General features: G+C 43.7%; 1 protein-coding gene and 1 long non-coding RNA gene across 3 annotated transcripts; one reads left to right on the plus strand and one right to left on the minus strand.

Moving 5' to 3' along the window:
- Window positions 1–7,887: 7,887 nt before the first annotated feature.
- Window positions 7,888–24,709, plus strand: LOC307007801 (nuclear factor 7, brain-like). The gene is made up of 6 exons (XM_079630171.1): window positions 7,888–8,536; window positions 17,532–17,627; window positions 17,831–18,061; window positions 18,178–18,200; window positions 18,282–18,400; window positions 22,583–24,709. The coding sequence occupies exons 1-6, from the start codon at window positions 8,141–8,143 to the stop codon at window positions 23,125–23,127; spliced, it is 1,410 nt and encodes a 469-aa protein (XP_079486297.1). The 5' UTR covers window positions 7,888–8,140; the 3' UTR covers window positions 23,128–24,709.
- A 3,167-nt stretch (window positions 24,710–27,876) lies between these two features.
- Window positions 27,877–38,611, minus strand: LOC307007834. 2 transcript variants are annotated; one of them, XR_013799693.1, is made up of 4 exons: window positions 38,490–38,611; window positions 37,691–37,796; window positions 36,955–37,133; window positions 27,877–28,973 (listed from the first exon to the last, which is right to left on the minus strand). It is a non-coding gene; the product is annotated as an uncharacterized lncRNA (long non-coding RNA). The 2 variants fall into 2 exon arrangements; XR_013799694.1 differs by having other exon boundaries at window positions 36,955–37,138.
- Window positions 38,612–72,089: the final 33,478 nt, after the last annotated feature.

A 72,089-nucleotide genomic window follows, 5' to 3' on the forward strand; every position in this document is an offset into this window, starting at 1 on the left:
TTAAGATTTCAAATGCATTTAATTGAAAACTTTTAGTTCATTGAAGTAACAGTTTTTAATGCAGTGCATTTGAAATTTTTGGTATATTAAACTTAAAATGTGCTGTTGTTTCAACAATACAAAATTAACTTTTTTAGGGCAACGAGTTTCAATAAATTTTTTAAGTTCAATCAACCTGTAAGGGCTTATGCACAGAGAACAATCTGGATGAATGTTGTAAGTAGACAAAACCCAAAACTTTAAATATAGCTATTCACTGTATATGATTGAATAAAAACACACCTGCATTACAAATAACAATCATTTATTTGAACTTACAATTTATTTGAATTCAATTAAAATCAATTATCAAAATCAGTTTTCAAAGACTGACAAAAACAATGAAATCTCTTAACCTCACATCATTTCATTCAACATTTATGTAAAATATAACATTGTTTTTGGTGATTTTTTTTATTATTGTTCTTACAAACATAAATGCACAGTAAGGTTTACATATTTCCAGCTGAAAATATTATAATAAACATATGGCAGTAAAAATGCATTATTAATACTTACAAAGCATGCTTTGAAGAACTCGGTTGGGTCATCACCAAGAAGTTATAAATTCGTTATTTTTGTGCACAAAAAGTGTTCTCGTCGCTTCATAATATTAAAAGATTAATTCACTTTCAAATAAAAATGTCCTGATAATTTACTCACCCCCATGTCATCCAAGATGTTCATGTCTCTAATCCTTTAAGGTTGAACTACTATAGTTGACTATTTTAACAATTTCTTTACTATCTTACTGGACCTTGAAAGTGGAGGTTATCTAAACCTCGATATCTAAAAATATCTTAAAGGGGTCATGACATGAGAAACCAAATTTGCCTTGATCTTTTGGTATATAAGAGGTCTTTGTACCATTAAAACGTCCTGCAAGTTTCATAGCTTAAGACTTCCTCCCCATTATAAACAAATCATTTATTTAATCAAGCTCGAAATACAGCTCGTTCTGGATCCATGGTAAGAAGTGATGTCACGGTACGAAGTGACGTACCAGCGTTTGCATATGACCGCCTCCAGCACAAGACAACTACGCTTTAAGCGCAAGACAACTACGCTCATTTCGTATATCATCGTCGCGCCCGCGCGCCGCTCGCCTCACAAGTGTTCAGTCGACGGACAGCGAGTGGGTCTGTGTACAGGGAAAGTACGATGCCGCAGATGTGCTGTTCCTGGCTGTGGACAAACAACATCTTTGAATACGCTGCGAAAGATCCAGTCGTCAGGGAAAAATGGATGCACTTTATTTTTTGCGGACGTCTCAGTCACGGCAGTGTTAGTTTAAGCGTTTGTTCTATACATTTGAAGGATGACTGTTTTGAGCTTTGCCAGAAAACTGTTGCTCAAAGATAAGTCCGTGCCGACTATTCTTGGCTCAACATCGACGACGCAAACTGTAAGTAATGTATTTAAAACTTTAAACTACTTTTTAAATACGCTGAAAGATCCAGTCGTCATGGAAAAATGGATGCACTTTATGTTTTGCGGACGTCCCAGTCACGGCAGTGTTCTATACATTTAAGGATGACTGTTTTGAGGAAAAAATCCCAATATGATGCTTGGCTTTGCCAGAAAACTGTTGCTCAAAGATAAGTCCGTGCCGAATATTCTGGGCTCAACAACGACGACGCAAACTTACTTTTTACCATGGCTAATATAAACACATTTGTATAAGAGAATCTTGCAAATATGTCGCCTTTCTAGTACTTTCTAGGCCTACATGTGATAGAAAATTAAAAATGTTGCCTTTATCAATGCTGCATCTTCAAAGATGGCCTCTGCATGCATTTCTGTCCGTGGTACACCCTATCATTTCATTGGAATTAGTTAAATAATGTTAAACTGTTGGCAAATTAAGCTATAGGAAAATTATGTAACAATAATCCGTTTTCAAGTGTCTCGGGTTAATTTTTTTTTATTAATTCAAAATAGTTTCACTTTCCATGTGGACACGGGCTGATCCAGTCTTCGTTGTTGTGGTGATCGTTCATTTTCCTCTGATTCCGGCTCAAACATATAAAGTTTTATCATTGCAAGAGCCATCGCTTCGCATGCATCACCCGCTATTAAACAGTTGCGCCGAATCCGCACAGGTTCTGGCTGGGGGCGTTAATAATTGATGCATAGGCACTGACGTTAGCCAATCATAACAGTGGGCGTTAACACTGAACACTTAAAGGGGAAACACCCCCAAAACAGACTGATAGGGAATCAGAGGATGAGAAACAGGGTGGGAAAAGGTCATAAATCACTACATTTTAAAAGTTTTTTGTAAAAAAAACTATAGTAATACTATATTTGCACCTAAGGGAACATAATAATAAAATAAAAAAAACCATGTCATGACCCCTTTAATTTGTGATCTGAAGATGAAGGAAGGTCTTACAGGTGTGGAACGGCATATGAGTGAGTAATTAATGACAGAATTTTCATTTTTGGATAAAACTAACCCTTTTAAAAAATAATCATATCAGACTGCATTTTAAAATTAAGTAAACAATGGCCTCAACTTAAATGTACAAACCTTGGCTTGTTGCAGAAGATTGCTCAAAATCTGCCCGGTGAGACCTCTCTTTGACCTGAATCGGTTGAGGACAGTGACGATCAAGAGACCCATGCAATTCTTGCTTTAGGTTCTTCCCAGCCACCCAGTTAAATTCTTGATACACCTGAAATAATAAAGGAAAAAAGCATTTGTTAAGAGAACTGTCAAAAATGAACAAATTTCAAATTAACATCTAACCATTATGTTTATCAATACTCATTTCAGTACAAATGTTGCAAACATAGGCATTTCCCTTTACCTGACTTTATATAAAAAGTGCTGGCCAACCTTGAAGTATTTGGCTTACAGGAGGCTTGTTGATCACAACATCATTTCTCCTCAAGGAGTCATGTCTGATGGGAATAAAGTCATGTCTTCTGATTAATAAAGATGGCATTAGGGTTTTTTTTTTCATCAAGTACCCCCTTTTGTCACAAGCAAATATGCAATACTTACATTTCCAGATCATCTTGATTAGCCTTGCATTGAACTTGAATCTGCAGAGTAACAAAAAAAGATTAGATTGCTTTTTACATGATAACAAGAGAAAATATATATTTTGATCTGTAATCTACTACATTTATATCCAAAATAAAAGTACTATCTAGCTATCCATTTATTTATTTAGCATATCGATACAATAGACTGGCATTAACTGGAATGTATTAGCTAGCTAACATCACGCTGATGAGCACGAGGTTGCATTTTTTTTAAGACAACTTTACATGGGCTAGTATTTCTTGTGGGCAGTCGAATTTTTTAATTTAAGCTATTTTGTTTAATACTTCACTCATAAAGAAATGTAAAAACTTTTAAAATGAATAATTATTTATAAAGATAGTTAGGCCTAATGATTTAAGGATAAAGTTGCGCTGTATTTAAGCCATTTTAAACATTTCTAAAATGGCAATCCGCCAAGATGCAAAAACACCATCGAAAAAGGATATAGTTTTACACAACAGACGACGTTTTCGTTCATTTGTTTAATAAGAATTATTGATCAAACAAGGTTAAGCATTAGATCTTAAATGCGACGATCCCACAGAGCATGTCGTATAGAAAAGTGTCGGTTGCAACACGATGGCGAACGTTAACATGTAAACACAGCCTAAACTTACATTTAGTTTTACTGGCTAAATGTTATACATCGCATTTATCGATGTTTTATAATGTATTCGCTGTTTCAGACCAAAATGTAAAATCCTGCTCACTCACCAGCAAACGTTGATGAAAATGCGAGCTGCAGTGCATCCGTGTCTGACGTCAGTTCAAAGAGCCAATCAACAGCTTCCTTGTATTGCGTTGCATTGACAACAGACTAAAATAAGCTAAGTTAGGTACATTCAATTTAAACAATTCAATAGAATGAAAAGTATCATGCATATTTTTACCGATTTATGCCGTCCTACCGCGACTACTTTTGGCCAGGGACACGACGTTGCCGTCGGACCAATGTTTGCTGGGTAGTATTTCCCCCATGTTGTCCCCAAGTTGACCTGAAGACACAATTCATCATTTGTTTTGGGACTGTGTGTATTTCGGGTTGACTTTTCAAAATGTGTTAAAAGGATCTATCTTCAAAACTCTGTATAAAACAAAAATTGTGTTTAGACCCTTCTCATTTTAAATTTGTAATTAATTTACTACTTCTTGCCAACGTTTATATTCACAAATATAAATTTTCAAAGAAAAATCCTTCTTTTTAATGTTTAAGAAAGAGTTTGATAACATTTAAGCTAATTTAATATTCTTCGTGGTTTTGTCTTGTAACTCTCATTATTGTCAATTATTGTTCATTACTGTTTTGTCTTGTTTTTATATTTGTTATTGTTGCATAATAAAAAATAAATAAACAAAAATAAGTTCTGTCCAATCCAATGCTCTCTAGAATCTGAAGCTCCGCCCCCTACATTATAAACACGCTGAATCTGCAACTGAAATCAGTCACTTGTTCACACATTGACTATTTTCTACAAAGTGACTGGCACACAGTGCACTATATAGGGGATAGGGAACGATTCAGACAGATAAGCTGGGGTGAATGAAGTCTGGTTTCATGTCAGTGTCACGTAAACACGTAAAGGGGGGGGGGGGGGGGTTGGTGACATGTGACATTTAATTTGACAACATTTTAAGGATGTGTAGTGCAAATATCTTTATATTATATAATTATACTTCCATTTTAGTTAACTTTCTTTCCAGTGCAAAACAATAGTACATAAAAAAACAGCTAATAAAGAAAATATTCAATATATATTTTATATATATTACCTGTTTTTTTTATGTATTATTGTTTTGCACTGGAAAGGAAATATTGCACTCAAATAATGCATTCAAGCAATACAACACCTGTATATATGCACAAGGAAAATGGCTAATGTAGAATTCTACAAATCCACAAATTCTGCTGTTAAACACAATTAAGTTGAAATGATGCAGGTTGAAGGGTTCAAGAGAAGCAAATATTATATATATGCACAAGGAAAATCTCACAGAAACAAATAAACCTCCAGACTAAGCACATTGTGCAGCTATTTCCCATTCAATTCTGTATTTTTGTGCTCTTTTTCGCCGGCTGCTTGGAAGTAACGTTAGTCATTTTTACATTTCCCGCTGTTGTCACTTGTCATCATCGTTGCTACGATACATGACTCACAATGACTGAAACGACCAATTAAAAAGGCATTCTCTGATGATGTTCCAAGATGTTAAAAACGCGACGCTGATCATAGACAAACGGGGAGAAATTAGTATCTACCGCACGCACCGTCTGTTTTTTTTCTTATCATAGCCTACAAATGTCTTCGTTCATAGTCTGACATATATTAGAAGCTATGTGTGTGTCTGTCACGGATTTGCACTGAATTGATTCTCAAAAACACGGAACAAAGTGCGTTCCGTATCGGTTCAATACGGAACAAGACTTTTATGTGTCAAATACGGGACGATTCCGTATTATACGGAACGGTTGGCAACCCTAGTTATGGGGCATATTCATAAAGAGTGTTTTTGTGCCTCTTAACAGACACATAATTAAAATGTCAGTCCAACATGAACAGGGTCCTTACATGACAACAAGATGCGTTTAGCAACTTAGCCATTGTTTAAATTCAGCTAAATAGTGTTTTAGAGACGGCTAGCTGTAGTCTCGCGCTGAAGTCCCGTGGGAACTCCCGGTGTAGCCGGAAAAGGTAAATAGAAGTGTGTGTAGGCGGAGGAGCGTCGTGTGTGTGTGTGAAGAGTGGTGATCGGAGTTGCTCACAAATGAAGAAGAAATGGTTCGTAACGTAACTATGGAGAATATAGAAGATTTTAAACACATGGAAGAGGCTTTTGAGTTTGATGGTCGTCCTTATTTATTCGAACCCGAGTATACAGACGAAGAACTAGCCTCACACTCTTCAGTCAACAATACCTTTCCGGCTACAACCGAGTTCCCACGGGACTTCAGCGCGAGACTACAGCTAGCCGTCTAAAACACTCTTTAGGTGAATTTAAACAATGGCTAAGTTGCTAAACGCATCTTGTTGTCATGTAAGGACCCTGTTCATGTTGGACTGACATTTTAATTGCATGTTGTGTCTGTTAAGAGGCACAAAAACACTCTTTATGAATATGCCCCCGTAACTGCCGTTAGCTGAGTGAGCTCTGGGCATTAGCGGTAGCAGCTCCGTGTTGCAAGCACCAATCCGGCTCGGGTTTTTTTCTATAGACAGAACTCACAAAGGTATAACGATCAAGATTAACTTAAAAATTGCCCGGAGTTCTCCTTTAAGTTCACTGATTTGCTTAGTAACATGTTCATATATTAAATCTGAGAGTGGAATCGATTAGACTGTGGCTGTCATAAGCTGTCGACTGCGGCTTTACTGAGCTCAACAGCTCCGGCCGAGTTGATATAAACTAAACGCTTTTTTTAAAGGGGAGGAGCTTCTGGATATGTGTCCCGCCCTGTCTTTCAGTGCAAATTATGACAACACTGAATAATGCTGTGCGTTTCATGGCACTTCAGTGGGGCTTTAAGGACTCTGGATCACTTCACATTCTGATGATAACTCTGTTTCCGGCGACATGACAACGTCCTCATTGCACAACATCACTAAATGAACAACAGCAGAACTAGTAGTGGGTCTGTCCTGCAGAGACCTATACTGGTGAAGCCATCATAAGTGTTGATGATTTGATGCTCAAGAAACATTTCTGATTATTATCAGTGTTGAAAACAGTTATTTACATCTTTATTTCATGAGTCTTAGAAAGTTCAAAAGAACAGCATTTATCTGAAATATAAAGCTTTTGTTACTACTACGTTCAAAAGTTTGGGGTCAGTAAGAGTTTTTTATTTATTTAAATTTTTGGGGAAATAAATAAAAGAAATCAACACCTTTATTCATCGAGGATTAATTCAATTTAATCAACAGTTACAGTAAAGACATGTATAATGTTACAAAAGATTCTATTTCAAATAAATGCTGTTTCTACTCAACTTTCTATTCATCAAAGAATCCTGATTTTTTTTTTTTTTTTTTTTTTACACAACTGTTTTCAACATTGATAATTCATCTTTGGCTAAGCCCCGCCCCCCTTAAAGTTGTACCTGAATTTTGAGCATTTTTAGGTTCTTCTATGTGTACTGAAGCATTTACTCGCATAACATTCATTCCTAAGTCAAATTGACCCGCGAGGGAAGAATTTGTTACTTTCTAAAATTTCAACCACAAAACTGTATTCGTGGTTCAAGTGCGAAAAAAGTCCTGGGGTCTTTGAAAATATTTTCACAATGACTGATATCAGTGATCAGTGTTCCCATTAGCTGGGTTAGGGTAGACCTTCTGTTGGCTCGGACCAGACCGGATAGCCTTCATTGCCCTCGTCAATCCTCACCACTGCTTTATTCCTGTCCATTACACTGACAAAGATTTGAGCATGACAGAAAATTATTGTTGCATTTTCTGATGTAAACTCCATTTATCATTGCTCTGCGCTCTTATTTGTTTTTGTTGTGCTACATAAATAAAAAAATTTTTTATTTGATCTTGACAGACCCTGGAGAAACTCAAATAAATAAAGTGACAAATAAAGAGCAATAAATGAAACATGTATAAGCATTTTGAGGTATTTTATAATGAATAGTTAATAGTTTTGTATTTTAATTGTTCTTTTGTGTTTTATTCAAGGTTTTACAGCATTATATTTTAACATTTCAAAGCAGGTCCATTTTGAATACATTTTACCAAGAAATCCTGACGTTCCTGTTTGACCTGTTTGTACACACCCAAAGCTGATCATAAACTGCTCTTTCTTACAACACTAACCAGGAAGAGACTGACTTGTTATTTCTCCTTTCTGTCACACCGACTTTGTCTCAACAAAAGCAATAAAGAATAAGCAATCGATGGAAAACAAAAAGAAAAACTTTACAGAAGGATTTTTGTGAAGTTCATTTCTGGACAGATAGCAGATCTTTGATTCTCATTGTGATTCATTTTTGAAAACCGTCGTTCAGAAAGTGAGTAAAGTTTAGTTTGCGAGACTCAAGCGGTGAAAATGGCTTCAGCAGCTGAAGATGATTATATCTGTCCTGTTTGCTGTGACATCTTCAAGGTTCCTGTTCTTCTGTCCTGTAGTCACAGTTTCTGTAAAGAGTGTCTACAACAGTTCTGGAAAACTAAGGAAACTCAGGAGTGTCCTGTCTGCAGGAGAAGATCCTCAAGAGAAGATCCTCCAGTTAATCTCACGTTAAAAAACTTGTGTGAGTCGTTCCTGAAGGAGAGAAATGAGAAACGTTCATCAGGATCTGAGGAGATCTGCAGTTTACACAGTGAGAAACTCAAACTCTTCTGTCTGGAGGACAAACAGCCTGTGTGTCTAGAGTGTATTAATTCACAAAAACATGACAATCATAAATTCAGACCCATCAGTAAAGTGGTATTATTATATAAGGTAAGACAAATGTTTATTGTTTCACATGTAAAGAACAATAATTAGTCATAAACATAGATATCATAACATTCAATGCAATTTTACTTAACATTATGACATTTACTGTGTTGTAAAAGTATTTGCCCATCCTGATTTCTAATGTTTTTGAGTCTCATACTAAATAATGGGGCCTTTTTCATATATCATTATTTTGCAAAAAAGAGCACAATTGAGAGGATAACTTTAGTTCAGCCTCATTGGAGGGTTTTCAAGTATGAACTACCGGTTTAAGGTCCAATCTTCTCAATCGATTTCAAGTCAATTGAATTTACTTACTATTCTTTGAATCATTGTCTTGTTGCTTGAGCTTCATGTAACCCGTGTCGTGGAAAGTGTGTTACCCTCACCCTCCTCAGTAAAAGACACAGAGGGGCGTGAAAGAAGCCTGGGTCGGTACTGCTACGGCGTATTTCGTGAAATGATCCGTAATAACCAATATGTTACTGGTATTACTGCGGTCTGGCTCTAATGACAAGAAGTCCATACAGACCAACTCCAAGGGTCTACTGGTTTAAATGTTAACCAGGGGAGCGGCTCTGTCTGGAGGTCTTTTTCTACGCACGCAACGTTCACAAGTCTTGATCTTCTTCTCCACGGCTTGGGACATTCTTGGCCAAAAGAATCTGGACCTCACCAAGTCTAAAGTCCTCTCAATACCTAAGTGCCCCATATCATCATGAAGACTACGCAACACCATGTCTCTTAGTCCAACTGGCAACACTAACTGATAGTGAGATACTCCATTCTCTTGCTTCTTCCTATACAACACTCCGTTCTTCAACTCAAATCGACTCCATTCTCTCAACCACAATGCTAAATCAGATGGCTGACCCCTCAGGGTACCTGGCTTAGTTCCATTTCTCATCCACTCAACTATCACCTTGAGCTCTGGATCTTTCTCTTGCCATTCTGCCAATGCTGCCTCAGAGAGATTGGGAAGAGCAGGCAACCCATGCTCAGTCTCATGTTGCAACTCCTTCGGCAAAGCATTAACACAATGAGCGAGAGACTCAACTAATGTAATAGAAGGGTGTGTAAAACTGAGACTTTCAGGTAAACTAATCACCTGATGCCTTTCACATATGGCTTTCACTACATCTGCCATGAGAACATCAGACTTGTTTTCAGGATCTGCAAGGTGATGAAGTGTAAACTTCTCAATTCGTGCCTGCTCCTGGTACAATGCCGTACCCAGCCCCGTAGTACTAGCATCAGTGTGGAGTGTATACGGAAGTCTGGGGTCAGCAAAGCCCAGGACAGGAGCAGAGGTCAACTTTGAAATAACATCATCAAACGCATTCTGACATGCATCAGTCCATCGATCACCAAACTGCTCTTTCGTGTTAAAATACTTGCTCTCCTCTCATTTCCCACTGCGGCCCCTATGCAGTGGAGGGTACCCTTCAGTGAGTCCCGTGAGAGGCTTGACCATTTTCGAGTAGTCACGCACGAACCTTCTATAGTACCCCGCAAAGCCTAAGAAAGCTCTCAACTCTTTTAAATTTGTGGGTCTCGGCCAAGTTTTTAGAGCTTCAATCTTAGCCGGGTCAGTCTTTCCTCCGTCCTTTGAAACAACATGCCCCAAATACTTGACTGATGTCTGAAAGAAACGGCATTTTTCAGGCGCTAGCTTCACCCCGTACTCCTTAAGCCGGTTTAGGACCTGGACTAACCGCGACTTATGTTCTTCTAAAGTCTTTGAAAAGACAATCAAGTCATCAATGAAAACTAAGACCTGCTTCCTGTGAAGATCACCCATACACCGCTCCATTAACCTCTGGAATGTACTTGGCGCATTTGTGATTCCCTTAGGCATCCTATTGAATTCCCAGAAGCCTAGGGGACATACGAAAGCAGTCTTGCACTTATCAGCTTCATCCATTTCGATCTGGTAGAATCTAGACTTCAGATCAAGTACCGAGAACCATTTGGAACCAGTAAGCACAGAAAAGACCTCCTCTAGATTTGGTAGCGCGTAAGCATCCTTAATCGTTTGAGAGTTCAACTTCCGAAAGTCGATGCAGAGCCGAACCGAACCATCTTTCTTCCGGACCACAACTATGGGCGAAGAAAAGGAAGACTCGGACTCGCGAATGACTCCGGCAGAAATCAATTCCTGAAGATGCTTTCAAACGGCATCAATGTCTTGAGGGTGAATTGAAGGCGCCCTATGCTTAAAGGGTGTCTCATCTGCCAATCTAATATGGTGCTTCACTTGAATAGTACAACCAAAGTCAAAATCATGCAAAGAGAAAACTTCAGGCATGGAATTAGCCGGTTCGAAATTCGCTCTTTCCAATGTGAAGGCAAAGAAGAATCTCCAAAGTCAAAGGTAAGGTTGGCAGAGATAGGTGCTGATGACTCTACTCCGCAATAACTCTTGGTGCTCTATATCACTTCCTCTACAGCGTAAATCTCCGCAAGTATAGCTTTAGGAGGAATTTTTATATCAGTCCGAGTGTCATTCTTATGCAGAACTGACAGCTGAGAGGATCATCTGGATGGCAAAGTGTGTACACAACTCGCCACCGAAAGACCGCTGAACGCTGGGGTTGAAGACGGTTCAAGAGCTATCAATTTTTCTAAGCAAGGTTCCCGAAGCTGAACATAGCCATTCAAGACTACTGTGTTCCCGGCAGGCACAACCTCGGGGATACTTCCCATCAATTTCTCATGTCCTAATGGTTCACTGCTAGCTTGCCTCCATCTCGCTTCAAGGACTTTAAGCACTGCCTGATACCCATGAAGATTCTAACAAGGATTATTCTGTTTCTCGTTGATACAGCGACCATAAAGCACATCCAAGGAGTTGGTACCTACTAGAACTTGCGACAGACTATTGAGGTCCGGAACTACCAAAGCTAAGGTAGGGATTTCAACTTCTGCACCCACAAACTCTTTCGGAAACTTCAAGACCAACTCTATGTACCCTAGATATGGAACTGCTTGTCCATTGGCTCCTTCTACCTCTAGTAGGTTTCCCAATGACTTCAAGGGATGATCAGACAGGTGCGACTCGTAAAACGACTGGGGAATGGTAGTAACCTGAGATCCTGTGTCTAGGAGACAACTAATTTCTTTACCCCCAATGACAATATGCGCTGTGCACTTTACTCCTACTAACCCCTCTGGCAGGTTCTTTAAGGGTGATCTATTCTGATTACTCGCGACGGCCGCTTGTCTATAACAATTAGGGCGATTAAAGTTACACCTCGTCTCTGTATGCCCCGCTACAGAGACGTCCCCTAGTTTAAAGACAAGGAAGAATTCCTGTGCAGAGAGTCCCACTGGGCCTGCTGCTCTCTCAGTTTACGACGCTTTTCTTCAACTCTCAAGAGGTTTGCTGGATTATCACAGGCAACAGCCAAATGACCGTTCTCTCCGCATCGGAAACAATATTCGGGACGAGGCCGATTGGCCATTGTTTGGGCCCTTCTAACATCTCGACCAGTATCTGTCTCTATCAAATTCTGAGGCGGAAAAACTTGAGGACCAGCAGTCACACGGGTGTAATCTCTAAAATTTCTCTGAGCAACATTCTGAGCTTGCAGTTCAGCTACCTGTCGTCGTAGGTTAGCGACTTCTAAGCTATCTGAATCTTCACGTTTTGCTTCTTGAGTCATGGAAACTCGCATAGCGGCTATCTGAGCGCGCAACTCTTCCACTACTTTTCTCAAAGCATCACATTCTGTTTTCTCAGAACATCCGTTCTGGCGTTTCTGATCTGAACTTCTACCTAAAGTAGCAAGTTGAGCCTGAGCTTCTGCAAGTTGCTTTCTTAGAGAATCTGTTTCAGAACTACTAGCATTAGGTGTTTCATGAGAATACACTGACACTTGCTGGGTGGCAGCTCTAGGTTTCGGGTAACCAACAGGAGTTTTTGGCAACCCAAGGTGCTTTTTCATTCTCTCTTCTTTGGAAGTACGTTTATTCTCTTCTGTTCGAATTAACACAACCAACTCAGCGAAAGTGAGTGGCTGGGTTCTGCTCTTCCCTAACTGAAGGCTGTCAATGAGACCATTATCCCAACATCCCCTCATAAACTGCTTCAAAAGACAACGATCATGATCTTTCTCCGCGATACCTCCCCTCTTAATCGTTGAACTCAGAAGAACTTGCAACCGGTGCAAGAAATCTGATGACTTTTCACCTTGGTTCTGTAAAGTGCCCATAAACTTGGCCAACAGTTCGTCACCATCCTCTACGGATTCTAGCAACTCAAGGTACACCGCAGGCAAAGCTGGAGGTCGCACGTGCTTCACTACGTCTGCGGCAGGAGACAACAAACTATCTAGGATCCTACGTACTCTTTGCAAATCGGAAATAGCCGGATCACTTAGCAGGAGTTCTACACTTACTCGCCAAGTGTCAAAGTCAGGTTCATTTGGAGGGCGCGGGCACCTCCCTGAGAAATTCCGAAGACGGACTGAAGTTTGCTGTAACATCGCAGCATCCGCTGACTTCACTATGTGCTCTACAACCATTCTCTGACTACCTGGTGGGTCTACAATGTTCATGGGGAAACCAGAACGAGTAGTCACTGTAACACCATCAACGGTGTTTTCTGGAAAGGTCTGTCTCTTGATTGGGTTTTTGAATTCTAAATCTCGCATTCCTACTGTTTCTGCTTTACTGGAATCATCACAGCTCACATTTCGCGCTCTCTCTGGAGTACAGTTGGCAGAGTGAACTTCCTGGAGTTCATTCAACTCCTCCTGAAACACATTTGAAAGAGGTTTCTCACTGGCCGTCTGGTTACAGACGCTAGCCAAAGCTCGTACTTGAAACATGACACTTGGATTCGAAAGACTTCCCAAAGTTATGGGTAACATTGGCGCTAAGTCCAGCATTGCAGAGCTGTAAGCATATTCTACAATGGCATGCTGATGGAACTCAGACGTTTGATCGTCTATTATCAAATTACGTTTAACTGAGCCATACCTTTGCAAGAAAGTACTCAGCTCATCATGTTTCGGTCAACGTGAGACCTTTTACAAGAAGCGCATTTGCTACGTCCACACTCTCTCTCTCAATGATTTCCATTGTCACAACGCAAGATCAACGCTTCTGAGAAAAATTTGGTTACTAATTAGCTTGTTTCCAACTACTATCCTTGTTGCTAAGCAACAGTCTCCTGGCTGGCTCGCCAACTTTCTGTAACCCATGTCGTGGAAAGTTTGTTACCCTCACCCTCCTCAGTAAAAGACACAGAGGGGCGTGAAAGAAGACACTGCTTCAATCTATGGACCAGCGATCAGAAGACCAGAATTCGCTCAAGAGACTGTGTTAGCAGCAAAGAAGCACAGGGACACACTGTTTAAGTTGGAAAAACAGGCAAGTTGTATTTAAAAGGAATAACAAGCAATTAAAACGAAAGAAAATGTTCAAAAAAGACAATAAAATTAAACTCAACACGTCAACAAAAGAAAATATACCCGAAATAAATAAACTCTTATTTATATCCTAATTATAACCCTTATTAGTCTTTCTTTTTATCTGCTATAATTTATAAGGTCTATTTAGTTTTAAATTTATTTTGGTATAATTAAGATATATAGTTTTTTTAGTTATTTGAGTTATTCCTAATTTGGCTTATTTATATTAAGAATACTTTTCTCTTTTGGTCTGATTTAAATGTAACTCTTTTCAAATTCAACCTTTCAAATTACCTTTCAGTTCCCTCTTATTACCCAAAAATAGAAATTATGAACTCTTAATCAATGATTCAAAAGAAATAATCACAATATAAATTGAAACAAAAATAACAACAATAAGGAAAATAAATCACAGTCAAATTATCTCAGTGTTCACAGAAATCTCAATGCGATATGAGATTGTACTAGTTCTTAGCAGTTCAATGTTCCTTCACAAGATCCTTCTTCCGCAAACTCAAATTAACTCACGGTTCAGTAGGATAGGAAGAGAAACAGTGTACTCGACCCTACCACACAGTTCACAGTGCGATCCTCAGTTCGATCCTTATTTGGGCATGGCTCGCCAGTTCCTGCTTGCACCAACTCTTGAACTTTCGCAGTGAAGCAGGGACATCTCACGTGCAGCTTCCCCGATCCTCGTTCCAGAAAGCAGCATCCAAACTCAGCAAATAGAAAATGGCAGACAAAACAAATTCTTTCTCTTCTCAGATCGCGCTCACTGCTTCTTTTTCTGTGCTTCTCTCGGAAAATGATCATTGCATCATCTCTCGACTCAGATGACTCCACCCACTAAGGCGGCCAACTCTGATTCGTTTATTAGGACCAATCATCGTCTCATTAAATCAAATCACTCTTCTCTAATTTATGTATTGTTATTTTCTCTTTTCTTTACAGATATTTAATAAAATAACTGTTCATTCACATAAGTGTCAGTCTCTTTCTTTTCTATTTCAAAAATAAAAACATCTTTTGTAACCTGAGTTACACCCAGTTTGCAGACTAAAGATAGGATATCGTCCTTTAGCATTTTCTGATAGAAAGCAGAAAAAATTCAGTTCCTACGATGTTGTTCTCAGCCCTTTGGTGACTTTGACCCACTTTTGTGAAGGTTTGCTACTGTGCCGAGTTTTTTCCATTTGGATATAATGGCTCTCGCTGTGGTTCTTTGAATCCAAGAGCTTTTGAAATAGCTTTGTAATCCATCACAGACGGATTTACTTCAATCACCGTCTTCATCATTATTCCTGGAGTTTCTTTCACCTTTGTCATAGTGTGTTACTATTTAAGACCTTTAAACCAACTTCATGCTGTTGAAAAAAGTCATATTTAAGTGTTTTTGACTGAACAGCGATGCAGTGATCAGGACTGGTTGTGTTTAGTCCAGCTGAACAATATTATAAATACAGTTTCATAGATTGGAGGAATTAGTAACTATGGGGCTAAATACATTTTAAAGGCACATATGTAGAAATTGTACCTTAATATAACAGCTCCAAAGTCATTTCGGTAGTAAATAAACTCATAGTAGGGCAAATTATCCTGGTAGTAAAGCTTGGGGTGACGCCGCTGGAAAAACCATAGACAGTATATAAGATGGACACAGCGACCCCATAGATTTCAACGGAGAAAAGTAAAGCCCATTTGAAGCACTCACTTCCTGATCGCCAGGCGAACTGCGCAGACTCAAACTGAGCTTGGTGACGTGAACAACGTGTCTGACAGCTGTAGGTCTTCTAGTAGCTGTGCCGAGAGAAATCTGAATCATTCCCTCCCGAATCTCGCAGAGACGGAGAGCGTGAGCATTAGCTGTCCATGAGCTAGCAGCAGGAGCAACTTTATCACTCTCTATGGGCTTCTCCCTTCACTTTATCGGACTTTATGCTCCACATCCCCCCGATTGCTTGCGATCTTCTCCGCCGGTCTATACGGTAATTTCTCTACAGTGCGACAGAGAGTCGCGCGGTTATGACGCAATCGTTAGCCTATTTTTACAAAAACGGCTTCTACAGGGCCATAAAGTAAGATACAAGGTAATGGAGCCTTTTATACATTGTCGTGTTTCTTTAGAAATAAATAATGGACAAATGGAGTCTTTAAACGCCTCAGATGTAAAGTTATTCGTGTCAAAGTGACACCAAAATGAATGGGAGTCAATGGAATGCTAACAGCAGGTGAAGTTCTGCTACAATGGAGGCTCCCGGGGAGGCTTCAGTTTTCCGGCGGATGGATTACCCCCTTGGGAAAAACCAGCAATGCAAGTTTGAGAGGAGCGCCTCTGACAAATCTCGCGAGAATCACGACTTGCTTTACGGCACTGATGTCACACACATCAACAACATATGAAGCACCGGCCGCTCTGTAAGCACGAAGACACTTGCGCGCATTTCAGACGTGATACTCGACGATGGAAAAAGCAAAGAAAACGCGGTCGGAAGAGACTAGGAAAAGGAAAAGAGAATCTGACCGTGTGAGGAACCGGACAAGAGTCACTCGCTCAGGCTTTCACTCGGCGCGAGCTAAAAAGCAGCACTGGATGTGATGCTGACCTGGCGATCTTGTTGATGGACTAGTAAATAAATCTCTTATTTGTAAACTTGTTTGCGTTCTATGTTGTTGCGCTTGCTTGTAGTGTGTCATTTTTTACGATGCTGTTCATTCATCCATTATATCAGACGACGCTGTTGACGTTGATTCCTGCGATTATCATGAGAACAGTTGTCAATATCTCACATAATTATCAAGACATAAATAAGCCTAGAGGTTGTAAATAGTGTAAACGAGCACAATTATTAAACTATTATGATAAATTGCAATAATCATGTCTAATGACATCATAACGGCCAATGTTATGAAATAATGCGATGTACATTTAACTTTATTGATGTCATCTGGCATTTTGTAATGTTCAAAAAACACAAATGAAATTATACAGTAGGCCTAGACTATAGGATTTACTTGTGATTTAGCTGCAATCATGTAAAAACGTCAAATGCAGTTGGCTACTTTATTATTATAAAGTAGTCTAACACTTGACATAAACTTATTATTATCCTATTACCATCATCAGTAGTTCAGTAGACTATGCAGTATGCAGTAGCCTAATATTTGTATGAAATCGTGAAACATTACCTGGTCAATATCTTCGGAGTCTATCTGTGCCTGTTCCATGCCGACGCTTCTTACGACAGTGCAAGTATTCCACAGCGACACTAGGGGTCGCTGTTTGACAAAAACGGAAAGCTGCATAGTATGCCTTTAATGCAGGCCCAGTTAGTATTGGACAACTTTTTTGCTTCAGTAAATAACATTGTCATTTACAAACTGTACTGTGTTCACACTCAGGTTGCCTTTGTTTTATGGTAAGTTTTAATTTCTGAATCAATTTAGTACGAGATTTACACAAAAACAGAAGAAATCAGGGTGGGGGTTAAATACTTTTGCACAGAATTGTATGATCATGTCACTGTATTTTCTTCTCTTCGCTGTAATCTGGTGTTTAATGTATTTTTGTTCAATTCTAGGAGGAGCTCAACACTGCACTGAAGTCCTTACAGCAGAAACTTCAACACAATGAAATAAAGAAAGTAGAGTTTGAGAAAACAGCTCAACACATCAATGTGAGGAAACAGAATCAAGAGTCATTTTCATTACAGCTGAAGGATCACTTTATACAGTTATGAATTTATATATTTAATATAATGAATTCCAGTTGATTATTTCTGTAAACGACAAGCAGAATCTGCTTCTGGATCAGTTATATGTCGGGTATCCGAGATTTGTGTTGATTGAGATGATTAAAGTGAATGTGATGTGATTTCAGTCTCAAGCTGAGCACACAGAGCGTCAGATTAAAGAAGAGTTTGAGAAGCTTCATCAGTTTCTCAGAGACGAAGAAGAAGCTGCAGTCACTGCACTGAGGGAGGAAGAGGAGCAGAAGAAGCAGAGGATGAAGGAGAAGCTGGAGGAGATGAACACACACATCTCAGCTCTTTCACACACACTCAGAGACATGGAGGAGATGATGAAAGACAACGACGTCTCATTTCTAAAGGTGACAAATCAATCTGGCTTCATTCTCTGTGCAGAAAACAACTTGTATAGAGAGACTCATTGACAGTGAGAGTGTTTGATAAGATATTAAAATGTTTTAAACTCTATATTTTCCAGAACTTTAACGCCTCAATGGAAAGGTAAGTGAGCTGCTCGTATCTCTTCTCTCAGTGGATCTGAACTCAAACTCACTGCAGTTCTGACTCCTGAATGTTCCTCAGAGTCCAGATCTCACAGCCGGATCCACGGATGAGTTCTGGAGCTTTGATTCATGTGTCGCGTTATCTGGATAACCTGCCGTTCAGAGTCTGGAAGAAGATGCTGGAAACTGTCCAACACAGTGAGTCTCAGCAGATCTGACACCAGTGCAGAAGATAGTGCAGATAGAAACACACACAACATTAACATTTGATGGAAAAATATTTAATAATCACTTGAATTTCTAAGTGAATCTGAACTGTATTTCAGAAAATTATCAGATCAGCGAACTCATGATGAAGTCTATTCCTCATGAATTATGTTTATTTATTAGGATACAACCGTGTTTATTGAACACTGATATTACAGTAACACTAAAATTCAACTTTCCCCACAATTAGCAAAACCTTACACTCAAGGAGCAAAACACAAGACTAGATTTGCACAACTGTAAGCACGTTGTCAGCTTCACACTATTAGGAAAACATTACACACAGTTATTTGCAAATCACTAAACACACTTGTATACATCAGACACAGAACTATATCATGATGTCACTTCCTTGCAATTCCAAAGCACTGACTGTGAAATGACCTATGAGCCGATCTGTTAAACACAGCCATCAGGTGCACACACACACGATTGCTAAACTGTAGACGCACCAATCAGGTTTAAGCACTATAAAAAAGGCAACAGGTAAGTTCACCTGTTGTCACGAATCCACACACGGGAAACCGGGATAGATCCAAAAGCAGTAATGTTTATTTAGGGTAATCCAAAATCGTAATCATCCAGGCAAGGGTCAAAATCCAAATAGCATTCCAAAAACAAGAACACAAATAGGAACAGGAAACACAGGGAACAGAAGTGGCGTGATAATAGAAAAGGACTCCGTGACAAACATAGAAACAACCAGGGTATATATACACACAGAACTAACGGTGATTAACAGGGAACAGCTGCGTGCAATGATGAGTGATGAGAACAGACAAAGGATCGTGGGAAATGCAGTTCCAGAATAAATGGTGACAGTAAGGGAGAGAGACCTCTAGTGGACACCCGGGGAAAGACAAACCAGACACTGTGACATAACCCCCCCTCTACGGAGCGGCTACCAGACGCTCCACGACAAGAAACAAAACCAACAAAAGTTCAGGAGGGAGGTGGAACGGTGGAGAATCAGGGGGAGGGATGGAGGGCCAGGACCATGGAAGGGAACGGAATCAGGGGGTGGCTGTTTAGCTGGCGGCCAGAGCGAAGCAGATAGTCCGTCGGGTGACCAGGGCGAAACAGTCGACCCATCGGGCGGCCAGGGCGGAGACAGTCCATCGGGCGGCCAGGGCGGAGACGACCCCTCGGGCGGCCAGGGCGGCGGAGACAGTCCTTCGGGCGACCAGGGCGGCTCAGACAGTCCTTCGGGCAGCAGACGCCGGCTCAGGAACAGTCACAGACACAGACGCCGGCTCAGGAACAGTCACAGACACAGACGCCGGCTCAGGAACAGACACAGATGCCGGCTCAGGAACAGTCATAGACACAGACGCCGGCTCAGGAACAGTCACAGACACAGACGCCGGCTAAGGAACAGTCACAGACACAGACGCCGGCTCAGGAACAGTCACAGACACAGACGCCGGCTCAGGAACAGTCACAGACACAGACGCCGGCTCAGGAACAGTCATAGACACAGACGCCGGCTCAGGAACAGTCACAGACACAGACGCCGGCTCAGGAACAGTCAGAGACACAGACGCCGGCTCAGGAACAGTCAGAGACACAGACGCCGGCTCAGGAACAGTCACAGACACAGACGCCGGCTCAGGAACAGTCACAGACACAGACGCCGGCTCAGGAACAGTCACAGACACAGACGCCGGCTCAGGAACAGTCACAGACACAGACGCCGGCTCAGGAACAGACACAGACGCCGGCTCAGGAACAGTCACAGACACAGACGCCGGCTCAGGAACAGTCTCAGACACAGACGCCGGCTCAGGAACAGTCACAGACGCCGGCTCAGGAACAGTCAGAGACACAGACGCCGGCTCAGGAACAGTCACAGACGCCGGCTCAGGAACAGTCACAGACACCGGCTCAGGAACAGTCACAGACACAGACGCCGGCTCAGGAACAGTCACAGACGCCGGCTCAGGAACAGTCAGAGACACAGACGCCGGCTCAGGAACAGTCACAGACGCCGGCTCAGGAACAGTCACAGACACAGACGCCGGCTCAGGAACAGTCACAGACACAGACGCCGGCTCAGGAACAGTCACAGACACAGACGCTGGCTCAGGAACAGTCACAGTCACAGACGCCGGCTCAGGAACAGTCACAGACACAGACGCCGGCTCAGGAACAGTCACAGACACAGACGCTGGCTCAGGAACAGTCACAGTCACAGACGCCGGCTCAGGAACAGACACAGACGCTGGCTCAGGAACAGTCACAGACGCCGGCTCAGGAACAGTCACAGACGCCGGCTCAGGAACAGTCACAGACACAGACGCTGGCTCAGGAACAGTCACAGACACCGACGCTGGCTCAGGAACAGTCACAGTCACAGACGCCGGCTCAGGAACAGTCACAGACGCCGGCTCAGGAACAGTCACAGACGCCGGCTCAGGAACAGTCACAGACGCCGGCTCAGGAACAGTCACAGGCGCCAAGTCAGGAACAGGAACAGACTCTGGCTCAGGAACGGCAGGCGTGACGTGAAGCTCAGACTCTGAAGGCGTGACGTGAAGCTCAGGCTCGGCAGGCGCCGGCAGGGCGAGCAGCTCGGGCGGGGCCGGCAGGGCGAGCAGCTCGGGCACTACCTCCGGGACGACAGCGGGCTGCACGGGGACGACAGCGGGCTGCACGGGGACGACAGCGGGCTGCACGGGGACGACAGCGGGCTGCACGGGGACGACAGCGGGCTGCACGGGGACGACAGCGGGCTGCACGGGGACGACAGCGGTCTGCACGGGGACGACAGCGGGCTGCACGGGGACGACATCGGGCTGCACGGGGACGACAGCGGGTCTTTGGGGAGACTGGAGGTCTTCCTCCTCCTCCTCCGCCGTTTCTGGTGGCGAAGTGCAGGCTCTGGGCTGGATGGAACCCACGGCGAACTGAGCTCTGGGCTGGGCGGAATCAGCGGCGGATGGAGCTCTGGACTGGACATCACCAGCCCAGGGTCGAATAGGGGCCAGGGTGGAGAATGGTGTCGGGACTCCTCTCGACCACCTCCTGTACTGCGGCCTCCAAGGGTCCCGCGAAATCTGACCAACCTGGTCCCCTCAAAAAATTTCCTTCTCTCCCGCTCGGTGGCTGGGGAAGAGACATTGAAAAACATACCGCTGGATCTTGTGATGACGGAGTCCTTCTGTCACGAATCCACACACGGGAAACCGGGATAGATCCAAAAGCAGTAATGTTTATTTAGGGTAATCCAAAATCGTAATCATCCAGGCAAGGGTCAAAATCCAAATAGCAATCCAAAAACAAGAACACAAATAGGAACAGGAAACACAGGGAACAGAAGTAGCGTGATAAAAGACTCCATGACAAACATAGAAACAACCAGGGTATATATACACAGAACTAACAGTGATTAACAGGGAACAGCTGGGAACAATGACAGGGAACAGCTGCGTGCAATGATGAGTGATGAGAACAGACAAAGGATCGTGGGAAATGCAGTTCTAGAATAAATGGTGACAGTAAGGGAGAGAGACCTCTAGTGGACACCCGGGGAAACACAAACCAGACACTGTGACACCTGTCTTCAACAATACTGTAATAATGTATGAAAACAGGAAAATGTTTTTTTATGAATGTTTTGTTGAAATGTTCAGTATTGACTGACTTTACATGAAAATAAATAAATATTTTCATTAGTGTCATGTGCTGTTGGTGAATATATTTTGACACTTTCTCTGTGTAAATGCTAAAAGTGTGTTAGGTTGAGCACAGGAGTGTTTAACTGAATCAGACTCAGACCATATGATGGTTGTGTTTATGTTATGACAACAAAATAAGTTTTTTTTTATGAGACATTGTATGGTTTTGACAAATCTGTTCCATTTTGCAAATGATCTGAGGTGTTGTGTTATTTGGTGTAGTGTGTAAATTGTGTGTTTTGACAAACCGGGCCCTGTTTTCAAAATTGTGCTAAAGCAATTGAAAAAAACGTAAACCTGGAGCCGCAATCCATTCTGACAGACCAATGTTATGATAGTATAATTTATGATATCTTTCAACAAAAGAAAAAAAATAATATTTACATTTCTAATACATCATATCTCATCCTCTAATCTGATGTTATTCTCTCTGCAGCGCCGTTGACTCTGGATCCAAACACAGCAAATCCTCTTCTCACACTCTCTGCTGATCTGACCAGTGTGTCGTTCAGTGATGATGATAAAACACTTCCTGATAATCCAGAGAGGTTTGACTGGTGTGCATGTGTTCTGGGATCTGAGGGCTTTAACTCAGGAACACACTGCTGGGATGTGGAGGTTGGAGACAGTACACACTGGGGTCTTGGAATAACCACAGCATCAAACCAGAGGAAGGGAGAGGTTTTCTTTAAGTCTAATGTCTGGTATGTGTGTTACATAAACAGCAAATACTTCTCACAATCCCCAGAGCAGCGCTTCACTGTATTAACTGTTAAACAGAAGCTCCAGCGTGTGAGAGTTCGGCTGGACTATGACGGAGGAACAGTGTCATTCTCTGATCCTGTAACTAAAGACCGTCTGCGCACATTCAGGACGTCCTTCACAGAAACTGTCTTTCCATTCTTAGATAATCGCTGCACAACTTCCCCTCTGAGGATCTTACCAGTTAAACTGTTTATTACAGCAGAAAATCACAGTTAACCCTTTATATTGGCCATTATATATTTTAAACAGTAATATCCTATACTAAACCTAAACCAATCTTGACAAACTATATGTCATTTGAAAGCTTAAAATCTCTCATTTTTTCATTTGTGGTGACTGATTTTTAAAATACATTACAGAGGAGCCGTAATTTATCAATTTGCAACAAGAATATGTTCACACTCCTAAGGCGTGTTCAGACCTTTATTTTGAAATAGTGATGAACATGAAAAATCATGAAAGAATGGTAGAAACCTCAGTTTGTTTTCATGCCAAGAGTTCAAAAGATAGCATCCATTCAATTGTTTTAGAAAAAAAGGTCTGAAAATGTTTTAAATATAAATAAAAAAATTATAGATTTACCATTTGTGATTCACCATTCGTGGCAGCGAGCTATAATGCACATACGTGATCTTTTTGTGTTTCTTAGAGGTTGAATTCATTTAAAAAATCTGCCAAACTTCCAACACTACTTCTGAATAGGATTTCTACTTCATAAATTGTATGAAAATTGTAAAAATAATGGTTCAGACTCAAACAACATATGGAAATGGAGGCGCCCTTATATGGGCAGTAATGTCAACTAGTGAAAAAGTGTGGTACTGCGCCCAAACAAAATCTCACTGAAAGCTTATTTTTTGAGATATCAACCTAAAATTTTAAACACAACTTGTTCAGATTTTTGCCTTTGATTTTTTTTGCATTTTTAGAGTCCTCCAGGTTTTGAAAATATATATTTTATATAAAATATGAATAATTAAATTTTTTACGTTGTACATTTTCATAAACTCAAACTTCTATAACTTTTTTTCTGTTTAACTTTCTTAATTTATTTCTCTTCTACAAAAATCTGCCAAATGTCTTCTTAAAAACAAGACCAATCTTACATCTATACTCCAAAGCATTCTTGAATTACAACCATTTAAGTTCGGAATGTGCATTTTCATGTATATTCAAAAAAAGGGGGGCGCTTGATAATCTGATTCTGCTTCTAGATTAATACAGTTTAGCAAATTATGCTTCAATAATCTTTTTTTTATTATCCTGTGTTAATGCTTAACTGCATCAATTTTGGCACAAGTGTGTATTTTTATTTTTGATTTTCTTATTTCCTTTCATAAATCACTGGGTACACAACATATTTACACTCAGGACCTTAAGAAGAAAAATAACCGCTTTGAAAACCATTAAAACTGGCAATTTATTTTTATCACAGGGCCATTTAACTATAAAATAATGCAGTCTTTGTTAATAGACTTTTGTTCTGTTGGCAAGGCTTTAAAATAAATTAAAAATCTTTTTATTTACAAGATGGTGCCGTTTTCTCAGGTTTGGCCTATAAAGCAAATACTCACTTTTGTCCTGATTTCTGATTCTACATATTAATGTTAGTCAATTGGATAAATTGTGTAATAATTGTTTTTGTGTTGCTGTGAATTTTGTGTATATGTACTAATTAAATACTTAACCATTAAACAAGTCATACAATAATGAAAGTATGTTTAAATTCAGGTTTACAATATGCAAGACAAGATAAAGTATTGACACATTTTAGTAAATCTTCTTTCCAGTGAAATCCTCATATGTTCAGATGTATATTATTATATAACTTGAGCTCTGTAACACATGAATGTACAAGCAGCTGTTTATATATTCATGCATAATGATTGACAGAATGACACAAATAGAAACTTTTAAACCATTATTTAAATGGTGGTTTACTTGGGGATAAAATGGATGAGACTTCGATGTCAAAGGCCTGAAAATACCATAAATATAAAACTGAATGTTTTTATTCAAATTTGATGATACGCACAAAATGTAATTTAGGCTTAACCCTGGCTTAATCTAAGCCGTCTGTGAAACCAGGCCTTGGGACTTTATTTACAATGGAAGTGAATAATATGAAGTGCTATAAATATATAAAAATGAAAGGCATCTCACCCGTTTATAATCCCAATATATTAGATTATTTTTAGCACTAGTTTATTTATTAATATTTTATGTAACATTTTTACTGAAATGTAAAAAGTGAACTCACCCCCAATTTCCACCAGATGCGTTACGGCTGCGTTACGGCTCGCGCACGGCGGTGGAGTCAATCGGTTTCCATTAAAGTCAATGTGTGTATTTCCACTGAATGCAGAACAGCTGCGTTCCGACTCCGGCGATCCGCAGCCCTCCGGAGCTGATACGCAGAGCTTCTATTTTTGCCGGATGCCGGAGAGCTCCGCAGCACTACAGGGCAGAGTGCGCAGGACAGGAAGTCGAGCAAAAAACAGAACAAACCAAAACAAAATAAAATATCTGTTTAATTTTCAAAATAAAATACACCATGATCATGGCGGATCATATTTGGCGGGAAATATGATGATCATTGCGGAAAACTGTTCCTGGTTTGGTGGTTCTGTTTATTGAAACTACATATCGCGCGATCACACATGAATTAGCGAGATCTCGTTGGTCCTCGGCCGCAGCCGTTCTGCAACAAATCCGGACCTGGTGGGTATTGACGGACGATGGAACACGGAGCTGTCACGCAGCTGAGCCGTTCCGCAGCCGTTACGCATCTGGTGGAAATTGGGGGTCAGTCTAAACTCATCCATTGACATGTAACTATCTTACCAAAGACACTAACAAACTGATTACAAGATAAACACTTACAAAGAGTAACAATCACTTCAGCCTTTATTTCAAATTCATCTCATTTACAAATATCAACAAACATCCGTTCAGTTTTATTTAACATTTCATACACTGAAAACACAAATACAGTGACTATATCTGATGATCTGCAAGTAAACTTGTGTTAACAGCAAGCACTGATCATTTAAATAATCAAAATAGTAAAAAGAAGGACACACACACACACACACAACACTACATTAATAGTAAATTTGTCAGATTTTTGTAGACCATCACAACAAAAATCAGTGCCAACCCTGCAGATGCTCTTCCAAGATTACAGACATCACCACAGAGGAGCGCTTCTGCTATGATGGTGTTGTGGCAAAAATTCATCAAACAAACATCACTGCGTAAGAGACACTCAGAGTCGATTATAAAAGAGAAGTATTTATTCTTGCAAGAATAGGAGCAGTCTAATAAACAGTTGTTACCAGAGATGTATAGTAACGAAGTAGAACTACTTTACTACTGTACTTAAGTACTAAAAGGCTGTATCTGTACTCTACTAGAGTATACTTTTTTTCTCATACTTCCACTTTTACTTCAGTACATATTTTCGATGAGTTTAATACTTTTACTCAGATACATTTTTTATGTGCTGCATCGTTACTCGTTACAATTATAAAAATGTTACGAATCATTTCAAACCCACATTATCACTGACAGAGCGGTAGATGGCTCTGTCACCAGGTTTCACGAAGCTGGCTCATTAGCGCATGCTCCCGTTCTGCCTTTCCTCGGCTGCCTGCCTCCACTGAGAACACTTGAGCTTTGTTATTTTGTTTCGAGATAGAAGAACCAGAACCACCACCTTTTAACTTCGAGTGATCGTGGCGGTGAGGGTGAGGAAGGAGACCACTCCTGGCCCAACTCAGAGTCCACGTTTTAATTTGTCGGAGAGAAAGACAATTCATATAGAATGAAGTGTGTAACTGTTGGCCTTCATGAGGACGCCGACGCACTGAATCGTTATTTGTTTAAATAGTTTAAAGTTACTATTAGATGTAATGTTATTACCTTGACAAACTATAGATCATTAAAAAGATATAAGACTCAAGTTTCAGTATTTGCCCACTATTTTATTCTAGAAACTTAGTGACAGTTATGTCTTAATTTGTGTCAGGAGTTATGTAATAAAAAAAAATGAGTCGATACCTTTAATATGAATTATGAGCGCCAGCTGCTTCCATTCACAAAAAAAAAAAAAAAAACTCCTGTGCTGTCGTCATTTGAACGCTTGACCAAACAACGTCCCTCACGGCTTTTAGCTCAAAAATGTACAGATTTTGACAAATATTAATAGATTTCATAGACATACTTGATCTGTTTTTGTTTACAAAGAGTTAAGCTCAGTGTTTTAAGGTGCTCTTGTACATTCCTGTCCTTGTACTGCTGCTTCAGCCAAATGAATTAAGTGTCCTAAACATTTGAAATCATATAAACAAAATGATGTTCAAACTTTTGACTGCTTTCTTTAATAACTACATAACAAAATACTTGTACTTTTACTTTCAGTACTTGAGTAGTAAATTTAAAAATAAACTACTTGCAATACTTAAGTACAAAAAAGTATGAATACTTTAGTACTTCTACTTATGTGTGGTGCCTAAAGAGCACTTCAACTTCTACTCAAGTCACTTTTTTGATAGAGCACTTGTACTTTTACTCAAGTATGGGTCTCTAGTACTTTATACATCTCTGGTTGTTACCCTGTGCAGAAGAGTGACACTCCCCCGGACAGACTCAACTAGCTTTTTAGCCTAGCTCTTCCAAGGTCTTCTTCCCCCAGAGCCTTCCTCCCAGTAGTTTTCCATCCAGTAGTTTTCCATAGACAAGGAAGCCATAACACTAGTTTAGATTCATCACTAGTTGGCCCATAAGCCCTCCTTCACCAAATGGCCTTCTGACATCTAGGTCAGAGGTCCCTGTTCGTCTGTTCTCTGGAGTGTCTCCCCCTTCTGCCTCCCCAAGTACATACACAGAATCTTCTCTCACTACAAGTGAGAGACACACATATTTTACTCAACATCAATGAATATCATAAAATCGCCACCACAACTCCTCTCTGTTTATCAATCTCTGATAACTGATTAATCAAACATAATAATAATAGTAATAATAATGGTAATAATAAATGCAAGTTCAAGTCATTACATCACATCATAAAAAAATCACTGTCCTTGAACCTGTGAAGAAAATTTTTACAAAAAAAAAAGCATAAGGCTGTTTTTGTGGGGGAAAGCCCCATAATTATTTAGCAAGCAAGTAAACATGTTTACTAGGCCGGGCTAAACTGGGAAACACTGTTCCCGAGCTCCTGCAAAGCAGACCCTCAGTCGCACTAGTAAGGAATAAATAGTTATAACACAGTAGAAAAACAAACAGATAAAATTCAAATCGTAAAATTGTAATATAAAAAAAAACCCCTCAGTTTCAAACCCTGTCCTTGTACGCCATCTCATGACACTGATGACTGCTGCCTTTAACTCTCTTTACATATCAATCGTTCTCAGAAAGAAAAGAAAACATCAACACATTTAACTGTAATCGCTACTTGAATCATCTGCATAATTTTGTTCATCATCATCATCATCATCATCATTCGGATAGACTGTCATTTTCAATTGAACAGACATTCCAGTTTTCTCATATTCACCCATGAATAACAAAATGATCAGAATAACACATACAATCATAAGTCCTACACATTCAACAATTTCCCCATATCCATTTCCCTAACCATATTTTGTTCTTTTACCTTTAACTTTTAATTCAATCAGGCAGTGGTTCTACGTAACAAGCTTCAACAGTAATCCCTATAATTTACATTAATTAATATATCTTCTCTTCCTGAAAACATTTGCCTTAAATATTTTCTAATGAATCAGTAACCAATCAAATCATTTGTCATATACCAATATCAATATGAAGCCCTATTTCAATATAATCTGATAAAATCCTCAAAATCATCACAAAACCACATTCTTAAACCATTAGTTGGTCCACATCCTCCTCCAGGCATGTTGATCATCTCGTTCGCCCCATGGACTATGGGATGGTTGCGGCCTGTTGGTGTAGGTGAGAGGCTTGGACCCAGGTGTCACACTGATCTCCTGAGATCACAACCGCTGAGATCACAACCATCTGTTTACAAACTGAAACATATCATCATTAGACATTTCTTGCTTATTAGAGTCAGATTCCTTTTCCCCTGAAAAACACATATCCACTTTGCTTACGTTAACAAGTCAGTATTCATACATTTGGAAAACAGAATCAGTTCAGCTTGATGCAATCCATCCTGACATTCTGCAAAAGGAAAAAAAATAAGTTATGCTCTGTACAAGGTGTAGCACCTTTCTGCCACAATGATAACCCAGAACAGGACAGTTAGCCCAATCCTGCATGCTCTCTGTAAAGAAAAACAAATTTTGAGGTTATTGTCAGATAGGAAAGTACGTAGTTTCTTTTGTCTACTGTTCTCCCGTGGCCTTCGATGCCCTGGCGTTTCCTGTTGAAACAATCCAGACAGCAATTTTGTTAGGCAGAAGAATGGCTTCTTTCAGGGCTTTTACCCAATTACCCCTAGTGTTCTCCCAACATTTATTCCTAATAAAACTTAAAGCATTTTAGTTGTCAGGTTCTCAATTACAACTTTATCTGACCATATTTTCCAATATTTTCTCTTCTAGGGGTTTACCAATCTGCAATTAGGATCTTCCAAAACCTTTTTTTAAGCTTTCATTAAAAGACAATCATCTTTTTAGTTACCAGTATTTTACAAATATTTTTCTTATCTGTAATTTTACATTTACTTCTTTTCCTTTTAAAAGGATTTCCTTACGACTTAAATCTTTCAACTTTCTTTTCTCTTTCAATCTACTTACGACTTCCATCCATCAACTTACTTTTCTCTTCTCATTTACTTGCACTTTTCACTTTCCTTAGCACCGCAATTAACATTCTTAGTTCTTTCTCAGACGAAAACTTTAATATCGTCATTTAAATACTGTTCTACTTTCAAACCCACATTAATACACGTCACTTTCACATTCCATCAACTTTCTTTTACATCTTTCTGAGTGGGCTTTTACAGTTACTGCTAAATGCAACTGACCACAATTAAAACACTCTCTGCCCCCTTGCCTATAGTCCGATCACTGTGAGCTTTCAAACAGCTCCAACTTACTGCACACCCTTGAAGCAGTGTCCCAATCAGGAATGCAAACAGAGCTCCACAAGCCATCCTGAGTTTCATCTCTACATTCCTCTTCGAGACGAGCTTCCTTCCAGGTGTTGGTGTGACAGCGAGTTCCAGCGAGTGCACATTCCCTGCGATCTGAGCAGTGATCTGCCAGTGTGTGTGTGTTCTCTCCCTGGTCGCTTCAGCATCTGCGGGGATTTTCCTTCTCTCTAAAAGAGCAAGCGCGTGGCTCGTATTTTTAAAGATGCATCGCCCGTGCCCTTCTGGTTGTGGCCACTGGCTATCTGATTTAGATGGGCACAATCGCTGCTTTGCGTGTTTGGGCTTAGAGCACGCTAAAGCAGCGCTTATGGATGACTCATGTTTTCATTGCGGAAACATGACCATCGCGACACTACGGTCGAGACTCAGTGATCTCGAAAGAGTGAGAGTCCCCTCATCCACACCCCGATCTACCCCCTCTAGTGATAGAGCTGGTACTTCGGCTGGTGGCCAGGGTGACCTGAGGGTGACGGTGTGGCAACAACAACCGACGATTTGTCCTCGGGCCACGTCCCCCTCTCAAGTGTCGCAACCCGCGAGCCGACCGGATGATGCGCTTGACCAGTCCCGGCCAACGGTCGCGGGCGGGCCGAGCGCATCATTTGGCGCTCCTGAAGAAGATGCTATGTCAGTCACAGCATCACAAGGTGGGCATGAGTCCTCGGGAGATGAAGGTTCGGCTGTGCTGCCGCCTCAGGGCGCGTCAGCATTGCCCGATCCTGATCCCGAGCTGACGGCCATGCTTTCCCGGGCGGCCGCGAGCATCGGGTTAGAGTGCAATCCGCCACCCTGCCCCGAGCGCTCGCATCTCGATTCGCGAGCCGATTCACGTCGGCGTCCAACCCCAATGCCTTTCTTCCCGGATGTGCATGAGGAGGTCTCAAGGTCCTGGAAGACACCCTCGTCTTCCAGTGATCGCTCGGCGACCTCCTCCGCCTTTCCTCCCCTCGATCAGGCGGCTGTTTATGGGTACACTGGGGTACCTATGGTTGAACGCTCTGTTGCGATACAACTGTGTCCTCAGAGTGCTTCTTCCCGCGGTGATCCTAAGCACCCCTCCAAGGCCTATAGGTTTTTGTCTACTCTGTGAGCCTTCTTGCATTGACTCTGTGCAAGATCAGGGAGGACGAGGAGCAGGTCATATTGGTTGTGCCACACTGGCCCACCCGAACCTGGTTCTCCGAACTTGTACTCCTCGCGACAGCACCTCCCTGGCCAATTCCTCTGAGGAAGGACCCCCTTTCTCAGGGACGGGGCACCCTTTGGCACCCTCGTCCCGATCTCTGGAACCTCCACGTGTGGCTCCTGGACGGGACGAGGCAGGTTTGAGTACCCTACCACCAGCGGTGGTGGCTACCATCACTTCCGCTAGAGTGTCGTCCACTAGACATGCCTACGCGTTGAAGTGGAACCTCTTCGTCTCTTGGTGCTCTTCTCACTCAGAAGACCCCAGATCATGCCCGATCAGTGTCGTGCTTTCCTTCCTGCAGGATGGGTTGGAGCGAAGGCTGTCTCCCTCCACCCTGAAAGTGTATGTTGCCGCTATCGCCGCACATCACGACGCAGTCGAAGGTAAGTCCGTGGGAAAGCACGACCTGGTCATCAGGTTCCTGAGAGGAGCGAGGAGACTACATCCTCCTCGCCCTCCTCTCGTTCCCTCTTGGGACCTCTCAGTGGTTCTAACTGCCCTGCAGAGTGCTCCCTTTGAGCCTCTGCAATCAGTGGAGCTTAAGTTCCTGTCAATCAAGACAGCGCTCCTGGTTGCATTGGCCTCCATCAAGAGGGTAGGGGACCTGCACGCATTTTCTGTAGACGAAGCATGCCTGGAATTCGGGCCGGCTAATTCTCACGTGATCCTGAGACCCCGGCCTGGATATGTGCCCAAGGTTCCCACCACTCCCTTCCGGGACCAGGTGGTGAACCTGCAAGCGCTGCCCCTGGAGGAGGCAGACCCAGCCTTGGCATTGCTCTGTCCAGTACGCGCCCTCCGTGCTTACGTAGACAGAACGCAGTGTTTCAGGACCTCAGACCAGCTCTTTGTCTGTTATGGTGGGAAGCTGAAGGGAAAGGCTCTCTCCAAGCAAAGATTGTCTCACTGGATAGTGGACGCCATTGCTTTGGCTTACCAGCAGCAAGGTCGACCGTGCCCCCTTGGTGTGACGGCCCACTCCACCCGGAGTGTGGCCTCCTCTTGGGCTCTAGCGCATGGCGCCTCGCTAACAGACATCTGCAGAGCTGCAGGCTGGGCGACACCCAACACATTCTCCAGATTCTATAATCTCCGAGTGGAGCCAGTGTCCTCCAGAGTACTCGCTTCAACCAGCCGGTGCTAGGACCCACTCAGGTGTCTTCGCTTGCTCGCCATTCCACTCCACGGACTGGATTTACATTTACATTTATTCATTTAGCAGACGCTTTTATCCAAAGCGACTTACAAATGAGAAACAATAGAAGCAATTAAACTAGCAGTAGACCAACAGTATGTAAGTGCTATGACCCTTCACAGTACAATCCAACGTACAGTTTTTTTTTTTTTTTTTTTTTTGTTAGAATAGAGAAGAGTGTGTTAGTATTACTGGATTAAATGCTGCCGAAAAAGATATGTCTTCAGCAATTTCTTAAAAATGGGTACGGACTCAGCGGCTCTGGCTGAGTTAGGCAGATCATTCCACCAGTAGGGAACAGTCATGGTAAAGGTCCGAGAAAGAGATTTTGTGCCTCTTTGAGATGGCACCACAAGACGGCGCTCGCTTGCAGAGCGCAAGTTTCTGGATGGCACATAAGTCTGAAGTAATGAGTTCAGGTATGAGGGAGCAGTGCCAGTGGTTGTTCTGTAGGCAAACGTCAGTGACTTGAATTTGATGCGAGCGGCAATCGGCAACCAGTGCAATTTTGTTAGGAGAGGAGTGACGTGTGCTCTCTTCGGCTCGTTGAAGACCACTCTAGCTGCAGCATTCTGGATCAGTTGCAGAGGTTTGACAGTGCAAGCTGGGAGACCAGCCAGGAGAGCATTACAATAGTCCAGTCTGGATAGAACAAGCGCCTGAACAAGCAGTTGTGTAGCATGCTCTGATAGGAAGGGCCTGATCCTTCTGATGTTGTACAAGGCAAATATGCATGACCGGGCAGTGCTAGTAATGTGATCTGTGAAATTCAATTGGTCGTCAATTACAACTCCAAGGTTCCTGGCTGATCTTGATGGAGTTATGGATGACGAGCCTAGCTGAATGGTGAAGTTGTGATGAAGTGCTGGGTTAGCCGGGATTACGAGTAGCTCTGTCTTCGCAAGGTTTAGTTGAAGGTGGTGGTCCTTCATCCAGCCAGAAATGTCTGTCAGGCAGGCTGAGATGCGAGCGGCTACCGTCGGATCATCAGGCTGGAATGAGAGGTAGAGTTGTGTGTCATCAGCGTAGCAGTGGTAGGAAAAGCCATGTTTCTGAATCACAGATCCTAGTGATGTCATGTAGATGGAGAAGAGAAGTGGTCCAAGCACTGAGCCCTGAGGCACACCAGTAGCTAGATGTTGGGACTTAGACACCTCACCCCTCCACGACACCCTAAAGGACCTACCCGAGAGATAAGACTTGAACCACTGGAGTGCAGTTCCCGAGATTCCCTTCATCTTTAGGATTGACAGGAGGATCTGGTGGTTAACTGTGTCAAAGGCAGCAGACAGATCCAGCAGGATGAGAACTGAGGACTTGGAAGCAGCTCTTGCCAATCTCAGAGCTTCAATTACTGAGAGCAGAGCAGTCTCAGTCGAGTGTCCGCTTTTGAAGCCAGACTGATTGCTGTCCAAGAGGTTGTTCTGCGTAAGAAAGGAGGAGATCTGGTTGAAAACAACTCGTTCAAGTGTTTTTGCGACGAAAGGAAGAAGAGATACCGGTCTGTAATTCTCTAGATGTGCTGGATTTAGAGTGGGTTTCTTAAGCAGTGGGGTTACCCGAGCCTGCTTGAATGCTGTGGGAAATGTACCAGTGTGAAGAGATGTGTTTATGATGTGTGTGAGTGTGGGTATAACCGAGGAAGAAACAGCTTGAAGTAGGTTAGTGGGAATGGGATCAAGCGGACAGGTAGTAGGGCGATTGGAAAGAAGGAGTTTGGAGACTTCTGTCTCTGAAAGCAAGGAGAAGGAAGGTAGAATGTGTGTGTTAGCTGGTAAAATGTGTGTGTTAGTTTGTGGATTGGTAAATTGGCCGCTGATGGTGGTAGTTTTGTTTATGAAGAATGAGGCAAAATCATCAGCTGTTTGGGTAGATGAAGGAGGAGGAGGAGGAGGGTTAAGAAGGGAGGAGAAGGTTTTGAAAAGCATGCGAGAGTCAGAAGAATTGTTAATTTTGTTGTGATAGTAAGTAATTTTAGCAGTAGATATGTTAGCTGAGAAGGAAGAGAGGAGGGATTGATAAAGATCAAGGTCAGAATGATCTTTGGATTTGCGCCACTTCCTCTCTGCACCCCTGAGTTTAGCACGATGTTCACGGAGAACATCAGATAACCAGGGGGCAGAGGGAGTGGGGCGGGCTGGCCTGGAGGAAAGCGGGCAGAAGTTGTCCAAGCAGGATGTTAGAGTGGAGAAAAGAGTATCAGTGGCACTGTTAGTATCTAGTGCTGAGAGCTGGTCTGGTGGAGGAAGTGTGGATGAGACCAAAGAGGATAGGCGAGAGGGTGAGAGTGAGCGTAGGTTCCGCCGAAAGGTGACCTGTGGAGGAGTGCATGTTGTATTCTGCACTCCTGGATACGTGCAATATTCTCCTCAGGTGAGCCTGATAAGCCCTGAGTTCCTCCAGCGCTGTTGACGTCAACGCCAGAGTTATGCCTCTGGCAGCTTTCGCGTTGGCTAGGTGCCGCCATGTGCATGGTTTCCCCTCTGGGCGACCCCCACGTGTGTATTCCACTGTAAGCCTCTCTCGAGCATGTGTCTTTCCCTTGGCAAGCCAGTCTGCCACCCCTGGGGTTGAAATATTCCACCCTGCGGGCTGGACACCCCAGTGTTCTCCGTATGCACCCCCCTCCGGGTCATATGTGTATTCTTAAGTCCTCCCTTCGGGCGGGCACTGATTGCATATTTCCACTGAGATATGCTTCCCAGTGTACCTTGGTATTCCTGTGTAAAGTAGGAGTCCTTCGTCCGTGCTAGTCTCACGACAGGGAGCTCAGACTTACGCAGGGCACTGGAAGACAGCCGAGGTGGCGTGATTGGACTAGGAACCACATTCGTCGTCATTCGACATAACTCGAAGAGACAACGAAAGGGAACGTCTCGGTTACGGATGTAACCCTCGTTACGTCTTCCTGCCACTTCCGCTGTACCGCTGGAACAGCCTGAGTTCAGCTTGTCTCCTTCAGCGAAGAAACATATCTGCATGTTGCCGGCTACACTTCCTTTATACCCACGAGGTGGGGCGGAGATACGCTAGGCAAATTCAGCAGACCCATGGCATTTGCTTGCCATTGGCTCGTTTTATTACTGTCCGAAGAGGATAGGCTTCTAAGCGAACCCCATTCGTCGTCATTCGACGTAACGTCTCCGTTCCCTACTCAGGGAACGAGGGTTACATCCGTAACCGAGACGTTCTCTGTATTCTTTTACAGTCCACCAGTGGCGGATTCAATCACACTAGCCAAATCATAATCTTCATCATTACAGTATTATTGGCAGAACATTCATTTTCATAAACTGCACGGAAATGCATAAATTGTTTCTAAGTTGTTTTCACAAAGTTTCTGTTTAACTTTAACACTTGTCCAGGGAAATTATCACCGACCCATAATTTCCTTTAAAAAACAGAAAATGTATTTTTCCCTCAATGACTTAATATCAACAAAATATCCGACATTTTACATTATTGAATTCCAAAATATGTCTTTACATCTCTCTAATTCGGTATTATCATCAACAACACTTAACAGGCGTTCATAAATAGTTCCATACATTTTATCAGAAATTTTATTTTCATAACATACATTTTCTACAGTTGTTTTCTTCTCAAAATGGTTAGTCTGCAGATTCAACAAGTATTATCATTACTGTCTCTGTCCCACTTATCTCTACTGTTTTTACAGAAACCAAAATATCATATTACTCAAATCTCAATCCTTCACAAAGACAGCCTTATTGCTGCTTGCTACTTCAACTCTTGTTACAAAAAAAATCTTCTGACATCTAATGTCATGAAAAAAACCCTTTTATCAGTTATATTCAATCTTACTATATGGAAATACATTCTACATCGACTCAGTTCTCTTTTATCTGCTTCAAGCAGATAAAACATTTTTACACACGTTGAACGCAGACACAACAACTTTTGTTTCTCGCTGCTCTGTTCAATTGATTCCCGCACCATCTTTAATCTTGTGGCGCTCAATATCATACATTTCTGCCCTTAATTTTTATCTCATTTGACAAAACACCCGTGTATAAAATTTCGCAAGCTTGCTTTTGAGACATCCCCATACTGGCTGCTTCTCTGTTCTCTGTGGATTTCTCTTCAACGGGCGTTTTCCTGATCTGTTTGGCGTCCCCAACAAACCCGATTTTTGGTTCACCAAAAATCTGTTACGATTGTCTTGGTTCCCCCTAATTAGCCTCAGCACCCAAAAATAATTTGCTCCGTGGTGGAACAATTCATTTTCAGGTTACCTATCTGTTTGAAATTTCTTGATCTGTCACAGTTCTCAATTAATCCTAGATTATTTATCTGCTTGAAATATCTTGATCTGTCACAGACCTCAATTAATCTCAGATTATTTTCCCTCGTATCTGTTTGAAATTTCTTGATCTATATATAGATCTAAATTCATCTCATATTACGTACCACAGAAACAGCCCTCAGCCAATATGGTTCAATTTCACTCTTCCCCCAATTAAACCGAATTTAAATTACCCTTACCAGAGATGCTGCTCCATGCCACTTTGCGGGTTCTTTAGATCCCAGTGGTCGACTCTCCCGGCTCTGACATCGGCCGGCCTCTCTCTCTCAAGTTTACGAGGTAGAGCTGGAACTTACTCAGTCCAGGTGGCCAAACACCGTCCGATCTCAGGTCCAGGAGGCACGTCCAAGGAATCCCACTATTCTGACACCAAATTGTTGTGGCAAAAATTCATCAAACAAACATCACTGCGTAAGAGACACTCAGAGTCAAATTATAAAAATAGAAGTATTTATTCTTGCAAGAATAGGAGCAGTCTAATACACAGTTGTTACACTGTGCAGAAGAGTGACACACCCCCGGACAGACTCAACTAGCTTTTTATCCTAGCTCTTCCAAGGTCTTCTTCCCACCCAGAGCCTTCCTCCCAGTAGTTTTCCATCCAGTAGTTTTCCATAGACAAGGAAGCCATAACACTAGTTTAGATTCGTCACTAGTTGGCCCACTAAGCCCCCCTTCACCAAATGGCCTTCTGACATCTAGGTCAGAGGTCCTTGTTCGTCTGTTCTCTGGAGTGTCTCTCCCTTCTGCCTCCCCAAGTACATAAACAGAATCTTCTCTCACTACAAGTGAGAGACACACATGTGACATTCTTTGAATCATCCATATTTTACTAAAGATCAATGAATATCATAAAATCGCCACCACAATGGTATCAGCTTGGATCTCAACACTGAAGAGCAGATTAAAGGTTACCGGCACTAGGAGGATCTCGACCGGCCTTTCAACCCCGTGTTCATCCATTGATCTCTTCCTGTTCATTCATCGATCTCTTCCTGTTCATTCATTAATTAATTCCTTCCTGCAGAGAAGGGGAAAAGCTGACATTAACAACCGCTTTACTTCCCTAACGTGATCGCTATATATCGTGCATTAACTCTTGTACCATGTTGAAAACCCTTTAACACTTCTGATGTTCCCGGTCAAAAATGACCGGCCTGCAAAAATAGCTTATAAATCTCTCATTATGCTACATCACCAAATATAGACTTCAATCTTTTGGTCAACTTGTTTTCTTTCTAATTAAAGGAACATTCCACTTTTTTTGGAAAAATGCTCATTTTCCAACTCCCCTAGAGTTAACAATGAGTTTTACCGTTTTCGAATCCATTCAGCCGATCTCCGGGTCTGGCGGTAGCACTTTTAGCATAGCTTAGCATAGATCATAGAATCTAATTCGACCGTTAGCATCTCTCTCAAAAAAAATTACCAAAGAGTTGATATTTTTTCTATTTAAAACTTGACTAGTCTGTAGTTACAACGTGTACTAAGACCGACAGAAAATGAAAAGTTGTGATTTTCTAGGCCGATATGACTAGGAACTATACTCTCATTCCTGTGTAATAATCCAGGAACTGCTGCCGTACAGCAGCGCAATTACAACATTAAGGAAAATCCTCTCTAGGTCAAAATGACCCAAACACTACATGAGGGTTATGGAAAGGGGCAAGTTCAATTTCATGCGGACTTTAAATGGCCAAAACTAAACACTTACCTCTCAACACAACTGGCCATGTGGAAGAAGGCATCTTGGGGTCTCCTGTACCCTGTAACAACAGCATTAGCTAGTTACTCTCAGGATCGAGCCAGTGACTGTGAGAAGCGCACACACACACACACGTGTGTGAGAGAGAGGAGTGTGGGCCCTCAGACTATGGCTGGGTCACGTGATGAGCTCAGTCAACTCTCAGAGGGCCCGCTCTGCCAGTGCTGACCCGCAGGACTCACTAAAACAGCCAGACCTGCACCAGCAACAGACGGCAGAGCCTTTCTCTCCCAGCAGAGTAACACTGGCTCAGGCAGGGGCTGGCCCGTCAGCTGACTACCGCTGGGTCCTCACACACACACACACACACAAACACACACACACACACACACACACACACACACACACAGCAGAGTAACACTGGCTCAGGCACGGGCTGGCCCGTCAGCTGACTACCGCTGGGTCCACACACACACACACACACACACACACACACACACACACACACACACACACACACACACACACACACACACACACACAGCAGAGTAACACTGGCTCAGGCACGGGCTGGCCCGTCAGCTGACTACCGCTAGATCCACACACACACACACACACACACACACACACACACACACACACACAGCAGAGTAACACTGGCTCAGACACGGGCTGGCCGTCAGCTGACTACCGCTGGGTACACACACTTACATTAGAGGAGTCATTCCACGAAACCGGTACGATTTGAGTCCCTCTGACCTTTTCAAGTGTATTTTATCTATTGGGTCACCAAAATCTATTTTTAAAAGTTTTTTGTATCAATTGAAATGTCTCCTTTAATAAAGTTTGAAAACATGACATAAATGTTATCTTTATATTAGAAATGATCTTGTTATTTTCAGTGGACACCACCTATTTTGTCATGTCCCTTGTGGCCTTCTATGAAAGTGTACTTAGGATATGAACAATAAAATAAAAATTAAAGTCCATACATTTTGCCTTTCCCATAAATATCTATCTGTGCTTATTTGCTGTTAATGATTTTTTTCTAAGTTCATGATTATTCATTAAAATCACATTATTTAGTCCCGTCCCTCAGTAACCCCTTAACCCCGTAACGCACATCATTCTCCCCCCATAAAAATAATGAACTGGGGCCGTATTCACAAAGAATTTTAAGGCTAAAAGTAGCTCCTAACTGGCGAATTTAGGAGCAACTCCTAAAAATAATGGGCGTGTCACTCCTAACTTTAGGACTCCTAATTTTTTTCACTAAGAGTAATTCACAAAGCATTTTAGCCCTAAAAGTAGCACCTAAGTCTGGGACAGCTTAAAAGAAGTCGAGAGGACTCCTAACTCACTAAGACCTATTCACAACGGGTCTTAAAATCGCCGCGCGACACAGTGTGTTGGAGACACTCAATGACACGGAGTTATTACTAAGATACTGCCTTAACTGTGAGGTGTAAAGAGAGGCTAATATTGATTTGATCAGTTTGATCAATTGATCATTGATTTTAACTCTTTAAAATCATTTTAAAGAGTTAAAATCTCACACAGGATCCAGTTATTAAAAGTTTATTTTATTGTGCAGTGCTGAGACTGGATACAGGGAGGAAAAAGAGGTTCAACCGTTACTGATTGTTGTGGATCTTGTGAGGGATGCAATAACAGCGCAAACTGATCGCAACAACCCAATCAGTGCCGATTGAAATGTTTGATAACACTTCGCTACCTGGCAACAGGGAAAATGCAATTGTGTAATGCCGACGATCTAGCGATATCCCAGCCATCGGTAAGCAGATCCATCCACCAAACCATCAATGCACTCTGTAGACCCCATATTATTCGACAGTTCATAAGTTTTCCTTTGGACATTCGCCAACTCCAAAGAAACAAAGCCAGCTCTATGGATATTGCCGGTGTGCCCGGAGTGGTCGGTGCTATAGACGGGACACATATTAAAATAATTGCACCACGTCAGGATGAGGACGTGTTTGTGAATAGAAAGAAAACCCACTCCATCAATACCCAGGTTGTATTTGATGCAAACTTCACAATTCTCGATGTTGTATCCCAGTGCCGCATTTCCCTTTTATTATTATTATTTTTTTCCAGCAACTGGACCAGCAGCAGTAACTGATCCTGCGTCCTGTTGGGCTTTCTTTTCCGTTTTGGCGAGTTCATAATCCCGTCATTCAACTATTACATTACTTCAATAGGAGCAACATTTCCTTGCTTTAAGTAGTCTATTTAGGCTAATATGATGTCAACCAAGCAAGTGTTAATGCAAGTGTCGTTTTTCATTATTAGGCAAGTGGCGGTTTTCATTAGGGTATTAGGCTACCTTGATTTAATTTAATTTAATTCACAACTTTGTCATTATATATGCATTTCGATGACATTACTATTATTATTTTGTGTAGGACACAGACATATTTAGATGTCGTAATTCCATGATTTGGTGCGTCTGTGTTGTTTCGCATGATGGCCCTGTCATCTAACAACCAATCACCGTGATCATTGCGAGGAAGCTCGTGCATGAGAATTGACGTCATCCATAGCAACGAAGACTCACTCTTAGTTTAGGAGTTGTCATTTTTCCTTACTAAGAGTAGGTCTGAAAGGCGTTGTGAATAACTTTTAAGAGAACACTCCTAGCTAAAATCTTTTTGTGCGATTTAGGAGTACTCCTAGTGGTAAGATAAAATTATTTGTGAATACGGCCCCTGATCCTTATGTGGCATCAATAACAGGAAGTTACATCATTGAAGTCTTCTGACCAACATTGCATGCAGACACAGGCAAGTTACCACCATCTTTTATAATTATAACTTATTTATATTGTGATATTGTGGTTGTCAAGGTCAACGACTCAACCCCGTTACATCAAATAAAGATAGAAAACTATTACTTCTGAAAATGATCTTTGTTATTTCAACAAGATACACAATTTCTTAAAATCATGCATGCCATGTGCTCTCCTGTCATTCACTACATGTAGAGCAGTGGCCATTTTGAGCAAACAAATCACAACCCCGTCACACTCAACCACGTCACTTATTTGATCATAACGGGGTTGTGAGATTGTGATGGGTTGTGTTTTTAACTCTTTGGTTCTGACGTTATCCAGTAATTTAAATGAAGTAATATATTACTGCCTAGATTTTCACACCTCAGTGTTAATTAAATTGCTCTGAAATAATTTGTTATTTAATGATATCAATTTAAACATCTACAGACATCTATGAGTCTGTGATGGCACCGACAACAGCGGCAGAAAGGCAGAGGCAGTATCGTGCACGCCTAAAAGCTGATCCTGAAAAAAGGGAGAAATACCTGCAAAATGAACGCCAGAGATGGAGAAAAAATATAGAGACAGGAAAAAATAAAGGTGTAAATGAGCTAAGTGGAAGACAACAGCGGCTGAAGTGTAGAAAGTGGAGAGCAGCTTACAAAAGCAGCAAGGAGAAGAGAGAAGCACCGAGAAATGTAACTACTCCTCCACAAAGCCCAGATCATCCCCCAGAGCAGTATCCACAGCAAGGATCTTCAAGGTAGAGCAACTGTAACAGAGACACCGTCATCAACACCAGACATCATCACTCCGCCCACTCGTTCTCAATCCCCTGAGAACTAATCACCATCACCTGTCCTCACCACCTGCACATCATCATCCTGCATCACCAGATCCCTTCATATACCACACACCTTCACTCTGCCAGTTGTCTGGTCTCGTCGTTGCACTATCGACTACCTGACTCCATCACTGAGATCGCTACCACCTACCTGATTCCGAACGGACTACTTACCTTCATCATACTTCAACCAGGGTCTTCTTCCGTCTTCTTCTGTCAGCCACCCGGCTTCCTCTGTCCGCCTTCAGCCATCTGGATCCTTCACCAAACTCCAAACCTGCAGCAGATAAGAGACTGGTTCACTTTCATCATCAAAACACATCAGAAACTGTTTACATCCGGTTACTCACCTGCTACCATTACCATTACGTTTACTGTTCAATAAACTCTATTTACGTTACCTGTTCGTCTCCTTCTGCTTTGTGACAGCAACAGTGAGCAGTTAAGAGTTGAAGAAAATTACTAGGCTGAGTGTTAGAAAGTGTTAGAAAATGTGAACACTTTAGAAAAAAAGTGTAGTTAATAAAAGTACTCTTAGTTGTTTAGTTTGCATGTGATAGACTGAAAAAAACATCAGATTTATGGCTGCTTGCGGTTTTGGCAGCCTTCAAACGGATAAAGATTTGTCAAGACTTTTTACCCTTCTACAGAGCCCTGATTTCTTTCATCCTTTTCCCTGTGTTCTTTCCCCTATTATCCTATCATATCCATTTCTCATCATTATTGACTAATATATTGATTGTGTTTGTAGGCAACGTGTTGATGGGAAGAAAAAAATAAGAAAAGAAAGAAACAGGCTGAAGAAGAAAATAGAAGAACTTCAGGAAAGCCTGGAAAAAGAAAGAAAACAGAAAGAAAAATACAAAAAAAGGTGCCAACGTTTAAAGAAGCATTCTGATTCACCACGGTCAAAGGTGAATGAGCTAACAGCAAATTGCCCTGTAAACCCCAGGATCAGGAAGACGTTGCTGTTTCACCAATCACTAATTAAAGACATCAGTAACAAACATCAGCAGACCAACAAAGAAAGGGATAGACCGCTAATTGCAAAAGTGACAACAGGGAGAATTGTCAAAAAATACAGGTTACAGAGATATGCTGAGGATTCCCTTGGCTTTCCCTTTGCTTTTAGTAAGCGTTGGACAGTCTTAACTTTGAAAGGAAGAAGACCAACACGTTCACTGATAAATTCAAGAACAGAGTGAAGATGTTCAATGTAAGAGATGATGTCAGGATCTCAACAGGGGCCAAACAAACACTCACAAGGAACAAAGTCAAGATGCAGAAAAGGTTCCTGGTGGATACACAAAAAAATCATCACAGAAGTTTTTTTTTATCAGAGAACTCTGATATAAAGATCTCATATTCACTGTTTTGCCACCTTAGACTATTGTTGGTTGTTAATCCAACAATCTTAGAACGAGACAGATGTAAGTTGCATGAAAATCTGAGCTTTGTGGCTGAGAAGCTCAATCAGCTGAAACTTATTGAGACTAATAATCTTGAAATCTTGGTCGAGAAGGTGTGCTGCAACTCATCCAACAAGAGCTGTATGTACGGAGAGTGTGTACACTGTTCAATTTCTAGTACATATAGCAGTATGACCAAAGTATCTTTCACCCAGTGGGTAACAGAAGATAAAGAGATGGATAAAAAGAAAGAGGGAGAAGAGAGGTCAACTGTCAAGGTCACCATCAAAAAATCTGTGGATGGCACACAGGAGAACCTCACTGAGCTGTTCCACACCTACATTCAGCGGTTCAGCATCACTTTAACATTAAGCAGCAGTATGCCTTCTCCCGCGAGCTGAAGAGGAACATGTCAGGGGAAGAGGCCTTGATACATATTGAATGCATGCAATACATGCAATGGAGAAAATGCCAAAGCAAATACCAGTAGTCCCAGGAATCAGTCTCAGTCACTGATACATCCAGTGAAGGGAATCCAAAGAGAAGGGGTAAAATAAATCAACACTTTTATTCATCGAGGATGAATTAAATTGATCAAAAGTTACAGTAAAGACATTTATAATGTTACAAAAGATTCTATTTCAAATAAATGCTGTTTTTTTTTTTTTTTTACTTTCTATGCATTAAAGAATCCTGAAAAAAAACTGTTTTCAACATTGATAATAATAATGAATGTTTTTTGAGCAGCAAATCATCATATCAGAATAATTTCTGAAGGATCAAATAAATGCAGCCTTGGCGAGCAGAAGAGACTTCTTTCAAAAACATAATAAATCTTACCGATCAAAAACGTTTGACTTGTATGTATGTATTTATGTACATGAATTAATACTTTCAACATTATCTTTAATGTTTCTGGTCTTTTCTACCAAAATAGGTGATGTATAGAAATTAAGATGGGTTTGTCTACTGAACACTGCCGGCAAATGAAATCTGAACTAACACAAAATAGATTATTTTATGTACTTTACGTAATTATTCATTAAATACATTACTATACATTAAATACTACAATACATACAATCACATTACTAAACTGCACTATATTCTATTAAAAAAGATTTACCATGCATAATCTTGCTTGGACAGTAAATGCTTGGAAATAAAGCTTCATGTTTTTGAAAATCCATACACAGTCAGCATAATTTCTCTGAATAAGTTTTGAAGATTGAATATTATTTCCTGATGTCTGTTATGTTAACGGGAAGCACGAGACGGGACACAGGCAGTAGCATATCATAACTGTGGCGAGCAGGGCGAGGCAGAGGGCCGTGAGAGAATGGCGCGAGGCCGATGGCATGATTAATGATGAGTGACACCTGCGCGACACACCGGTCTCGTATCTCTCACGGAGGAGCGGAAGCATAAAAGGAGGAGCGACGATCTTGAAGATCGAGAGAGGCCAGTCCTGGATTTTATTTGATGTTTTGTTTTACTATGTGTGGCTGCAGTCGACCGTGAGGGACTGCCGTCTTTACTTTCATTTTTGTATTTGTTTATTTATTTTACTAAAATCTGTTGATTGTTCGTTGGTTCCCGCCTCCTTCTTCCCATAACATAGAACCTCAGAGATGCTCCTAAGTCTTTGAGCTAGAGTCCAATTCAAGTCTCAAGTCTTTGAGCTAGAGTCCAATTCAAGTCTCAAGTCTTTGAGCTAGAGTCCAAGTCAAGTCTCAAGTCTCTGAGCTAGAGTCCAAGTCAAGTCTCAAGTCTTTGAGCTAGAGTCCAATTCAAGTCTCAAGTCTTTGAGCTAGAGTCCAAGTCAAGTCTCAAGTCTTTGAGCTAGAGTCCAAGTCAAGTCTCAAGTATTTGAGCTAGAGTCCAATTCAAGTCTCAAGTCTTTGAGCTAGAGTCCAAGTCAAGTCTCAAGTCTCTGAGCTAGAGTCCAAGTCAAGTCTCAAGTCTTTGAGCTAGAGTCCAATTCAAGTCTCAAGTCTTTGAGCTAGAGTCCAAGTCATCTCAAGTCTTTGAGCTAGAGTCCTATTCAAGTCTCAAGTCTTTGAGCTAGTGTCCAAGTCAAGTCTCAAGTCGCTTGTGGTTAAATAAGTGTTGCATCACGTACAGCAACCCATCCAGGTAGAGACCTGCACCCAGCACAACCGAGTGCGGCGCGGGACAATATTTGATGGGTGAATGCGGGTGCGGGCGGCAAGATATTATTGTGTGCGGGTTGCGGGAAAATAACAATATTTGCGGGACTCCCGCAAAGTGGAAATATCTAACAAAATAAAACTAACTAGAAACAAATAAACCGTTATTTATCTAATGCACAAGCAACATGGATAACTAAAATAAAAACGGTTTACAGGCGCAAGGTCGGAAATAACTCTTGCGTGGTAAGTGGTTCATAGGCGCGGAACAGCCAAGCCTATCACACACAGAGGCAAAATGTCTGCACCGCATGACTCGGGTGGATCGCTTAGTGCTACAGATATTAGTTCGTTATTAAAGAAAGGAACATGCAAAACTACAAAACCAAACAAAGGAAAATCTGATATTTGGAAATGTTTTTCAGTAGTATGTGACAGCGATGGAAAGCACCTTCCTTTTGCGAGCTGTGACAAATGCAGCAAAATACTCACATACAGCGGGCACAAGTCTGAAACTTCAGGTCTGAAGCATCATGTGTGCACCGTTTTGAAAGGCCAAACTTCCCAGACATGTACGGCAAGTCAGTCGTAAGTGTCAAGTGTACTAAAAGATGTAACAACAGAAAAATGTGTTGACTTTTTTTGTGCAGACCTAAGACCTTATGACATCGTCTCTGGCCAGGGTTTCATTAAAATAGCGCAGCACCTTGTTGACACAGCAGCCAAGATTGGAAAGTTCGATGTGATTGAAATGTTGCCTCATCCAACGACAGTGTCACAAAATCTGAGTGAAAGGACACAAACACTAAGAGAGCTGTTGTTGATGACACGACCGATACAATTGCGAAATATGGTTGTGCAGTGACTACTGACATTTGGACCAAAAACTATCGGAAAACCTCCTTTCTGTCAGCCACAATACATTACATAGAGGCAAATTACGACTTGGTGTCAAGGGTGCTCTTTGCAACCCCATTCGATGCAGGCACTTCAAAAACTGGCGACAACATTCGAGCTTTCTTATTTCAAAATCTCAGAGTATTGGGAATAGATAGTTCACAGGCAAAGAAACTTGTCTTCGTCACTGACAGAGGAGCGAACATGGTCGCAGCTCTACGCGGCTTCACAAGACTGAACTGTACACAGTAAATTTTGCAGTGTTAAATTAGCTCTTTAAGAGTTAAATTTAATTCTTGGTCCGAGTGTATTTGGTCCCACTCATAATTGGTGATAAATTGACTCTAGTCAGGGTGTTAAGTTTTCAGAGTAAAATTAACTCTATTTTGAGTAAAAATTCCACACTGCTCTACACTAAACAGTGTTAACACATTTTAACACTGGGGGGAAATTAACTCTGTTTGGTGTTACCACAGTTTAACACAAATCGGAAATTAACTCGTTTGGTGTTAATATTTCACTAATGTAGAGTTTATTTACATTTTTAATAGTGAAAAATTCTAACTCAGTAAAATTCTTAAAACCCATTTGTGGTGCAACATGTTAGTCAGTAATTATCTTTGTGGTGTAAGTACAGTAAAACAATTCATCTTCTACAATGTCAAATTAACTATTAAAACATGTTTTTTTTTAAAGAAAACAACTTCAACAATGTCACATTTAAAACATTTATTAAAACAACATTCAGGCTCAGGAAACATTCATACATGAACAAAAATATATCACATCTGCATTAAATGGCAATACGGCACTACATGCAGTGCAGCATCTGTTGTATCATATTTCATCTGAAGATCAAATGGTTTGAAAAAACACAGCTCATTAACATTCACTACCTTAAAAACTCTGTCTGGATGCAGTCTGACTGTAAATGCATGGTAATGGTCATCAAAACATATAGTTTCCATCAGTGTTCCACACAACAACACATTTTCATCTTTCACAGCAATAGTCTTGATCTTACAAAACACTGGCATCTCACATGCTACTTCCGTACAGATAATAAAGTCAGGGCGATACTCTGTGCCGTGGTGTTTGATCCACTTTACAGAATAGACAGCTTCTGACATTACCACTCCTAGTTTGGAAGCGATCTCTTGACCACATTTAAATTCAGAGAGTTCTACCATTTTTCCTGGGCCAAGAGACAATCTGTACTGGCTAAAAGACTCCCAGTACGTCACAATACAAAATTGGTGCTTTTTGGCTAGTGTTTTGGTGATGTTTTTGAAACTTTTTAATTGTGTTTAAAAAAAATTGTGTTTAGCTTCATAACGCATACACCAGGTGTGAAGAATTGGTCCAATTTTTCTTATACACTGTGGGTAATGTATCATATGATTTGGCAAAAGATTTCTTTCAGGAAATAAGTTTTTGAATAGCTGGTGATGTTCAATTATTAAAAATGTAAGATAAATGGTCATGCCTTCTGTTAGGACTGGTGAAAATACAATGTTGACAATCTGCAAAAGTAAAAGCAAAAGATGCCAGTGTTTATCATCTCTTTGGACCAAATCACCAAATAATAGGGGCATATTGCGTAACAAGCACCAAGATTGGATTGCATTTAAACCCAAATTGTTGCTTCCATCGAACAATTTGACCACGGGAGGACGGTTCCTCTGCCTATTGTAACCATAGTCAAAAGCATGTACTCTACCAGCAATATCGTCAGCGCTCAGAAAGTTCAACTGAATGTACTGGAGAACAAGTTTTACCTCTAGCTGAGCAACTGCTTCTAGAATGCCATGCATTATATCCACTGCGGAATTGTTGCCTGTGTTGAAATACTTGAGTGAATTTAACAAACATGTCTGTTTGACACCATAAACATGGGGGAGTGTAGAATTAGTCTGTAAAGTTTCACAGTGCAGAGCATGCATCTCAGATGTTCTTAGTACAACCTCAGGATTTTCTTCACAGAACACAGACTGAAAGCGATCTTTCTCAAGAAGACAGAAACGACAGCAATATCGAGCCCCAAATGACTCGAGAAACCCAAACAAGCCGTGCAAGCCCAGATTATCTCCAGTGACTTGAACAATAGTACCCCTAATACAACTTCCAGTTACTGGATTCTTAACCCCCTCAATCTCAAGCACTTTTAAATCATTTACTAGAGGCTCAAGTATAGAATTAAAACCATAGCGCCTAATATCCTGTGCATGAAAGAGGGCACATAAATGAATATTCACCAATGAGGAGTTAAAAACTGGGGGGAAATTTCTTAATGTAAAATAGATAGCACCCAATTTGTGTATGCCCCTTTTGGATCCCAAAGGATTAGCGGTCTCAAAGACATCATAAAATAGATGTATCTGAATTTGTAAGGCATCCTTTTCTGTATAAAATAAAGGATTAGTTTTAAAATATGCTGCATCACTTAAGTCAACATAAATGCCTTCTTTTGGAACATGCCTGGGTTTAAACAAATCAGTAAATTGCGGATTTTGTAAAATTGCCTTCAGTGTTTCTAAAATGGGAATATAAGCAAATTTATCAGTTACAACAACCTGATCAAATGTTCCTGTGGTTTTATTTCTCCTGCTGTCAAATCTTGTGCCAAGCATGCTTTCACTTGGTTCAATAATTCCCCACTTTTCCAAAAAGAGTCTCTTTCGTTTGGCTTCAGAATTTAACGAAGTAAAATAGATTGTCGGAACAAGGAGAGGTGTCTATGTCGGGGGGGGGGGGGGGGGGGGGGTTGCTGGTTGTGCTCACTGGCAGTTGTGGAACAGCCCCTGACCTAGAGTTTAGAACTAATACACAATGGCTTATGGCCTAATCTTAATGTATTGTTATTGTTGTTACCATTACCATTACTGATACTATCATCACTATTATAAAACACTAAACAATACTAAGCCCTTTTTTGTTTTCTTTTTTTGTTTTTTCTTGTTGTTATTATTTTGTTTTTGTTCTTCTCTCTCTTCTGTATGTTTGTGTCACTGATGTCTTACCTTGTATATGTTACTGTTTTGTTAATAAATAAATAAAATAAAAATAATTTAAAGAAGTAAATGGATTTTCCAAGTTTTGAAATGAATGTTCTATCTTTCTTTTAGTAGCAGTGTCCTGTGAAGGCAGGCAGAGAAAAGCTGCATTCTGGGCCTGACTATGAATCTCAGAAACCATTTCCTCCATAGATAAAACAAAACCATTTATAGCAGATTGACTTAATCCAGCAACTTTTAGTTGTGCAACAGCAGACGCACACATACTGAAAGTGCTCTTATTTGACGTTAACAATACAGATGTTGTGGCCACCTCTCCGGCACTGCCAATCTCATCAAATACTTCAGAACTACTTTGTCCATCTGCTTTGGCAGTCTCATGGCTATCAGTGGTGTCAAAATTTAGCTCACTGTCACTTTGCTCAGCATGTTTTGTGTGAAGATGTTTCCTAAAACCTGAAAAAGTACCGAACACAGAACTACAACCTGCTTCTATGTATTTAAGGCGAAGATTCTTTCCAGGAACAAAACCTGAACTAATCTGAAGTGCTAGGAAGCATTTTTGAACCATTTAAATCAGCTTGACAAATATAAAACACTTCATGGGGGCAGAAAAACGGGACCTAGCTAAGCAGCCTTGCTCTGACCTCAGCAACACAAGGACTCTCTTTCACTTTGCCAACATCTATGTTGTACACAGTGGTCTGAATGAAAGTGTACATGTTGTGTAGCATAGAGTTGTAGGTGGTACCAAAAACAAAGTGTGCCTTAAACAGTTCGTCAAAGGCATCAAGAGAAGTGGTTGACTTGCATGGAATGGCATGCTGATCGAGAATGATGAAGTACTGGTGAACTGATTTCCTCTGAGGTCCCACAGCCAGGAGATAGGGCTGAGCACTAGCAATGACATTTCGAAGATGCTCCTCAATGTTTGTTCCACTCTGAGAAGAGCAAGCAAATTGAAGAGAACCATCACTGATGTGTTAAATAAAAGAAACTATGGTGAAAAAAAAACAAAAAAAACAAACCTTCTTGAAGACAACAAGATGTTTCTCTGCTTGAGAAGCAGACACCTTTCCTGGTCTCTTTCGGCCTTGGGCAGAAGGTGGGATCAGATGCAACAGCAGTAGTATAGAAGAGAGGTCAGTGTCCCAAACTGTTTAGACAGAATTAATTATGTAAGTGAAACAGAATCAAAACAGAATTATAATGAAAACTGACACTAAAGAATAAATATTAAAAACATTTATGGGAACTAAATAAATAAAATAAACTGCGTGGCCAAGAGAAAAGGTCGCTGTTTGGATTTAAATAGGCAAATGCTTAAGAGTCTATGATTGGATCATCATTGCAGTGATTAGGTTTCTATCATGTTATATGTTTGGGAATAGTTATTTTAAACCATAATTGATGGAGTGTGTATGTTTTAATTTCTTAAACAACTATGTAGGAAGACACATCATGGCTAACTATTCTATTCTAACTTCCAAACTATTCTTTCACAATTTGAACCTGATGAATCTTCACATTGTCAATCCTGGAATTTGGCAATGATGTGCCTTCATAGTTGTTTAAGGAATGAAAAGCTACACACTCCATCAATTATGGTTTAAAATAACTGTTCCCAAGTATATAAAATGATAGAAACATTATCACTGCAATGATGATCCAATCACAGACTCTTAAGCATTTGCCTATTTAAATCCAAACAGCGACCTTTTTTTTTGACCAGGCAGTGTTTTAAATGAATATTACTAAAATTACCTAAGTATTAAATTAATCTTAAACATCTTACCAAAATTAACACCCTCTTCTGAGTCATCAGACGGAGATTCAGCTGCTAGCAGGAGTTCCCTTTCGAAGGGAACTTAACAATACGTCATCGACGCTTTGGGGAACGCCTCAGGCGTGACAGGTGTCTGAAATCAAAATATCAACTCACAGCAATGCTGACCGGCGACAGCCCGTGCATCATCAGCTTGAATGATGAGCGCGCAACCTGGATGTATAAAAAGGGCGCCTTGAAACCGTAACAACATCATTTTCGTCTTCAGGGACTGTTTTGTCTGTCTTAAGAATATCTTTTTAAAAAATTAAACGTGCAGAGAAGAGGAATACTTTCCGCAAGTGTGCTGACCCGTGTCCCAGATATCTGACACCGGAAGATTCACACGATCTGTGCGTTTTCTGCCTGGGAGAAGAGCACGCGCAGGAAGTTCTCGAGGGAGCTTCCTGCGCTCTCGTCTGTCCCACTTCTCGAGGGAAGTGGGCACGGCTTCTGAACCCCACGGTTTCAGTCCCGCTCGGGCGGAGGCTCAGCGACGCTTGAGATCGTGGGGCTCTCAGAGGGAGCTGGCAGATCAGCTGGAGAGGGGCGTTAACATTGCGGATGATCTGTCAGCTGACGAGGGTGAGTTGCAGGTCGATGTAGATGTTCTGTCTCTTTCTGACAGATCTGCAACTGGTTCTCTTTGGGCCAGGCAGGAGTCGGCTGCTGATGATGTTAGTTTTGTTGAGACTGAGCCATCTCAGCCCTCTTGTTCAGTGTACGCTGAGTTGGTGGACGTTATGGGGCGCGCCACCAACAGACTGCAGCTTCAGTGGAGGCGCGTTCGGGAGGAACCAACTCGTGGTATTTTGGACGATCGGTTCCTCCCCACCCGTAAGCCACCGGCTCGGACGAGCCTTCCATTCCTTCCCGATCTCCACTCTGAGATTGAGAAGGCATGGAAGAACCCGTTCTCTGCGCGCCTGTCCGGCTTGTCCCCTGACGCGTCGCAGAGCTGCGCCGCACCACGGATTTGGCTCTCCGGGCCACCAAGCAGTCAGCTGTGTCCATCGGTCGTTCGATGGCGGCTATGGTGGCCACGGAGAGGCATCTGTGGCTCAACCAGGCTGACATCGGGGAGAAAGAAAAAACCTTTCTCCTTGATTCGCCGGTTTCGCCTTCCGAGCTTTTTGGACCCTCCGTCGAGACGGTGGTCGAAAAGTTCAGGGAGGCGAGGGCGCGCTCTGCGGCGTTTAAGAGCTGTATACCGCGGAGGTCCTCGGCCCAGCCCAGGCAGGCGGGAGGGCCTGGTCCGTCGTGGTCTGAGGATCACAGACAGACTCAGAGGGCCAGTGTCGCTTCCCATGCACCCCCTCCTCCGGCGAGTGGGAGCAGGGTGCGCAGGAGGCGTAACTCCCACGGGAGGCAGGATCTCAGGGAGGTGATCCAGAGTAAGCGTTCTCAGACGGAACGTTGAGAACATCACATCCCTGGGTCTTGTCTCCTAAACACCATCGCTCCCAGGCTCCTCCTACATCAGGCCTGGGGCGGGGCCGATGATGAATTCAAGAATTTTCTGATGGCCCGCTTCAGCTTGGGTGATAGGAGCGCCTTCCCTAGGCTTGCAGAGCAAAAGAGGCTATTGAGTCCTGGCGTGCTTCATTCCGCATGCTGCAGGTGTTGTGTTGAGTGAAAATGTTTTGTGCACTATAACATTTCTTCTCTTCTTTTTCAGAACTCGTCTCCTGTACAGAGCCTGGGACATGTTTTGTAACCAAACAAAAGGTATGTAAAAATAGTAAGCTGAGCTGAGCTTCCCCCACACACTGTGGTTGCCAGGTTACAGGCCTTACCAGGCCTTCCTGGTTATGAGCATCCACATGTCAGGCTACATGCCTCACCCGGCCTTCCTGAATGTGGGCTCCCACATATTGTGGTTATCAGGTTACAGGCCTCATCCGGCCTTCCTGGTTATGAGCTCCCACATACTGTGGTCACCAGGTTACAGGCCTCACCAGGCCTTCCTGAATGTGAGCTCCCAGATACAGTGATTATCAGGTCAGAGGCCCCACCAGGCCTTCCTGAGTATGAGCTCTGACATAGTGTGGTTATCAGGTTACAGGCCTCACCAGGCCTTCCTGGTTATGAGCCTCCACATGTCAGGTTACAGGCCTCACTTGGCCTTGCTGAATGTGGGCTCCCACATATTGTGGTTATCAGGTTACAGGCCTCCTCCGGCCTTCCTGAAAGTGAGTTCCCACATACTGTGGTCACCAGGTTTCAGGCCACACAGGCCTTCCTGAGTATGAGCTCCCACATTTAGTGGTCACCAGGCTTCAGGCCTCCTAGAATCGGCCTTCCTGGATATGAGTTTTCACATGTCAGGTTGCAGGCCTCACCAAGGCTTCCTGGATGTGAACTCCCACTTACTGTGGTCGCTGGGGTATAGGCCTCACTGGTTGTGAACTTCCACATGTCAGGTTGCAGGCCTCATCAGGCCTTCCTGAATGTGAGCTCCCACGCATTGTGACTATCAGGTTACAGGCCTCATCTGGCATTCCTGATCATGGGTTCACACATGCTGTGGTTGCCAGGTTACAGGCCTCACCGGCCTTCCTGGATACGAGCTCCCAAATTCTATGGTCTTCAGGTCACAGGCCTCACTAGGCCTTCCTGAATATAGAATGATGAAGTACATGCACCTCTACTTCATTAAACCCATGCTTATGGTAAGTCACACGACTGAACGTCTTGTGTACTTTCCAAAATCCATTGTTTATGGTAAGGGTCATACGCTGTACGCTTCGGTCCCTTCCTTTGTAGCTCAGACCCTGGTCTTTCACTTTGGGTCCCACTCTAGATGCGTTCTGTTGTCAAAGTATGCTACAACGGACGCCTTTCTCTAGCCAACTCCCACATTCGGTGGTTATCAGGTAAGACTCTCCAGGCCTTCCTGAGCATGAGCTCCCACATGCGTTGGTCGCCAGGTTAGAGGCCTCACCAGGCCTTCCTGGATTCCGAATGGCTAAGCACACGCACTTTCGTTTTGTGTACTTTCTAAAAATCCATATTTATGGTAAGGGTTATGCGCTTCCGCTTCGTCCCCTTTTTTACGTGGCTCAGACTCTGGTTCTTCAGCTTCGGTCCCACTCTAGAGGCGTCTTCTGTCACAAGGTATTATGACAGGCGCATCCCTTTCAATCTATCTCCCACATTCAGTGGTTACAGGCCTCATTAGGCCTTTCTGAAGGTAGCCCCACATTGTGTGACTGTCAGGTTACAGGCCTCTCCGGCCTTCCTGAATATGAGCTCCCACTTACTGTGGTCGCCAGGTTTCAGGCCTCACAGGCCTTCCTGAGTATGAGCTCCCACATACGGTGGTCGCCAGGTTAGAGGCCTCACCAGGCCTTCCTGGATTCGGAATGGCTAAGCACACGCACTTTCGTTTCGTGTACTTTCTAAAATGTATATTTAAGGGTTATGCGCTGCTCGCTTCGTTCCCTTTTTTACATGACTCAGACTCCGGTTCTCCACCTTGGGTCTCACTCTAGATGCGTCTTCTGTCACAATGTATTATGACAGGTGCCTCACTTTTAAGCTATCTCCCACATTCTGTGGTTACAGGCCTCATTAGGCCTTTCTGAAGGTAGCCCCACATTGTGTGACTGTCAGGTTACAGGCCTCTCCGGCCTTCCTGAATACGAGCTCCCGCTTACTGTCGTCACCAGGTTGCAGGCCTCACCGGCCTTCCTGATATGAGCTCTCACATTCTGGAGCTCCCCACATGAGGGGATCATCAGGTCTTAGGCCTCAGTAGACCTTCCTTGTTTGATCCCGTCTCTGTGATCCGGCACTGAATGGTTTTCTGCCAGCTTCGCAGGCCTTCGGTTTTTGGATGCCTTATCCAAGGCAACTTCCAGAGGTTCTGTCTCGGACAGACAGGCAATGGCCAGACTGTGTGTCTTAGTATAGATCACCAGGCCAGCCTGGAGGCATTTCAGGAGGCATGCTCTCCTGAATAGTGACTGGCTGGGAGTCCCTTGGGTCCCCTAGCCACACTCCCTAGAATGACTCCTTCTATTTGGAAAGCCTTAAGCCTTTGAGCTGGCCCAGATATACCCCACATTAACTATGTGTTGGCAGTTTTCTTGGTTCATTAGCTTGGGCTATGACCGGTAGGGAGTGCTGTCACTGACAGCCCGATATGACCTAAGGGTGAGTGGTCCCAGTGTTCTCTGAACTTTTTGGTTCTGACAGTTGTCACTGCCTTTGGGCATGCACTCCCCTCAGCATGGCGGAGTGGGTATTTCGTTCCCCAAAGCGTCGATGACGTATTGTTGAGTTCCCTTCGAAAGGAAACGTCTCAGGTTACAACTGTAACCTATGTTCCCTGAGAACAGGGAACGAGACAATACGTCTCCCTGCCATGCCTCGGGGCCTGCCTGCAACAGTCCCTGAAGACGATGGGATGTTGTTACGGTTTCAATGCGCCCTTTTTATACATCCAGGTTGCGCGCTCATCATTCAAGCTGATGATGCACGGGCTGTCGCCGGTCAGCATGATTGATGTGAGTTGATATTTTGATTTCAGACACGCCTGTCACGCCTGAGGCGTTCCCCAAAGCGTCGATGACGTATTGTCTCGTTCCCTGTTCTCAGGGAACATAGGTTACAGTTGTAACCTGAGACGTTCTCCAACATCACTGGTGGTTGGAAGCTTTTTGCATTGCTGAATCACTTTTTTCTTAAATGCAGTCGTCCACTTCTCCAGTAGCTTGCCTGACACTCCTTCTCCAAACATCAGAACAAAGACTTGCTCAATCTAAGCAGGGGAATCATTATTAGACGTAAACCCTGAACAAACTAATGTTTAGACAACAGCATTAACTCCTTAAATATTGGATTATAAAGACTTTACTTACCAAGCCTTTAACATCTTTGAAACGTGGAAAGACTGTCAAAATATCACTTGACTGCATAGGGTCAAGGACCATGTTGCGGCGATAGTCAAATGTCAATTTCATCTTCTTCTTGACTCCTTAAATATTGGATTATAAAGACTTTACTTACCAAGCCTTTAACATCTTTGAAACGTGGAAAGACTGTCAAAATATCACTTGACTGCATAGGGTCAAGGACCATGTTGCGGCGATAGTCAAATGTCAATTTCATCTTCTTCTTGACTGCGTCCTCATCAGCAGAATGGTTCATGAATGCAATTGCTTCCTTGCATTCATCCTCACTCAAGACAGTCTCCGGGGTAAACTCTGACTCCCGTCTTACAGTTGGTCCACCAGACATCCCCTCAGCAGACGATCCTTGTCCTGATGAATAAAGCATTTTAAGAGCTTCATTTTAAGAGCTTCATAAAGAATGCTAAATACAGTTCATACATAAAATAGCGTCATCTTTGTTAAATTAAAATGTCACAGTTAAGGCAACTCAATAGCAACACAACTGTGATAGATGTCACAATGAGCTATGAAAAAAAAGCAAAAAAGGTGATTTCTGAATTTAATTCTGTACCTTCAAATGATGCTCTTCGTTCTTTAGCCAGGCCTCTTTGTATAGTTTTGATTCTCCATGCCAAGTACCCAGTGCCACTCTCACCATCATAGTAATGCTCCTTAGAAAGAAAAAAATACATAAGAGAAAAAAGTCTTAATTCAAGAGCAAAATACACCATCTGTATTGTGTGTGATTATCAGCATTTAAGACATGGTAACACAGAATTGAAATTCAAAAATGGTGTGATACTTACGTAGCCTTTTTTGGACAAGGGGTCACTGAGGTAAGGGAACAAAGACACAATTCCTCTGCCGTATTTTTCTTTAACCTGCCTTGGTGGTAATGTACTGTATAATAATAAAAATAAATAAATAACCTTTCTTTAGCACAGGTTCAAAAAACAAGAAATTATGGAACTACATTGAGAGATCATATACACCAGTTAAAGATATGCAGATTACCCATTCTTTTCTGTCATGTCAGCTGCCAGGATGTTCACCATTTTCACTTAAATCGGTTGTATTTGTCACAGGTCGAGGTGGGCCAAGCCAGACTACACCCACCCCTGGACCAGGATCACTCTGAGGAGCTTGTCAAAGGAGGAGGCAGGAGACAGGAATAAAAGAATAACAACTTGATTTAATGTCTAAAAGCAATTTGAAAATCCTAATCTAAAATCCTTTTCTTTCCTTTCCCCAGGAATCCAAGGCAACACCGTGGTAAGTTATGGCCAGGTAGGTATCGCAGGTGAGTAGATAGGACAGGGCTCACGTCCTTCTGGCGCTGGTGCCAGACTCACAGTGGTGAGTGACGAACAGGTCATCCCAGGTGAGTAGACGGTCGGAGCTCACTTCCTTCTGGCGCTGGTGCCAGACTCACAGTGGTAAAGGACGAACAGGTGGGTATCCCAGGTGAGTAGACGGTCGGGGCTCACTTCCTTCTGGCGCTGGTGCCAGACTCACAGTGGTGAGTGACGAACAGGTGGGTATCCCAGGTGAGTAGACGGTCGGAGCTCACTTCCTTCTGGCGCTGGTGCCAGACTCACAGTGGTAAAGGACGAACAGGTGGGTATCCCAGGTGAGTAGACGGTCAGAGCTCACTTCCTTCTGGCGCTGGTGCCAGACTCACAGTGGTGAGTGACGAACACCACAATGAGCTATGAAAAAAAAGCAAAAAAGGTGATTTCTGAATTTAATTCTGTACCTTCAAATGATGCTCTTCGTTCTTTAGCCAGGCCTCTTTGTATAGTTTTGATTCTCCATGCCAAGTACCCAGTGCCACTCTCACCATCATAGTAATGCTCCTTAGAAAGAAAAAAATACATAAGAGAAAAAAGTCTTAATTCAAGAGCAAAATACACCATCTGTATTGTGTGTGATTATCAGCATTTAAGACATGGTAACACAGAATTGAAATTCAAAAATGGTGTGATACTTACGTAGCCTTTTTTGGACAAGGGGTCACTGAGGTAAGGGAACAAAGACACAATTCCTCTGCCGTATTTTTCTTTAACCTGCCTTGGTGGTAATGTACTGTATAATAATAAAAATAAATAAATAACCTTTCTTTAGCACAGGTTCAAAAAACAAGAAATTATGGAACTACATTGAGAGATCATATACACCAGTTAAAGATATGCAGATTACCCATTCTTTTCTGTCATGTCAGCTGCCAGGATGTTCACCATTTTCACTTAAATCGGTTGTATTTGTCACAGGTCGAGGTGGGCCAAGCCAGACTACACCCACCCCTGGACCAGGATCACTCTGAGGAGCTTGTCAAAGGAGGAGGCAGGAGACAGGAATAAAAGAATAACAACTTGATTTAATGTCTAAAAGCAATTTGAAAATCCTAATCTAAAATCCTTTTCTTTCCTTTCCCCAGGAATCCAAGGCAACACCGTGGTAAGTTATGGCCAGGTAGGTATCGCAGGTGAGTAGATAGGACAGGGCTCACGTCCTTCTGGCGCTGGTGCCAGACTCACAGTGGTGAGTGACGAACAGGTCATCCCAGGTGAGTAGACGGTCGGAGCTCACTTCCTTCTGGCGCTGGTGCCAGACTCACAGTGGTAAAGGACGAACAGGTGGGTATCCCAGGTGAGTAGACGGTCGGGGCTCACTTCCTTCTGGCGCTGGTGCCAGACTCACAGTGGTGAGTGACGAACAGGTGGGTATCCCAGGTGAGTAGACGGTCGGAGCTCACTTCCTTCTGGCGCTGGTGCCAGACTCACAGTGGTAAAGGACGAACAGGTGGGTATCCCAGGTGAGTAGACGGTCAGAGCTCACTTCCTTCTGGCGCTGGTGCCAGACTCACAGTGGTGAGTGACGAACACCACACAAGGGGCCTCCGGGCCACAGCAACCTCAGGGCCGTCGGCGGAGCAGAACTCTTTTTGAACAGGCCGGATCAGGACCTCCAGCAGAGATGTACGGTTCTCACATGGGTTGTAAAAGGGCGGGCACTTCACACCATACAGGTGGGTTTCAGGGCTGCAACAGACTCAAGTCACAAGCTGAGCGGGGCTTTCGCTGGGGCAGACAGCATAACACTTCAAGCAGGGGTAAACCGTTCTCACGTGTGTTGCAGGGGCAGAGTCACAAGCTGAGCGGGCCTTCACTGGAACAGACGGAATCAACACTTCAAATAGAGGTGAACAGCTCTCACATGGGTGGCAGGAGACAGAGTCACAAGCTGAGCGGGCCCTCACTGGAACAGACGGAATCAACACTTCAAATAGAGGTGAACAGCTCTCACATGGGTGGCAGGAGACAGAGTCACAAGCTGAGCGGGGCTTTCAGTGTGCTGCCGGGGACAGAGTCGCAAGCTGAGCGGGGCTTTCACTGGAACAGACAGCATAAAACTTCAAGCAGAGATAAACAGTTCTCACGTGTGCTGCCGGGGACAGAGTCGCAAGCTGAGCGGGGCTTTCACCAGAGGTCTCGATCTGAAGAGCCGATGATCATCAGAGTTGGGACAGATGTTCTGAATAATTTCCTCACCACTACAAGCGGGCTTCACTTCGCTGTTTCCAATGGCCAAGGAGGAGGCAAGAGATCGACAAGGAATCAGTATATTTTAACTCAGTGCGCTGTGTACAACGTGATCCGAGCACTCCAAACCAGTATCCAATTTAGTGTAGAAAACATGCGTTGATGAGATTCAATTTGTCAATCACTCATCTCACTCTTTTCCAGTCCAGGCGACGAATTCCACTCTTCAAAACTGCCCTCGGATCCCACAAGCAACACTCCTCTTCTTTCACGATGATCCTTCAGCTGCAACACTCTACAAACATTTCCCAATGGGAGAGAACCACACCAGATCGACGGGGGAAGACAAAGAAACAACAAGCCAACACGGAGAGAGAACACACAGCCTTCTCTTCCCCTTGTGTTTTATCCTCTCCAAACGCTGGCACCACCTCAATCAGACACTCAGGGTGAAGTCCCCACACCTGTTGTCAATCTGCCGTTTAGTTGTCATGACGACAGACACACACACAAGCCCGGGGACAGTGTTACACTAAAAGTGCCCCGGCGGGAACACTTCTCCGATGGGAATAGTTCCGGGGATTATTTGTCACCCCGTGACATACCCCCCTGCCAAACCGTTCTAGTCCCGAGAACGGTCTCCAGACACCCAGTCTCCGTACCTGGCTGGAGCCTGACCCCGATTCTCTCGCTGAGAACGTCGTGGTGGGGAGATGGGTGCTTCAGGTCGTGGTCCTAGGCCTAGGCCCCTCGGGATCACTGCCCATCCTACCAGCGGGGGCGTCCAAGTCGTCTCGGCCGGTGGGTCCCTTCGGGCCATAAGGCATATACAGGTTGGTCCGGATGGGGTTGTCGCTGAACGACGTATGGCTGAGCCTCCCATCGGTCGCTCAATTTCCCCTTCCCTTGCCGGCGATTGTCCCGTAGCAGCACCCTCTCCCCGGGCAGTAGCGGGGCTTCTCAGGCCGTCCTATCGTACAGTCTCTTGCTCTTTAACGCCGCCTGATTAATCCGGCCTGCGACTTGTTCGTATGCGGACTGGAGGCGTCGGTGGTGGTTCGCCACCCAGTCGGACAGACTACTTCCCTCTTCTCCCCCAGTGGTTCCCATGAGCATATCCATTGGGAGCCTCACATGTCTGCCGAACATCAGGTAGGTAGGGGCATAACCGGTGGTACTGTGTATGCTGTTGTTGTACGCCTGTATCACTGCTGGGAGCCGATCAGCCCAGTGGCCCTGCTGCTCTTCCTCCAAGGTTCCCAACAAGCCCAGCAAGGTTTGATTGAATCTTTCACACCCCCCGTTCCCTTGAGGATGATAAGGGGTCGTATGGGTCTTCTTACATCCGTACAGTTGGCATAATTCATGAATCACTCTCGACTCGAAATTGGCCCCTTGGTCTGAATGAAGGATTTCAGGGCATCCGAATGGCTGGATCACGTACTTCCAGAGAGCGTTAGCAGTGGTTAGGGCAGTTTGGTCCACAGTGGGGATGGCCCATGCATATTTGGTGAACAGATCGGTGACAACGAGAATATTCTGGATCTGGTCCACCGGCCGTCCCAAAGTGAGGAAGTCCATTGCCACCAGGTGCAGAGGTGCCCTGGCCTGAATCGGGACCAGCGGTGCCCGTTTCTCCCTCCTGGACTTGAACAAGGTGCAACGTGGGCATCTCTGAAGGTAAGTCCTGGTGGTACCCTCCATCCCAGACCAGTAGAAATGTCGCCTCAACAAGGCCAATGTCCTCTCTTGCCCCTGATGTCCCATCCTAGCATGATACGCCTCCAGTAAAGCCTGCCACCGTCCTTCGGGGACCACGATCTGACAGACCTCCTCTCCTCGGCCTGGGTCCTGAAGCGTCCTACAGAGCACCCCATCCCTCAAATAGAGCCTTTCCCTCTGTCCCAGCAGGCCTCGCACACTTCGGGTCTGAGTTCGACGTTCCGCCCCCTCGGGCCAGATCTTCTGCTCCAACCATGTCCGTACCTGCAGCACATCTCCATCCTCGCCCTGCCACAGTCTCCAGCGTTGTGGGTCCCACCCCCAACATGGAGGGGGCCCTCAGGCGTCTGCCCTGGTGCTTCCACAACTCCCACCATTAATCCCTCGTCGGACCCCAGTCCTGGGGCCGGTGTATGGTCTGCCGCTCCTTCACCCGGTAACCTGGATAACACGTCAGCGTTGGTGTGCTCTCTTCCTGGCCGGTACTGGATCTGATAATCAAAGTTGGCCAGTTGCGCCACCCAGCGTTGCTCCACTGCCCCTAGTTTGGCCGTTTGTAGATGCACCAGCGGGTTATTATCCGTGACAACCCGTACCTTGGCTCCCCACAAGTAGTCTTTGAATTTTTCACCCAGCGCCCACTTCATGGCCAGTAGCTCGAGTTTAAAGGAGCTATAATTCGAGTCATTCTTCTCTGCGGGGTGTAAGCTTCGGCTTGCATAGGCGATTACTTTCTTCTCTCCTTGTTGTTTCTGCGCCAAGACGGCTCCCAACCCTAGCTGGCTAGCATCGGTGTACAGGATGAATGGTTGAGTGAAGTCGGCATAGGCCAATATCGGGGCCTGTAAGAGTTCCTGCTTGAGCTGCTGGAAAGCGGCTTCGCAGGCTGGGTCCCATTGGATGGAAGGGGACCCTCGACCCCGTGCTCGACCCGTGCCTCCCAACAGCTGGTTAATGGGTTTGGCGATTTTGGAGAAGTCCTTAATGAAGCGTCTATAGTAGCCCACGAAGCCCAGGAATGACCGAACTTGGCGCACCGTCTGGGGAGCGGTCCACTCTTGCACCGCCCTCACTTTTTCTGGGTCAACGGAGATCCCCGCCGCACTGACCACGTGCCCCAGAAACTTGACCTCCTTACGGAAGAGCTGACACTTGTCAGGCTGTAACTTCAGCCCATAGCGCTCTAGGGAGCGGAAGACTTGCCCAAGATGTTCCAGGTGGGACTTGAAATCGGGGGAGTAAGTGATGATGTCGTCAAGGTAGACGAGGGTGGTATCCATCACTTGGCTGCCCAAACAACGCTGCATCAGCCGCTGGAACGTGGCTGGAGCGTTGCAGAGGCCGAACGGCATCCGGTCCCACTCATAGAGACCGAAAGGGGTGGTAAATGCCGTCTTCTCCCGGTCACGCTCGTCCATTTGCACCTGCCAATAGCCGCTGGCCAAGTCGAGGGTGGAGTACCAGGCAGCTTGAGTGAGGCTCGTAAGAGAATCTTCAACCCGCGGCAACGGGAAAGCATCCTTCTTGGTTACCAGGTTCAACCGGCGGTAATCCACACAAAACCTCCAGGAACCCGTCTTCTTGCGGACCAACACTATCGGTGCGGCCCAAGGGCTGCTGCTCTCACGAATAATCCCTCGGTCAAGCATTCCTCGCAACAGGGTGCGGACCTCCGTGTACAAGGTCGGTGGTACAGGTCGGTAGCGCTCTCGGCTTGGTGCAGCATCCCCAGTTGGAATCTGGTGCTTTACCACATCAGTGCGGCCATAGTCCTCCTCGTGAGTAGAGAACAGGTGTTGCCATCCCCTCAAGAACTCTTGCAGTTGTCCCACTTGTTCCTCCTCCAGCCCGTCACCCCGTAAAGATTCTCCCTTTAAGTGAGCAGGCAATCCTCCTTCTACCTCCTCCACTCCTGGACCGGCCCGTGCTAAAGCCACTTTGACCACTGTAGGACTCACCCGCTTAAAGTTAACTTCGCCCTGCTCACGAACCTGCTGCGGTCTTACTGAGGTCACCCGGGCCAAACATTGGTGATGATACAGGTGGATAAGGAAGGGGTTCGTGTTCCTCACTCTTACTGAGACTCGGCCTCCCTGAACAGTTGCCAGTCCTCGAGCTATCTCCACTTTGGGACCCTCTTCGTGGGGCTCCACCATCACCCACTCTTGCGGATGGTAACGTCGAGGGGGCAGCCTGGCCCAGACTACAGCCTCGCTTCGAGCTGGGATAGACAGGGCGTAGCGACAGGCCACTCTCCCCGTGCTCTTCCGGTCATGCTGTTGTTCGGCCAGACATATCCGGCGGCAATCGGCCCTGATACGGTCCCACTCCTGTCCGGCTGGGGTTACAGCTGCTCGTGCCGGTCTACTTCGGAATAGCTCTTCCCAGCAATCCGAGATGACATTCATCCCAATCAGGGCACGATGGGACCCTAGACACGGGTCTCGGACAACTACCACCCCCTTCTGAGGCACTACAACTCCATATGATCTTCAAATCGGTCACAAGGTATCCTACGTACGGTATGTCCAGTCCGTTTGCCCCATGCAGCGTCAACCAGGGGGCCTCCACAGGCGATCTACCGTTGGTGCCAAACAGCTCATGGGCCAAACTTTCGGTGAATAAGGTCACTTGGGAGCCTGTGTCCAAGAGACAATGTATCTCCTGACCATTAACTTGGGCCACCACCACTGGGCAGCGGCATATCAGGCGACTCTGGGGGGATGTGGAAGAAGAGGGGTCTAATACGGGGGTCCCGACCACTTGACCCACAGTGGCCGGAGACTCTAAAAACCCCCTTGTGATGCCCGTCGGGCAGAGCATTGGCGAAAGTAATGCCCTGACTCTCCACAGCCATTACAAATGGGCCGCCCATGTTCGTCCCACTGGAATCGGGAGCCCACTGACCGGGGAGGACGGCGTTCGGAAGGGTGATTCCCGTCGGAGTAAGCCCGTTCCCGAGAGTGAAAAGGTGGCTGCAGGCGCTCTAGACGAAGCTCTTCCATGACAGACTTGGACAACTCGGACATTTGTTCCTGAACCTCTCGCTTCAGTTCTTCCCGGAGGACCTGCTTCCAATCGGGTGCCGTAATGGCCAAGGGGGATTCGACGACATTGGTAGCCAAACAGCTGGGGGTTTCCACATGCTCCGCCTGGTCGCGCTCAAGAGCCAGGGCTTCTTGCCTCAGCTCTTCGAAAGTCATGTCTGGTCCTCTCCGAAGCCGCACCCGGAGGCTCTGACGTACGGGACCCTCTCGCAGCCCCAACAGGAATTGATCTCGCAGCAACACCTCTCCTTCCCCCAGGCCATGGTCCTGCCGTCCCGTGAGTCTGGAAAACTGCTCCCGCAGTTGCAAGGCGAATGCCCGAACAGATTGCCGGGGACCCTGGCGAGAATTGAAAAACTTCGTCCTCAGAGCAGCTACCGGAGTGGTATCTCCATACTGCCCCGTAAGAAAATCGAAAATAGCCTGGACCGTCGCACGGTTGGCTTCTGGTGCTGCCTGAACTTCTCTTCTCGCCTCCCCCTCCAGAGAGTTAAAAACGAACTGGACCTTCTGCAGAGCACTCAGACCTTGAAGCCCCGCCAGGTATTCCACCTGGGTCTTCCACAGGGACAGACTTACTTCGGACCCCGGGCCTCCGTACCTCGGGGCCCATGGGGCACCCATGAAAATCGGCATGACAGGTTGCCGAGCCCCAGGCGCTTCCTCCTCCGCCATCTCAACCTCTGATCGCTCAACTCAAGGTGAATCCTGCCAACTACGCCAAATCTGTCACAGGTCGAGGTGGGCCAAGCCAGACTGCACCCACCCCTGGACCATGCAGGATCACCCTGAGGAGCTTGTCAAAGGAGGAGGCAGGAGACAGGAATAAAAGAATAACAACTTTATTTAATGTCTAAAAGCAATTTGAAAATCCTAATCTAAAATCCTCTTCTTTCCTTTCCCCAGGAATCCAAGGCAACACCGTGGTAAGTTATGGCCAGGTAGGTATCGCAGGTGAGTAGATAGGACAGGGCTCACGTCCTTCTGGCGCTGGTGCCAGACTCACAGTGGTGAGTGACGAACAGGTGAGTATCCCAGGTGAGTAGACGGTCGGAGCTCACTTCCTTCTGGCGCTGGTGCCAGACTCACAGTGGTAAAGGACGAACAGGTGGGTATCCCAGGTGAGTAGACGGTCGGGGCTCACTTCCTTCTGGCGCTGGTGCCAGACTCACAGTGGTGAGTGACGAACAGGTGGGTATCCCAGGTGAGTAGACGGTCGGAGCTCACTTCCTTCTGGCGCTGGTGCCAGACTCACAGTGGTAAAGGACGAACAGGTAGGTATCCCAGGTGAGTAGACGGTCGGAGCTCACTTCCTTCTGGCGCTGGTGCCAGACTCACAGTGGTGAGTGACGAACACCACACAAGGGGCCTCCGGGCCACAGCAACCTCAGGGTCGTCGGCGGAGCAGAACTCTTTTTGAACAGGCCGGATCAGGACCTCCAGCAGAGATGTACGGTTCTCACATGGGTTGTAAAAGGGCGGGCACTTCACACCATACAGGTGGGTTTCAGGGCTGCAACAGACTCAAGTCACAAGCTGAGCGGGGCTTTCGCTGGGGCAGACAGCATAACACTTCAAGCAGGGGTAAACCGTTCTCACGTGTGTTGCAGGGGCAGAGTCACAAGCTGAGCGGGCCTTCACTGGAACAGACGGAATCAACACTTCAAATAGAGGTGAACAGCTCTCACATGGGTGGCAGGAGACAGAGTCACAAGCTGAGCGGGGCTTTCAGTGGAACAGACAGCATAAAACTTCAAGCAGAGATAAACAGTTCTCACGTGTGCTGCCGGGGACAGAGTCGCAAGCTGAGCGGGGCTTTAACTGGAACAGACAGCATAAAACTTCAAGCAGAGATAAACAGTTCTCACGTGTGCTGCCGGGGACAGAGTCGCATGCTGAGCGGGGCTTTCACCAGAGGTCTCGATCTGAAGAGCCGATGATCATCAGAGTTGGGACAGATGTTCTGAATAATTTCCTCACCACTACAAGCGGGCTTCACTTCGCTGTTTCCAATGGCCAAGGAGGAGGCAAGAGATCGACAAGGAATCAGTATATTTTAACTCAGTGCGATGTGTACAACGTGATTCGAGCACTCCAAACCAGTATCCAATTTAGTGTAGAAAACATGCGTTTATGAGATTCAATTTGTCAATCACTCATCTCACTCTTTTCCAGTCCAGGCGACGAATTCCACTCTTCAAAACTGCCCTCGGATCCCACAAGCAACACTCCTCTTCTTTCACGATGATCCTTCAGCTGCAACTAGTGATGTTACGTATGACACTGAAGCTTCGATGTGCGTATCGCGTATGCGACGCAATTTCTAGTGAAGCCCCGTATCGGGGTGTGTATTGGTTTCCCAGAGTCACGTGATCGATGACAAATGAAGCCTCACTTTCTGTCCAATCACGTGCGCAATTCGCTTTGGGTGTCTGAAGGCTCGAACCCGTTGTTGGCTCAGTCTGGTTCATTGGTTTGTGAGGAGAGTGCTGCACTTTGAAAGTTAATCAATACATTACATTTAAATATAATGTATTGATTAACTTTGGTGGTGATGGCGCAATGGATAAGACACATGCCTTTGGTGTGAGAGACCCGGGTTCGAATCCACTGTGAGACACCAATGTGTCCCTGAGCAAGACACTTGACCTCTAGTTGCTCCAGAGGCGTGCGACCTCTGATATATAGCAATTGTAAGTCGCTTTGGATAAAAGCGTCAGCTAAATGAATAAATGTAAATGTAAAATGTAAATAACCAAAACTATTTATTATTTTTTGTAGTTGTTGTGTCTTTTTGTTTTTGTAAAATCTTTGCACTTTTGGTGTTTTCTTTTAGGTAATTTGGTGATGGTATTTGGGGTTAGGGTGGGCTTAGGGGAGGGTGTTGGTGTTTGGTGAAGGGTTTGTATTTAGAGCAATGGCAACAGCCAAAAAAAAGGAAGACTTCCCCTATCTGGGAATATTTTGAGTTTATAGCTTCGAATGTATTTATGCATTTCTAAAAAGGAATAATAACAAATAAATATATATTTATTTATTTATTATTATTTTATTTTTTATTATTGTATTTTATAATTGTTGACCGTTGATGTGTCTTATATTCAGTCAATGTACATGTACAGTCACTCCCAATCAATTTTTTTTTCTCCTCACACTTCTGAGGTGGAAACCTTTGGCTTCTGTTGGACAGTGCTGTAGACCAACACAAACAAAGCTCAAATGCCACTTTTGATGCGATCGTAGAAGTGGATAAATACCTTACAGAGACAAACATACAAAGAGCTGAAGATCCACTTGAATACTGGAGAATGCAGAAACATGTCTACCACCATCTATATACATTGGCATTACAGAATAATTAAAAACTTTATCACCTTTCTGTCATACAGTTACATAAGCACTATCACTGCCAAGTGTCATAGGTACATTTAATAACAGATTATCCTATCACACAATGTCCATTCAGTGTGTGTATGTGTGGAGAGAGAGAGAGAGAGAGAGAGAGAGAGAGAGAGAGAGAGGTATGGCCTACATTAGATCTTATTGAATCAATCATAAGCTCATTTTATATTTTATTGTCACACTTTAGTTGGTAAAATAATTTATTTAATGGACAAATCAAACACAAACGTGTAAGGCTTTTATTTGTATTTTGTACACATAACATTGAAATCATGGAGCGTGTTGTGGTTGCTTCATCTGACAGAGCTTCTTACAAAGGCTTCTGGCTGCTTTATTTTAAATAAACACCAGATGGCGCTGTTCTCGACACTCTCGGAGCTTTGAATCTTTTCCCGGAACAGTCAGGGGAAAGCCTCATTGCTTCATGAGGCTTCATTTACCCATCCCTAGCTGCAACACTCTACAAACATTTCCCAACGGGAGAGAACCACACCAGATCGACGGGGGAAGACAAAGAAACAACAAGCCAACACGGAGAGAGAACACACAGCCTTCTCTTCCCCTTGTGTTTTATCCTCTCCAAACGCTGGCACCACCTCAATCAGACACTCAGAGTGAAGTCCCCACACCTGTTGTCAATCTGCCGTTTAGTTGTCATGACGACAGACACACACACAAGCCCGGGGACAGTGTTACACTAAAAGTGCCCCGGCGGGAACACTTCTCCGGTGGGAATAGTTCCGGGGATTATTTGTCACCCCGTGACATATTCATTTATTATATGCTCCCTACCAGGTTTATGGACAATAATGGATTCCACCAACTTAAAAAAATAAAATAAAATGAATATGTCATGTTAAAGTACAAAACATTACCTGAAACAAAATATGTAATAATAATTTTAAAAAATGCTATTATTTCAGATTTTAATGAATTTTAACAGTCTTCCCGCCAAAAAATGATACTATTATTCACACCTTCGGCCCTTCTATGAATATTGTGTTAGACAACCTCCAAGCAAGCTTCAATTGACCGTTCGCAAAAGCCACGCCCCTTAGTTATTGTTACCACGCCCGTCAAACAATTGAGAACCATAGCCATGGCTGGGTTGAGATCCATACATTAAGTGATTGGTTTTGGAGGAGTAATGCAGCAGACATATCCTCCAGGGCACGACAGAAAGTATAGACAGAATAGCGCACGGGAGCACATGCACAAAACAGTTTTGTAAAATTATATATCAATCATTTTTATTTGATCATATATCATTTTACAAAACTGTTTTGCGCATGTGCTCCCTCGCGCGCTATTTCAGTCACAACACTGCAATCAGAGGACGCGCTGAAACCATCAACTCTCGATGCTGTTCTCTTCATTCATAACTCGTAGCCGACAGACTGAGAAGGATATATTTGTGTAAATAGTTGTGCAACTGCGCGAACTTTGTTTTGAAGTTTAATGCTTGAGTTCCAGAGGAATTTGTGACTGTTCCTGTTCAACCACATCAACGTTTCGTAATTAGGCTAAGTTAGTAAGTCCGTGCTTTTCTCTTTTTTTCCTCTTGTTTGCTGACTGATGAGGGGGCCGCAGTGCCGTAGTGAAACGGTGTTTGTACATGTAGCCTATTTTTTAATAATAGTTGCAAGCAATCATAAAATACAGCACGTTTTAAGCCCGTCCAGACCTCACTGCCATAGGCGCATCATTGCACTATAATGCTGAAATCGGAATGTTTGACGGAGGTCCTTCTCCTAGTTACAGTTGCTGAGCTAGGATTGGACGAGAACCGTTAGAGGGCGGGGTTTTGCGAACGGTCAATTGCATACAACATTCATTCCGCGGTCTTCCAAATGTATGATCTTTAATCGATCTCTTTCTGCACCTTCCTATACAGAAAAAATGTACACCCTGGACGGGTTTGTATTGGAAATTGTTGACACTTATAAATACCTAGGTATTTGGTTCGATTCTTCACTCTCTTTCCATACCCACATTAGCAAACTCCAATCTAAAATAAAATCCAGGATTGGTTTTCTTTTTCGTAACAGGGCGTCTTTTACTATCCCCGCTAAACATGCTCTTGTGAACGTGACTATCCTTCCCAGCTTAGACTTCGGTGACGTGGTCTACAGATCTGCCTCTAACACTCTCCTTAGAAAGCTAGATGTATTATATCACAGTGCTATACACTTTGCTACCAACACCCCATTTAGTAAATCCTCAGCATGATTAAGTTCACTGTTTTGCTTTAGTAACATGTTCATATATTAAATAGTGGAATCGATTAGACTGGGCTGTCATAAGCTGTTGACTGCAGCTTTACTGAGCTCAACAGCTCAGGCCGAGCTAAAATAAATTAAATGCTTTTAAAAAGGGGAGGAGCTTCTTAATATGTCCCGCCCTGTCTTCCTGTTTCAGTAGAAATTACGTCAACACAGAATTTGCTGTGTGTTTCGTGGCACTTCAGTGGGACTTTAAGGACCCTGGATCATTACACATTCTGATGATTACTATTTCTGGCGACCTGACAACGTCCTCATTGCACAACATCACTAAATGAACAGAACTGATATCTTTCTGATGTTATTCTTTAAATATTCAAAACGTGTGGGTCTCTGTCCTGCAGAGATCTATAGGGTGTTGAAGCCATCTGTTATGAGGGTGAAGGTGGAACGAACCCAATCGCAGACATAATGCACTAACACAATTTATTGTTGACAAAACAGAGAAAACAAAACCCACGAGGGGGCAAAACAAGACTATAGAGACTAACTAGACTGAGACTGTGACAGATAACTACAAGTAAACAAACAACTAATACAGGCAATAGCGCAACAGGAACAACAGCTCTTCACAAGATACTCACAGACGGACAAAGGTATGACAAGGATTAACAATGAACCGACACAGGACAGCAAACACAAGGGGATTAAATAGGGAGACTAATGATAACAAAACAGGTGACACAGGTAAAGCAATAATGACAAAACGAGGATAACAAGGAGGGCGGGGCTAGAAGACGAGACAACACAAGCACATGGCCCAACAAGGCCATGTGTTTGCACATAAAACATGGGTCTGTCATGATCCTGCCTCAAGACTTAAAGAAAGACAAGGACTAGATGGCAGAATCATGACAGAATCTCCACCTTAAGGAGCGGCTACCAGACGCTCCTCAAGGAGACATCAAACACGGGACATGACAGACTGAGACAAAGACACAAACCAACTAAACATGACAAATAACAGTAAGGGCAGACACGAAAACACAACGACAGGGTTGGGGTGCAACAATAAAAATAACAAACACTGGAGGGGGGGCGGAGGAACAAGAGAGTTCATAGGGGAATGTCCAGGGTGGGTGGGTGGGACTGTGGTCTTGGGTTTACGGGGTGAGGGTTGAGGGCGAGGAATCCGAGCAGACTTGGAAGGGGACACATGAGGAACAGTCTTGGGGGAAACAGTTCGGGGCTGAGTGCAGACAGGGCTGACCGGGGAAACACAAGGCGACTTGATAGGAGTCTTGATAGGGACAACAGGGGGCGACGATACGGGACGAATCTTGATGGGGGAAACAGTAGGAGATGAAGCAGGACTCAAGACAGGGGATGTAGTAGGTGGCTGGGCAGTGGAGAGAGGCAATGCAGCAGCAGGCTGCGGAGCTGGAACCGGGTCATAGAACTCTGCAGACGAATCAGAACCAGCGCTCCTCACATCAGACTCGGAAGATGCGCTTCTCATGTCCGATTCAGGATTTGCGTTCACTACAACCGACTCAGGAACAGCAATCCGAGCAACCGACTCAGGAACAGCCCTCTCTGCAGCTCTAGGCACGGGGTCTGGGGACAAGACAGGCTTGACAGGGACTTCTAGGATCTTGACGAGACGTGACAAATAATCAGACAGGGTCTTAGCAGCAATGACGACCGGCATCTCCTGACTAGCTGAAACCGACTGTAACACTGCTTTAGCAGCAGAATCGGCCGCGGCTCTCTCTTCAGCTCTCACGACTGCAGACTCATGAGCAACCCTCTCTGCTGCCGGCACTGGAACAGCGTTGACTGA

This window comes from Phoxinus phoxinus, assembly GCF_949152265.1.
Source record: "Phoxinus phoxinus genome assembly, chromosome: 12".
NCBI lineage: Eukaryota > Metazoa > Chordata > Actinopteri > Cypriniformes > Leuciscidae > Phoxinus > Phoxinus phoxinus.

Bases quoted from the DNA above. Each gene is read 5' to 3' on its own strand.
- LOC307007801 (XM_079630171.1), top strand. From the start codon at position 8,141: ATGGCTTCAGCAGCTGAAGATGATTATATCTGTCCTGTTTGCTGTGAC. The intron at 8,537-17,531 runs GTAAGACAAATG...GTTCAATTCTAG, and splicing joins AAGTGGTATTATTATATAAG to GAGGAGCTCAACACTGCACT. The intron at 17,628-17,830 runs GTGAGGAAACAG...ATGTGATTTCAG, and splicing joins AAACAGCTCAACACATCAAT to TCTCAAGCTGAGCACACAGA.